At 44.0% G+C, this 72,089-nt stretch overlaps 1 pseudogene; it reads right to left on the minus strand.

Moving 5' to 3' along the window:
- Nucleotides 1-20,833: 20,833 nt before the first annotated feature.
- On the minus strand, nucleotides 20,834-39,008 carry LOC123588366 (annotated as a pseudogene).
- Nucleotides 39,009-72,089: the final 33,081 nt, after the last annotated feature.

Raw genomic sequence — 72,089 nt, forward strand, 5'->3', positions numbered from 1 at the left:
CATGCATGCAGCAAGCATTTATTATTCCCTTCTCTTTTTTGTATTTTTAAAATTTATTCATTTATTTTGAGAGACAGAGAGAGAGATTGAGAGAGAGTGCATGAGTGGGAGAGGGACAGAGAGAGAGAATTCCAAGCAGGCTCTGCATCATCAGCACAAAACCTGATGCAGGGCTTGAACCCACGAACCATGAGATCATGACCTGAGCTGAGGTCAGGAGTTGGACACAACCCACAGAGCTGCCCAAGCACCCCTGTTCTCTTTTCTCTGAGCATGAATAGGAGAAGTTACAGTCCCACTGAGTTTCTTTCCCCCGGGGTCTTGATTTCTGCTAAAGCTCCTATGTGATCTGGAACAAGTGACTTCATCTCCCCAAACCCCAGTGTCTTCATCTGAAGAATGGGGATATAATCGTTCTTATTTCATAGGGGTTGTGTAAGGAGCCAATAGCATTTGAGAGTCAAGGAGTGGATGAACCTCCAGGGTGGACATGTGGGCCCTGAGGGGAGTGTTTGGGGAGATGTTTTGGGGACAAAAGGATATGTCTAGTTCAATGTTGTGGGCATGGTTTCATGACCACGGTGACCTCCGGTTCTAGGCAGCCCAAATTACTACATCCATGTGCCACACATTGGCTGTTTGGGGGAGGTTGGAAAGCTGAGTTTATTTAAGCCAAAAAGCATTGATTAAGCACTTGTTAGACAGGCTCTGAGGACTTGGATTCGAGTCCCAGCTCTGCCACATGACAGTCGTGTGACTTTGGGACAGTTGATGCACTTCTCTGGACTCCAGTTCCTGCTTCTGTGAATGGGAAATGGTAATGTCTACAGCATTCTTGTGAGGATTAGAAATGACTGGTAGAAAGCATTTAGCATAGCACCTGGCACTTGTTGGTGCCCAGTAAATAGATGTTGTTACTAATGCTGTCGGTGCCGGTTGAGATTCTGCAGAATCAAAAAACTTAAAAATCCATGGCTTAGGTCTTCAGGTACAGCTGGATCCAGGTGCTCTTAGGATGTCATGCCCTGGTCCCATTCCATATACTTATCAGCTCTGCTTTCATTCGTGTTGGCTTGGCTCCCAGGAAGTTCCTCTCCTAGTGGCAAGATGGTCCCCAGTAGCTCAAGATTGATATACTACCCACAAACCCAATGGAACAAGATCTTTTTCCCTATAGCTACAGCAAAGTCCATGGCCTTGAGTCCCATTGGATCAATGTGGGTTATGTCCCATCTTGAACCAAACATTGAGGTTATGGTGGACAAAGTAAGTTGATTGTCCAGGTCAGGGGCATGTCCCTCCCTCATGCTGGGGGATGGGGTCATCAGCTTTAAACAAACTGCGGGAACTAAAACTGAGAGAGGGCATTTCTTCTAAGGGAATGGATGCTAGATGTGTAAGGCTGAGTTCTCCCAGGAGCAGACTAGAGATGAGGATTTGTGTGCAAGTAATTGATTAGTAAATGCATATGGGAGAAAGTGGTAAGGGAGTAGAGGGAGTAGGCTAAGGAAAGGGGAGGGAGTCTAGTAAGGGTGTGATTTCAGATGAAGTCCCAGCCTTATTCAGATCCTACCAGGAGCTCTGGAGTGTAATTTACACCTCAGGGTATGTCCTACCTCAAGGCATGGGGACTGGCCATTAGTACCCATGAACCAGTCACTGGTTCACAGGGACTCCTGGGTCTCCAGATGGGGGACACAGCTCCAGTAGTTCAAGGACAGTACTCTGAAGAAGATCACGGTTATAGGCTTTGGCAGCCATGCACACAGATGCTCGGGATGTAAGAGGGATGCAGGGCGTCTGGCACCCACTAGAGTGGAGAAAATCCACACCTGTCTGCAATGGAAGGGGATGAAGGAGGAGGGGGAGCCAAGGGACAGAATGGGCACCAGTGAGAAGATGGGGCAGATGAGAAGCTCTGTCATCCTGGTGTGGGTCGAGGAGGAGAAACCAAGAAGCAGCCCCTCCTGGCTCCCCTGTCTTTCTGCTGCACTGTCACTGACAATTGCCACCCATACAGTGTCCCGTATAGTCCTCAGCAACATGCTGAGAACTCACTGTGCACAAATAAGCGGGGATGTGATTCAGCAAAGGACACAGGCAGCAGAGAAGCCCGAGGGGTTGTCTCAGTTCCCTGCTAGATGGATGAAGTTGGCATGAGGTCACTGGGCCCAGGGAGCCTGGGGTACCTGCCCATGCCAAGGCTGAACCTCCAGCAGCTGGAGGTCTGGAGGTTCAGAAATCCTTTGGGCTCATTTAGCCTTTAACTGCCTCCTTCCTACCCACCTCTCACCCTTTCCAAAGGCCTCTCTGTATATTGGGAGCAGCCACCACCCTTGCTGCACCAGCTTTCAGCTGTCACTTTCTTCCCCAAGCCATCTGGCACTGGAGCTTTCTGCAGAGGGAGCCGAGAGGCAGTGAGGGAGAAGTAAGTGAATGTGCCAGGCCAAGTCAGCAGCTTCATCCTCGGGGTCACGGCCACTACTCTGCTAATTATTTTGAGGGCGATGAGGTGGTTCAGGCTGGGGATGACAAAGAGAGCCGTTTATTGACTGCTTGCTATGTGCCAGGCTCTGTGCTGAGTGCCCCACAGTAGGATCTTATGTCATCACATCCAATAGCCATAGGAACAGGCATACTAGGATTCTTCCGGTCATGAGTAGTAGAAACGCAGTCCAATCTGGCTTGAGGAGAGGAAAGACTTTTTGGCTCACGAAATGGCAAAGTCAGGGGGAATTAGGCACAGCTGGATCCAGGAGTTTAAATAATGCCACCAGTCCCTTGCCATCATTCTACTGTGCCTTCTTCCATGCTGGCTTCACTCTCAGGCAACTTCTCTGTTCTCTGCCATTCAGTGATGGCAAGTTGGCCTCTAGCAATGATAGGGGTGCCGGTAACCAGCTCAGCAAACCCACTGGGAAGAGTGGGTCTCTCTTCTATGGTTCATACCATTATGGTGTCTCATTGGACCAAGTTGGGTCTTATGTTAATTTCTGAACCAGTCATCGTGGCTGGGGATGGAATACTCTGATCGACCTAATTCCCATTTCATCATTGTGACAGTGTCCATCTCTGAATGATGACCTCAGCCATGAAATGAGGCTAACAGTGTCTGTCTGTAGTGTGTGCGGAAGCCCCCAGCACCGCTCCAGGCCCATGGCAGGCGCTCAGGAAGTGCGGCTGTCAGCGCAGGGGTACATTACTGCGTCCACTCTGCATCAGGAAGCAGATACTGCATAAGGAAGTAAGCCAGGCACCAGGAAAAGAAAATTCAAACGATAGCAGAGAGGGGAGGCTTGAGGAAATGGCTCAGCTGATGCAGTGCCAGGACCTCATGAAAAGCAATGCATCAGAAATGCTTTGGTTACTTGAGTGAAAAATCAAATTAAACTTTGCATCCGGGAGTAAGGATGCTGAAGCCAGGAAACAATGTCAGCCTCACCGAAAAGGGCTGTGGCTCTTTTATTTTTTATTATTTTTTTTTTCAACGTTTATTTATTTTTGGGACAGAGAGAGACAGAGCATGAACGGGGGAGGGGCAGAGAGAGAGGGAGACACAGAATTGGAAGCAGGCTCCAGGCTCCGAGCCATCAGCCCAGAGCCCGACGCGGGGCTCGAACTCACGGACCACGAGATCGTGACCTGAGCTGAAGTCGGACGCTTAACTGACTGAGCCACCCAGGCACCCCGGGCTGTGGCTCTTTTAGCCTGAGGAAAGCCGGCCTGCTTTGTTGTCCAGGGGCCAGTCTCTCTCCAGGATGAGGTGTTTCAGCATCTCAGGTGGTTCCTCAGGATAGCTGTTGTCCCTGCTCCATCTCTGGGTGAAACCCCGTTACCCAGAAGGGGGCCTTGTTTATAACAGCCTTCCCTCACTCCCCAGAGAAAGCCAGGGGCATGGAGAAGGAGGGAGTTGCAGGGAAGCAGCAAAGAAGGGCTGTGATTTTTAAAAATGTTTGTTTATTTTTGAGAAAGAGAGAATGCGTCTGCGTGAGCTGGGGAGAGGCAGACAGAGAGGGAGAAAGGGTCTGAAGCAGGCTCTGCACTGTGAAAGCAGAGCCCTATGCCAGGCTCGAATTCATGAACCGTGAGATCATGACCTGAGCCAAAGTCAGACACTCAACCGAGCCACCTAGGAGCCCCAAGGGGCTGTGACTTAAAAAAAAAACAGAGGGGGGGCTACCTGGGTGGCTCAGTCAACAATTAGGCATCTGACTTTGACTCAGGTCATGATCTTGTGGTTTGTGAGTTGGAGCCCCACATGGGGCTCTGTGCTGACAGCTCAGAGCCTGGAGCCTGCTTCAGATTCTGTGTCTTCCTCTTTCTCTGCCCCTCTGCCACTCTCTATCCCTCTCAAAAATAAATAAACATTAAAAAAAGAAAAGAAAAATGTGTAGCTGCCCAATACTTTGGTCAAATGGAATCTTACTGTGAGCTCTAACATGGAGAGTGGATCTGTCGAGGAAACGCTTAGTGGAAACTCTTTGGGTAGCATTTTTGCAATATTTAGTAAAGCTCAATAAACATGGGCACATTCTATGGCCCAGCAATTCCACTCGTTGGTATGTGCGTAAAGAACCAAGTCTCGAACTTCTGTGGGCAGATGAGGCACTGAGGATCTTATTAAAATGAGGATTCTGATTCAGTAGGTCCTGTAGGGGCCTGAGATTCTGCATTTCTGGCTGGCTCCCAGGTGATGCTTGGACCACAGTCTGACTAGTAAGGCCCAAGGGAATTGTTTCCTAAACTTTCTTTTGGCTCTCACTGCTAGTAAGAAATAAATTCTAGATGGCAACCCACGATACACTTATCTATAATTGAAACAATAGTTTTATGAAGCAACAGTTACCTTTCCTATATGATGCACTCCTCATATTTCCTCTTCTCTTCTGTCAGAAACAAAAGAAAACACAAAAAACACAGCATTGACCACAAAGCCACTGAAATGATTTCATTATTCACCAGTCTCATACCACACTTTGAGAAACAGAACCCTAGAGAAATTCTTACATACAGACCAGGAAACAGGGAGGCTCACTGATGCATTGTTTGTAATAACAACAACAACCAAAACAAAAAGGGAAAAAAAGAAAGCAAAAGAAAAAAAACAACCTGCAAGGTCTGTCCACAGGAAAATGTATTAGGACATTTGTGGTATATGCACACAGTGGAACTGTGAAAATAAGTGAATTTGAACCACATGCATCAGCATGCATCTCAAAAGCAAAAGTCCAGTAAAAATACAAGTGGAGGAAAGATACACGTTCTACAGTACCATTTATATACAGTTTAGAAACAGGCAAAAGAATTCTATTTGTTATTTAGGAATTCATACATATGTAGTAAAGGTATAAAAGCTCATAAGGGAATGATTAACACTGAATTCAGGAGAGTGATTGCCTCTTGGGGGAGAGAGTGGGTTAGGATGGGCGTGCCTTTGGGGCTTCATTAGTATATGTAAAGCTTCATTTCCCAAGATGGGTGGTGAGTCCACAGTGCTCATTATATTAGTCTCTCTCTCTCTCTCTCTCTCTCTCTTTTTTTTTTTTTTACAGGCTTGAGGCATTTCGTAGTAATTAAAATTTTAAAAAGAAGGAAAAAGAAAGGAGAGGGGTTTCTAGAGTGTAAATTCGTAGGGGGTTGTATTAATTTCCTAGGGCTTCCACAACAAATTATTTAAGATCTGGTGACTTAAAACCACAGAAATGTATTCTTGCACAGTCCTAAAGACCAGAAGTCTGAAGCCAAGGTGTCCGTTGGGTGTGTCCTCTCTGGAGGCTCTGAGGGAGAATATATATTCTACGCCTCTGTCGCCTACTTTTTGATGACTACTGGTAACCCTTAGCATTCCTTTGGTGGTGGGGCTTTGTTACTTCAGTTTCTGCCTCCACATGGTCTTCTCTCCGTGCCTCAGATTTCCTTCTCCTTTCTCTTATAAGAATACCGATCATTGGACTTAGGGCTCACTGTAAATCCAGGATGATCTCATCTCGAGATGCTTAACTCAGTGACTTCTGCCAAGACCCCACTTCCAAATAAACTCAGAAGTATCAAGTGCTAGACTTGGGCATATCTTTCTGGGGGCTAAAATTCAACCCACTCTATGGGTATAAAACCCTGTCCATTCAACCCTTTCCTCTTGAATATTATGATGATATTGCTTATTGCAGGGTTTTCAGCCTCAGCACTGTTAACATATTGGGATTTGGGGTTGGATAAGTCTTGTCCTGGAGGGCTTTTCTGTGCCTTGAGAGATGTTCAGTAGCATCCTTTTTTTCTACCTGGTAGGTGCAAACTGTAACTCCAGACATTGCGAAATGTCTCCTGGGGGGTAGGGTTGCAAGATAAAACACAGGGCCCCACACCTGGGTGGCTCAGTCGGTTGAGTGTCCGACTTTGGCTCAGGTCATAATCTCACAGTTCGTGAGTTCAAGCCCTGCATCAAGCTTACTACTGTCAGTTCCGAGCCTGCTTCATATCCTCTGTCCCCCTCTCTGTCTGCCCCTCCCCTGCTCATGCTCTCTCTCTCTCTTGCAAATGAATAAACATTAAAAACAAACAAAACAAAACAAACAAACCACAGGGCCCCGGTTAAATATTACTTTCAGATAAACAATAAAGTTTTAGCATAAGTATATCCCAAATATTGCATGGGACATACTTCTATTAAAAGATTATTATTGTTTATACTGGGCATCCTAAGATACCCCAACTCCCACCCCCACCACCAAATCAGGCAACTCTACCTAGGGAGAAAAATTACCCCTGGTTTAGAACAACTGATTGAGGACTGGCATTATAAATTCGTATTCATTGAGTGCTTACTCTGGGCCCACCACCGTGCTAAAGCCATGTTCATGCATTACATTTACTCCTCAAAACAACCCTGAGCAATAGATCTTATAATTACCCCCACAAATAAGCAGTTCCAGCTTTGAACCCAGATTCATGCTTTCACAGACACTGTGAGTTGGGTAGGAGGGTGACTGCTTGGCAGGTTGTGAACGCCTCATGTGCTTAGGGGAAAATGGTGCTGATGTCCAGCCCCTCGTGGTGACAGTACTGGGGTTGCCAGAACAAGAACTGAAGAACAAGTTGGCCAGAGAGGCTATAGGAGGATGGGATGTTATGGATGATCCTGGGACATGGGATCATTTGCCAAGAAGAGAAGCAGCTGAGTAGCAGTAGTTAGCAGACCTCGGTTTAAATGTCAGTTTCACCACTAGGCGTGGCCTTGAGTAGATGCTAGAGTGACATTTATTCTCCACTTCGTGTGTGCCGGGCACTGCTCAAGGGCCGGCCCTCCAGGATCTCACTTAACCCTCAAATGACTCTCCTGGGGCAGGTCATCTCACAGATGAGGATCCTGAGGCTTAAGACAGATGAAGAAACTTGCCGCCTGTCATGAGTGAGGGGCAGAGCTGGGACTCCCACCAGGGACAGCTGGACTCCAGTGGTCTTCCATGGATGTCTCTTTAAGGCTCAGCTTCCTCCTCTTTCCAATGGAGGTACCATTCCCAGTCTCTTAGGTTTGATCTTAGGGTGAAATGGGTTAGTGTGCCTAAAGCACTTAGCATAGTGCATGGCACACAGTAACGAGCAGTTCTTGTTATTAGGGGAGGGGAGTGAAGCCTGAGGCAGGGGTCTCTCCTGCCCTCCTCACAGGCTGTGTGTGTGTAGCAGGGATTGTGTCTCATGTTATGTTCATTTCATTAAAAACATTTTTTTTAATGTTTATTCATTTTTGAGAGACAGAGACAGAGCATGAGTGGGGGAGGGGCAGAGAGAGAGGGAGACACAGAATCCGAAGCAGGCTCCAGGCTCTGAGCTGTCAGCACAGAGCCTGACGCGGGGCTCGAACTCACGAGCCGTGAGATCATGACCCGAGCCGAAGTCGGTCGCTTAACCGACTGAGCTACCCAGGCACCCCTTTTATAATTAAAAAAAAATCTTTTTAATGTTTATTCATTTTTGAGAGACAGAGACAAAGCATTAGTGGGAGAGGGGCAGAGAGAGAAGGAGACACAGAATCTGAAGCAGGCTCGAGGCTCTGAGCTGTCAGCACAGAGCCCGACGCGGGGCTCGAACTCACAGACTGCGAGATCATGACCTGAGCTGAAGTCAGGCACTTAACCGACTGAGCTACCCAGGTGCCCCCACTCCCATTTTAAAATCAATGTGTGTTAAACACTTACTCTGTGCCAGGCACTGTTCTGGGCCCTAAGCACGCAGCTAAAACTAAGACACAATCTTTGTCCTCAGAGTTTAGCATTTCCCCACCAAACCCAGAGGCCATAGTAGGTCCTCAAGAAATGGCTGCTGAATGAATGACTGCTTGAATGAACGAATGAATGAATGAATGCAGAGAACAAGTGAGTCCTGCCTTCTAACAGAGTCATCGATTCAGCTACAACCACCATGGCTAATCCTGGGATAATGGATTAGCACTGTCTTCTAATAAAGGTGGTTTCATCCATCTGAAGGATAGGGATAATAATATATTCCTTACAAAGCTGTTGGGTGGCTTAATTAGCTAATATTTATAAAGTGCCTCCAAAGCCACAGATAAAAGCAAGGTAAAAAACACCTTGTGCTATTGGTATTAATAATTTACTGTTCCCCTGCACCGGGCCTTTCAGATGTGTTTCTTGAAACAGGAAGAGGTAGAGCGTAGTTTTGTGCTAATTAAACCCTGGATAAAAATCAGCTTCTCTTTTATTAGAGCAAAAACAAGCCCTTCTTCCTCTTTGCAGAATCTCTCCATTTTCCTCATACTCAGGTGAGCTGCCTTGTTTGAGAAAAATATCTGTTGTTGAGACAGTGACTTTCTCCCCCTGTAGCTATTATTTAATGCAGGCATGTCCAACTGGAGTCTTCTTGGGGCCTCATCCAGGCCCATAAAATAGTTAGAAGGGCCACAAGTGCATTTGCATAACTAATCGATGGTTCACATACAATTTGAATAAGTTCTTAGTCTGTGCAGTTATATCTTACTTGATTTCCAAAAGTGTCATCACTTCTGTTCATATAATCATAAAAGTGGCAAAGATTTCAGACCCTACCAGGGCCTCATTCCCTCTTAAGTCATTTGAGGGGTAGAAGGAAGGGACATTTATTGAGTATCTACTGTGTGCTTACAAATTCATTTAATCATTGAGATTGCCCAGGGAACTAAAAAAGTACTGATGCCTGGTCCCCACGCTCTGAGATTATGATGTAATTGAGAGTAACTGTTGGGCGGACAGCTTAGTGTCAGGATCTTTGAATCCTTCCTAGGTGATTCTAAGATGCAGCAAAGACAGAGAACTACTTGTGTAATCCTCGTAAAAAACCCATGAACACCACCTCACTTGCCCCCCCTCCCACCACCATGTTAAAGGTGTGGGGACTGAGGCTTGGGGCATTGGAAGGACATTCATGATAATATTCCTAATGTTAATAGCTGACCATTTTGGTACTTACTATGTACCAGACTCTGTGCTGACCACATTAAATGTGTGGGTGTCTTTTAAAAAATTTTTTAATGTTTATTTATTTTTGAGAGAGAGAGAGAGAGACCACAAAGAGAGGAGGCGCAGAGAGAGTGGGAGACGCAGAATCCGAAGCAGGCTCCAGGCTCTGAGCTGTCAGCACAGAGCCTGACGTGGGGCTTGAACTCACGAGCAGTGAGATCATGACCTGAGCTGAAGTTGGACATTTAACCGACTGAGCCACCCAGGTGCCCTGTGTGTGTGTGTCTTCTAATGTTTGTTTATTTTTGAGAGAGAGAGAGAGAGAGAGAGAGAGAGAGAGAGAGAGAGAGAATGAGTGGTAGAGGGGCAGAGAGAGAGGGAAAGAGAGGATCCAAGCAGGCTCTGTGCTGTCAGACCTGAGCCGAAGTCAGACACTTAACCAACTGAGCCACTGAGGCCCCCTATGTGTGTCTTTTAAATTCTTGTGATGATTCTTTGAAACAGGGATCAATAATATCCTTCATTTATAGATGAACAAACTGAGGCTCAAAAAATATGTCATCTTCCCAAGTCTCCTGAATTAGCAAGAGATCAGCCACAGGGGAGACATGAGTGTGCTTAGATTAGGATCAGATTCTGTCAGGATTTGAATTTGGATGCTAACCTCTGGTTTCTGCAAGATCCAACTTGTATGTTCCTTCAGAATCCTATCTTTGTCTTCTCCCATGTTCCCCTGGGCTTAGCATAGTGCTGGGCTCTTAAAGGCACCTGGAGAATACTGAGGGTTGTCATGGAGCAGTTAGGGCCAAGGAATAAACTTTCCAAGCATTAAAGAGCAAGGCTTTTCGACCTGATAGATCAGTTCTTCCTTCCTTCCTCATCCTCTCCAATATTTTTTGAGGTCTATGCCTAAGATAGACAAGGGCTGTTATATAGCATCCAGCATTTGTCAGCCAGTATGGGAGCTTTGAATTAACCAGCAGAAGGAGGGCTGTGCTTTTTTTCCTCCCTGTAAAATGAACTGTAGCTGATCTGAGAAAATAGTTTTGGCACACCAAAGGGAAAAATGGTGACTGTCTACTTATTTATTTGGAGTTTTTTTTTTTCCCTCTCACCTGGAAAGTGGCAAGAGGAAAGAAATTTTATCGCATTCATTCAGCCCAGTGTGCTCCTGAACAGTGAGTCATTTGGTGCTGCGATATTCAAATATAAATTCATTCATTCACTCAGTGCTTTTTGAGGTCCTGCCATGTGCTTGCCACTGTCCTAGGTGATGGAGACACATTATAAAATGCGGCAAAGTCCCTTTATCCATGGCGACCTGAATGAAGAGAATAGGCAAGTCATGTGTAGATGTAGAGGACTAGTGTAGGCAGAGGGAATCGTAAGTGTGGAACCCTGGGATCCGAATGGGCTTGGTGGGTTTAAAGAATAGTAGGCCAGAATGTGGCTCACAGTGGACCAAGAGGGGAAGAGGGCCCGGGGTGAGTAGAGGCCAGGTCATGCAATGCCCTGTAGCCATGATGAGGCATTTGAATGTTACTCTGTATGAGATACGAAGGCTTTGGATGGTTTTAAGCAGAGAAGTGACATTTATATTATACCCAGCTTACCTTTCCTAGGGATCACTCTGGATGCTGTTGGGAGGATAGACTGTAGGGAAGAGTGGAAGCCTACAGTGCAGTTAGGAAGCGTGGAAACAACCTAGGGGAGAGATGATAGTGGTTTGAATTTTAGGGGCCGGGTAGCAATAGAAGGTGGTTACAAGTGGTTGCACCTTGGCATTTATTTTAAAAGTTGAGCCTACAGGACTTGCTGATTACTTCATTTGTGTTGGGTGAGGAGAAAAGAACAATCAAGGTTGACTCTGTCTTTTTGGCCTGAATGAATTAAGGTCCTATTTCCTGAGATGAGAAGGACTGAAGGAGAAGTCCATAGTCCACCAAATTTGAAAAACTTCATCTGTTTTCTTTTTAGCAAATTCACTGTAGCATATTAAAGGTTCTGAGATGGCCTGCAATAAAGACATCTGCTTTAACTTTGGTTAACTTAGAATTTCCCAGACTTATTTTTATCAAGTAATTTTGTCTGTTATGCCACAGAACATGTGGTAAGAGTCTTCAGACTTTCCTTGAGTAACACCAGGGTTTTAGTGTGTAGAATCTTGTGTGTGTGTGTGTGTGTGTGTGTGTGTGTGTGTGTGTGTGTCTGCGTCTGCTCAGGTTGGGGAAGTGACTTGCACTGGTGTGGTGTTCTAGATTTTGATGGATCTGCTCTGTGCTTCCTTTCTTTCCACCTTCAAATACTTCCCTCCCATCCTCTTCCATGTAACTGGCGTTCCTGCTTCCCATCCAAGTGAACCATGTCTCCACACCAGATTAGAGAGTGCCATACCTCTGCCTGAAACTGTAAATGGCTCCCCATTGCCTCTAGGATGAAGACCAAATACTTTACTGTGGCTGCGCTGCAGGCTTTACGATATGCTCTTCTGCCTATCTTCCCAGCCACCTCGTCACTCTGGCTAAGCTGGCCTTTTTAAAGCTTCCTTGTTCTCTCTCACCTCTGTGCTTTTCCACATGTTCTTCTCTCTACCTGGAATACTCTCCAGGCTCCTTTTACTCACCTTTTGGGCGTCATCTGGGATGGCACCCCTCTAGGAGCTATCGCCTGACTTCTCATGCTTGGGTTCGGCCTCTCTTCTTTGCAGTCACGATTCCCCTAGTTTCCCCCACCGAGCTTTATTGAGGCGTAACTAACAAATAGAAATATGTATTTAGATGTACAGCTTGATGTTTAGGTATACATCTACATTGTGAAATAATCACCACAGTCAAGCTGATATCTAGGCAATGATATTTTGGATATAACACCAAAACAAAGGCATGAAGCAAAAGCTGAAATAGACAGGTGGGGTTGCATCAAAGCTAAAAAAGCTCCTGGACAGCAAAGGGAAGAAGGCAACCTCCAGAATGGGAGAAAATATTTGCAAACCATGTATCTGATTAGGGGTTAATATTCCAACATGTATGAGGAACTCATACAACTCAGTAGCAAAAAAACATGTAACCTGATTAAAAAAATGGGTAGAGAAATATCTGAGTAGATATTTCTCAAAAGAAGACATACAAATGGCCGACAGATGTATGAAAAAGTATTCAGTCATCATCACCAATCCTCAGGGAAATGCAAATCAGAACCACAGTGAGATATCACTTCACACCTGTCAGGATATCTATTATCAAAAAGACCAAAGATAACAAGTGTTGGGGAGGATGTGGAGAAAAGGGAACCTGTCTTTGTCCAGTATTGGTATGGAATGGAAATTGGTGCAGCCACTATGCAAAACAGTATGGAAGTTCCTCCAAAAATAAACAATAGAACTACCATATGATCCAGCAATCCTACTTCTGGGTATGACTAGCTTTTTATACCATTTGTCACATGGTATTTTTGTCTCTTTCCCACTAAGGGTGGAGTTTCATGAAGGCTTGACCAATTGTCTTGTTTCCCATTATAACCCTGGTGCCTAACACAACGCCTGATACAGAGTACTAAATGCACAGTAAATCTTTATTGAGATGAATAGATAAATGAGTGAGGCTGGAGGTCATGGACAATGCCTAAGACATTGATTCGACTCTGTAAAACTTTGCTGGGAATTCAAAGATTCCCAGGAATCTAGAAACTAAAAGCTAGGAACACAGCTCTTGTGTGAGATAGACTCATAGATTTCAGGAAATAGAGGACTGAAATGGGGATTTTTGGAGCATTTTATGGGAATATGGATGAGGGAGCAATTAAGTTGGCCGGGAGTTGGGGATTGAAGAAACTACAGGAGATAAAGTAATACTTAACCTGGACTTTCAGGGGTGACTAAGCATTTGCCAGCCAGGAATCTAAGGATGGGGGAGTGGAGGAAGGATGCTTGACACAGAAGAACATGAAGATGAGGGTGTTGGTGGCACATTTGGGGACCAGTGAGTTGAATGCCTGCTGGGGTGAGACGAAGTCGGTATCAGTTAGGGTGCTTTGGCCTCTGAGTAAAACAAAGTCCTGACAGTAGTGGTTCAAATATCAGGAAAAAATTACGTGGCATCACGAGAAGTGAGGAGGAGGTGGTTCCAGAGTGGCTCATCTGGCAGCAGAGTGTCACCAAGGAATTGTTTTTCCCATATTCCCATGTTGTCATTCCATTGAATGAATTTGAGGCTGTGTTCTCCTCAGTTGACTTAAATCTCTGTTTTTAATCAGCAAGGGAAGTATTGCCCAGAAGCCCCATCCTAGGTCCCATTGGCCAGGCTTGTATCGTGTGCCTGATCAAGTTCCTGGAGAGGGACACATGCCCACCACAACTGACGTAGGCCCAGCAAGATTTACACCTGCTGAGATTTACCCACGACTGAGGAGGGGCATATGGCTGCTCAACACAGGAGCAAAATCAGGGTTCTTTTCACAAGAGATGGGAGGGTCAGGCAGTCAGTTTTGGCCACTGTGGGGGCCAGGAGCACCTGTGCTCTGTCGAGAGTCTCAACTACGACTCCGCTCTAGCGCCAAGGGTGGAGGCCTCGTGGGGCTAGAACTCGCAATGGAGAAAAAATTCCAGAACTGGAGATTACGTGGAATCTTATGATTTTTAAATGTTGGCAGCTAAGTTATTTTTTGTTTTTTAGTGTTTTTATTTATTTGAGAGATAGCGCGTGCTCATACAAGCGAGCGGGGGAGGGGCAGAGGGAGAGAAGGAGAGAGGGAGCGAGAATCCAAAGCAGGTTTCATGCCCAACACGGAACCCTGTGTGTCCAGGTATTTGTGTCCAGATGTGTATTCAGGTGTGTGTGTCCAGCTCTATGACTAAAGGCTTCCGGCTTCCTCAGGATACTCACATTGCTAATACCAGAGGCAACAGGAATCTTCATGGGTTTCCCACGTTCTTAGATCGTTCTCTTTCTGACTGCCTTTCTGAGGACTTCAAGCTCCAGCATCAGATGTGAAGACAATAGCCTTACAGCAACTGCTTAATCAGCCCTCACAATTGCATGAAGCTAATTCCTTGCAACAGATCCCTTTTGTTTTACATATATTTACATATAGCATGTACACATATAAAATATGTATTATTATGTACATTTAAAATATACGTTATATATACACATGTTTTAAAAATATGAGAAAATTTATCTATCATCTTCTAATGGTTTTGCTTCCCTGGTTGATCTCTTGGTAGAGGAGGATTTCCATTAGAATAACAACAGCAACTACAACAACAAAAAGAAATACAGAGTGGTTTTTTTTTAACTTTATTTTATTTATTTTGAGAGAGAGAGAGGAAGCAGGAGAGGAGCAGAGAGAGAGAGAGAGAGATACAAAATCCCAAACAGCTCTGCACTGTCAGCACAAAGCCTGATGTGGGGCTTGAACTCACAAACCATGAGATCAAGCTGAAGTCAAGAGTTGGATGCTTAAACCACTGAGCCACCCAGGCACCAGAATTGTGGAGTGGCTTTTTTTTTAAATGTTTGTTTATTTTTGAGACACAAAGAGAGAGCACAAGTGGGGGAGGAACAGAGGGAGAGGGAGACACAGAATCCGAAGCAGGCTCCGGGCTCTGAGCTGTCAGCACAGAGCCCAACGCAGGGCTTGAACCCGTGAACGTGTGAGATCATGACCTGAGCTGAAGTCTGACGTTGAACCGACTGAGCCACCCAGGCTCAGTGCTTTTTAAATGTTAGTATTGTGCAAAGTACTTTATGTATATTGTCTTATTTAATCCTCACAATCATTCTACAAGCAAGGGCTATAATTCCCATTTTACATGCAAGGGGCATGGGTTTAGCAAAGTCGAGTCACTTGACTGCCATCATAGAGCTACAGGCAGAACATGATGCTAATCTGGGTTTGTCTGACTCCAAAGCCTGGGCTTTAAACCATTGTACCATACTGCTTCTGTTAAATACAAATTCTAGTCAGACTTCACAGTAGTAATATAGTTTATGGATATTCTAAAGTGTGAACATTGGCATCCCCTCAACTGCAGAGGAAAAGAAGAGAGTGTGCTTGCTTTGGAAATAGGATGTGCCTTGAAGGTCATGATGTCTTTGAGAGTCTGGTTTAGAGGCAAGTGTGGTGTTTTGTTCACTCATAAAAATAGGCCCCCTGCTTGATCTCCTTCTGGAAGCCACTCACGTTCTTTGAACAAACTATGGTATGTGCACCACTGGTTATGCACAGGATGACTTTAGGTATCACTGAACATTGCATACAGTTAAATCACGTAGTTATTCTCCTTTCAAATGACTTGCCTACTGATTATAGAGGCAAGAAAATATTAACACAGTACTAATATGTTTCTAACACCTCTCTAACATTGGCTAGTCTACCTTTGAACAGGAAAAGAAAGCAGGGCGTAGCCTGAGAGTCTCCAGTGGACAACCCTACCTATAGAGAATTTACTAGCATCAGTTACATTTGCTTTATCTTTTTGCAGTTACCTTATAAGAATGGCAAGGAATAGTGGTTTGTTTTTTTTTATGTCATATGCTAGAATTTTTAAGTTAGAATTTTACTAAAAAGATGTGAGTCAATTTAAGGAAATACTGTAATAGTGCCCGTGGTTTCTGGTGAGCATTAAGGTGGTAAAAAGACTGTGCAGTGGTTGGCTCAACATGGACAACCAATCCAGTGATATTGTTTTTATTGTTCTATTCTTATTGATGTGTCTAGGCCCACTTCAAATCCATCATAGTAGCTGCTCAATTAAGTATTTGTGGAATGAATGAATGAATGAATGAATGAATGCATAAGTCCTTCAAGAAGTCTTCTCATCCCCTGCCAGCTTTAGGGATTCTTCCCATCTGATAACTCACAACACTTATGGGGCTTGTACTCATTCAGTGAGCATTCAGTGTGTAGGTGTGCCTGGTAACAAAAATGTCACAGCTGAATACTGGGCATTTTAATGAGTATATCATGTGACAATGCTTATATATTTTATTATAAAATTTGTATGGTAATATGTACTTTTTCATGTGTAGGCTCTATTTTCCATATTCTAACCATAAAGCCAAGGTCCAAATGACGTACTGAGAACATTAGAGAAAATAGACTGAGAAAAGAAAAATAAAACAAAAATGAAATGGTGATACAGCTAGACCTGTCCAGTATGGTAGCCACTAGTCACATGTGGCAGTTGAACACATGAGATGCAGGTAGTCTCAATTAAGATGTGCCTTGAATGTAAGTTGCACACTGGGTTTCGAAGATAGTATGAACAAAGAATGTAAGATACCTCATTTATACTTCTATGTATTGTAACATGTTGTAATTATATTTGGGATGTATTGGGGTAAATGAAATTATTATTATTAAAATGAATCCCATTTATTTCTTTTTACTTCTTTAACCTGGCCGGTAGAAAATGTATAATTACACGGGGCGCCTGGGTGGCGCAGTCGGTTAAGCGTCCGACTTCAGCCAGGTCACGATCTCGCGGTCCGTGAGTTCGAGCGGTCCGTGAGTTCGAGCCCCGCGTCGGGCTCTGGGCTGATGGCTCAGAGCCTGGAGCCTGTTTCCGATTCTGTGTCTCCCTCTCTCTCTGCCCCTCCCCCGTTCATGCTCTGTTTCTCTCTGTCCCAAAAATAAATAAACGTTGAAAAAAAAATTAAAAAAAAAATGTATAATTACAGATGTGGCTCACATTCACTTCCTGTTGGACAGTGCTAATAGCTAGACTGCTAGGCCCAAAAGGGTAGACTGCTTCTTTTCTTGTTTTACCGCTGTGTTCCCAGAATCTAGCACAATACCTGGACATAGCCAGTGTTTAGGAAGCTTTTATTAAGCCACACTGGACATGTGAATAATGTAATGGGGTGATATTGTGATTCATAACAGCAAATATTTATTTGGTCTTGGTCCCAGTTGCCAGCACTGAGCTCCTAAAAACCCTTGCAATTTGCTAAGAGGAAAGCCATTATGGCGTCTTTTGTTATGTTAATAAGTGACTTGGGACCCTGCCTAAGGATGAGGGCTGGTTGCTGGGAGAACCAACCTAGTGATTGGCGGGTCCTAAGTTTAAGAGTCTCACCCCCACCTCTGGGCGTGGGAGAAGAAAGGGGCAGGAGGTTGAATCAGTTGCCAGTGGCAATGATTTCATCAATCTTGACTATGTTATTAAGCCTCCATAAAGACTCAGAAGGACAGGGCTCAGAGAACTTCTGGGTTGGTGAACATGTGGATATTCGTGGAGAATGGTGCCCTTGGAGAGGGCATGGAAGCTCCTCGACCTCTCCCCGTACCTTGCCATATGCATCTCTTCTATCTGGCCGTTTCTGAGTTACATCCTTTCATAATAAACTGGTAATCCAGGGGCGCCTGGGTGGCGCAGTCGGTTAAGCGTCCGACTTCAGCCAGGTCACGATCTCACGGTCCGTGAGTTCGAGCCCCGCATCAGGCTCTGGGCTGATGGCTCAGAGCCTGGAGCCTGTTTCCGATTCTGTGTCTCCCTCTCTCTCTGCCCCTCCCCCGTTCATGCTCTGTCTCTCTCTGTCCCAAAAATAAATAAACGTTGAAAAAAAAAATTTTTAAACTGGTAATCCAGTAAGTAAAATGTTTCTCTGAGTTCTGTGAGCTGCTCTTGCAAGTTAGTTGAACTTCTGATTTATAGCCAGTGGGTTGGAAGTACAGGTAACAATCTGGGCTAGTGACTGGTGTCTGAAGTGGCTGGGGGCAGTGAACCCTTAACTTCCAGGTCCCAGGAATCCTTTTTAAAAGACATAGGGGCTTCTGGGGAGCCTGGGTGGCTCAGTCAGTTAAGTGACCGACTTCAGCTCAGGTCATGATCTCACAGTTCCTTAGCTCCGCGTTGGGCTCTGTGCTGACAGCTTGGAGCCTGGAGCCTGCTTTAGTCAGATTCTGTGTCTCCCTCTCTCTCTGCCCCTCCCTCACTTGTTCTCTCTCTCTCTCCCTCAAAAATAAGTAAACATTAAAAAAAAAAAAGTCACAAAGGCTTCTTCAACAATTAGTTTAGTATACAACTATCATTGCTATTTTTCACACTTATTTTTTTCTGCAAGTCTTCAAGAACTCTACTTTTTTTTAAGTGCCTCAGATAATGATTTAATTTAGATTTAACAAGCCAGTTATTGCAGGTCAATTAAGTGCCACTTTATGATTTAAAACCTATTTATTCAGATTAACAACCATTAAATGGTTTTATTACACCTCTTTTTGGTTAATATTATTTAAAACTGTTTTCAGTTATTTAAAACATCATTTCACATTCATGGGCACTTAAAATAAATCTTTTAAAGTCAAGATGATCTTTTTTTTTAATCTCTTTGGTCATTTGTAACCTGATTTATTACAGAAGAAGGCACAGATATAATTTACTAAGAAGCGAAATAAGCAAAATATATGTAAGGGTTCTACAGACAATTAATATAAGGTGACTAACAAGTAGACAGAGTTGACTGAGCAGTGAGCTCATATTTAAATATTAGTATTTTTTAAATAACAGCTTTATTAAGCATCCTTTCAAAGTATACAATTCAGTGGTTTTTAGTATGTTATGGAGTTATGCAACACTTACCATTTTCAATTCCAGAGCATTCCCTTCACTCCCAAAAAGGAAATCCCTTATCTATTCTGGACATTTCATATAGTTGGAACTGTACAATATGTGACCTTCTGTGTCTGGCTTCTTCACCAAGCATAATGTTGTAGCATGGGTCAGTATTTCCTTTGGATTTCTGAAGAATATTTTGTCGTGTGGGTATACCACATTTGTTTATCCACTCATCAGCTAATGAACATTTGGGTTGTCAAAAAGTAATGCTTTTTAAAAATTACACACTTTATAACAAAAATTTCACATGATGTATATGTGTACTAATAATGATCACTAATATTTGTCAAGCATTTATGTACCACCTGTTCTAAATGCTTATATGTTTTAGCATATTTTATATTCATAAAACCCTATGGAGGGTGGTGGTCACCATGACCTCCATTATTCTTATGGGGAAATTGGGAAGTAGGAAGATTAAGTTATCTGTCTCAAGATAAACACCTAGTCTGTTATTCAAACCCAAGGAAGTCTGACTGCAAAGCCTGTACTTTACTTTTCATTGACAAAATTATTATACAACAAAGCTGACTTTTTTGGGAGGGGTGCACAGTTTCATGAATGTTAATACATATAAATTTGTGTAACCACCACCACAGTCAGAGAACTATTCCATAATCCGAAAATACTCTTGTGTCCCATCCTGACCCATCCTAACAGGTAGAAGACGTGACCACTAGTTGACCTGAGAACTAGATCTGGGCAACTGGAGACCCCTTACCTCTTCCTCTGTCCTTGAAATGTGAGTTCCACCCACCATTCCCACAGTAAAAGCCATTTTGAAAAACATAGACTATGTGGACCAAATCTGTCACTGAATCTTATAGTTAAGGCCTCTGTATAAACTTTTAAGGTTTTAGTGGCTAGTGTAGGGATCTACTTGGCTTGGGGCCACCCAGAACAAGCCTCCTAAGGGAGTTCCCTCACTTACTAAACATGCCACCTGCCAATCTAGAGTGTCTGCCTCTTTAGCCTCTCCTTGTCCCCTGTGTCCAGGGACCAGTTTGCCAACCAAAACTAAAACTAACCCCATGGCACCCACTGATCTGTCCTCCATTCTGTAGTTTGTTGGTTTGTTTGTTTGTTTTCAGAGACTGTCATGCAAATGGAATCATATACTAGGTAACTTTTGAGACTGTCTTGTTTCACTCACCATAATGCCCTTTAGATTCATGCAAGTTGTTACACATACCAATAGTTCATTCCTTTTTCATTGCTGAGTAGGATTCCATTGTATGTCTGTGCCACGGTTTGTTTATCCAGCCACTTAAAAACAATTTTTAATTGAGGTGTAACATTCAAACAGAAAGTACACAAATATATGGATATAGATTGGTGAATTCATGAACCCACCCACGTAATCACCTCCCATATTAAGAGCTAGAATCTTGCCTGTGCCCTAGCCATGCCTCTGTGCCCTCTTCCAGGTAACTTTCTGTTTTTACTTATGTTTTTGTCTCCATAGGCTATTTTGGCCCGTTTTTGAACTTTATAGAAATGGACTCCTATGAAATTTGCTCTTTTATCTGGGTTCTTTTGGCCAATATTATGTTTGTGAATCTTATTCATGTAGCTTTGGTTTATTCTCTTTTTTTCTAGAAAAATATAGAGGTTTATTTATAATTGTTATAAAGTTGAACTGCTGAAACGTGTTAACTGAAACATTTTGACTTACATTAATGCTTTATGTCCCTGCATTTATATTAAAAAGTCACGGAAAATGAAAATGGAAAAACTGCCAATACCTGATTTCTCTCCCCTATTTTTCCACTTGGAATCATATACTTTGGTACCTTTTGACTCCATGGGAAAAAAATATCTAACGTTCAGAACTACCAATAACTGGAAGAAGAGAATTTTTTTTTTTTTTTTAAAGAATGAAATGTTTTCCATCATAGTGGATTCTTAAGCATGTTCTCCATGTATGTGGCATGCTACCTGCGTGGCTTTGGGCATAATTGTTACATGTTTGGCATGGGTGGCACACAGGTTGGTGTCTTCAAAAAGGCCCACCAGAAGGCCTCACTTGCCTCCTATAAAGCACCAATAGCTGTGCTTTGGAAGAGCAGATCTGTTTTGAAGTCCTGAGCAATTTCTTGCACCAGATGCTGGAAAGGATGTTTGCAGAGCAGAAGTTCAGTGGACTTCTGATAATGTCTTATTTTGTGGAGTGCCACAGTACCAGGCCAGTTACGATGAGGTTTCTTCACCCCTCCAGTAGAGGGTGCACACTTACGAGTGGCTTTTGTAGCTAGTTGCTTCCTCGGTGCTTTATCACCAGTAGATTTATAGGCAGACTGCTTTGTACAAGCCCTGGTATAGAGACCTTACCCTCTTTTTTGTCTGGAGCTCGGTGAGCTAGAGGCGCTGGCATTAGATAACCATGGCAGTGTGGTGGTGTCAGTTAACCGCTATAATTTATTCTTAATGCTCCATAATATTCCGTTTTAGAATATATCACAATGTATTTCTTCATGCTGCTGCTGCTGGACATTTGGGTTGTTTCTGGTTTGGGGCTATTTTGAGGAGTGGATTTGCTGGATGATAGGGTATGTGTATTTTCAGCTATTTTAGATGAGACCAAACACTTTTCCAAAGTGAATGTATCAATTTTCATTACACTTATAGTGAAGGAGAATTGTAGTTACTCTGTTTCTTTAACAACACTTGATATTGTCATTTTAAAAGGATTAAACTATTTTGGCATGTATACAGTGGTGTCTTATTGAAATTTTCATTTGCATTTTCCTAATGAATAATGATATTGAGCACTTTGTATTTCCTGATTATATATTCTTTGTGAGGTGCCTGTTCAAGTTTTTTGCCCATTTAAAAACTGGGCTGTCTCTTTTGTCAATTTGTATATTTGTGTATATTCTGGCTATGAGGCTTTTGTAGTTATGGGTATTGCAGATATCTTCCCCTACTCTGTTTGCCCCTTCATTTTCTTCTTGTTGAGGTGTTTTGTTTTGTTTTTTTAATTGTGGTAAAATACAAATACATATAATTTATTATTTTTACTGTTTTAAAGCATACAGTTGAGTGTCTTCATGTGCATTTATTATGTTGCTTAAGCATATCACCACCATCTGGTTCTAGAACTTTTCTTCACTCCAAGAGGAAATCTATTAAGCAGCCACTCCACATTCTTCATCTCCCCCCCCCCCCCCCCCACCAATCACTAATCTACTTTCTGTCTGTATAGATTGTCTGTTTTGTACATTTCCTATAAATAGAATCATACAATATGTGACCTAGTGTGTCCGGCTGCTTTCACTTAGCATACTGGTTTTTAGGTTTATCTAAGTTGTAGCATGGATTAGTACTCAGTTCTTTTGTGAGTCATTAGGGAAATGTGAATCAAAACCATAAGGAGATACCATTGCGCATCCACTTGGATGACCATAATAGAAAGAAAGAAAAACAAATAGTGAAAGGGAAGAACAAGTGCTGGTGAGGATGTGAAGAAATTGGAAACTTTGTATATTCCTGGTAGGCACAGCCACTGAGGAAAACAGTTTAGCAGTTCCTCGATATCTTATTGGTGAATTTAATGAACAGAAGTTCTTAATTTTAATGACATCAAATTTAAGGATAATTTAAATTGGAAAGTGTTTTATAGGTCCTGTGGAAACAATCTTCACCTATTCTAGGTTTGTCTTTCAGAAGCTTTATTGTTGTACCTCTACATTTAAGTCTACCATCCACCTGGAATTTATTATTGTATGTAATTTGTGAGGCAAGATTCTTCCCCCCACCCCAGTGTGGATTTCCATCAACTGAGTTTTCAAAAATAATGTCTTTCCCTATTGCACTTCAATAATGTCTCTTGTAAATCAGGGTAAATCAGGGTAAATCTTGGAGTGATGAAAAGTTCCAGAAACATATTATAGGTATGTTTCTGGACTCTGTATTCTCTTCCACTGAGCTCTTTGTTTCACCTTGCACCATTACCCCACTGTCTTAATTATTGTAGCTTTATCATAATTGTTTTCTAAAGTTTTTATTTATTTATTTAATCTCTACACCCAACATGGTGCGTGAACTCACAAACCTGAGATCAGGAGTCATGGACTCTTCCAACTGAGCCTGCCAGGCACCCCTATCATAATTCTTAACATCTGGAAGCTTGAATTTTCCAATCTTGACATCATCAAGATTGTCACGGATATTCTTGGACCCTTGTTATTTCCATGTAAATTATAGAATTAACATATCAATTCCAACAAAAAAAGAAACCTGTTGGGATTTTGACTGGGGTTTTGTTAAATCTGTAGCTTAATTTAGGGAGAATGACTTTACAATGTTGAGTCTTCTAATCCATGAACATTATTTATTTCTGCATTTATTTACGTCTCGTATCAGTCAGGGTTCAGTGAAGAGACAGAAACCAGGCCAGTAATTTGAACAGGGGAAAGTTAATATGAAAATGTGTTAGCTAGTACAACTAGTGAAAAGGTGGGTAGCTAGTTCAGAGGGTAGAGGGTAACTCTAAAGAGTACAGAAGAGCGACTGGAGAAAGCAGTGAATAAGTGAAGACACTTGGAAACTTAGAAGGACCCCCCCTCCTCATTGCCAAGGCTGAGATTCGGACCCTTTGGAGGTGTGGCTGCCATGGAAACATACAGTCCATTAATGATGGAGAACAGGAAGGTGTGGCTGCAGCCGACCTGCAGGAGTGGTTTTAACTGGGTAGAGGGAAGGAGGAGGAAGTTGCCAGAGGCATGGGCTGAACAGCTGGTTCTGCAGGACTTGTGATGTGGTGGGTAGCAGTGGTGGAAATGGGCATCCTTAACTCATTCCCAGCCTCAGAGAAGACATTTTCAATATGTCACCATTATGTATGATGGCTTTGGTTGTTTTGTAGCTATTCCTTATCAAAACTGACTTAGATTGTTAAAATTAAGCAATAAGTGAGTATTTGACTCTTTTCAAATGCTTTTCCTCAACTATTGAGAGGAACCTTTTTTTTTAATTTTTTTTTTTTTTTTTTTTGGTCCTTCATTCCATTAATATTGAGGGTCTTAGTGATTTCAGACATAAAACAAACTTTGTACTCTTGGGGTAAACCAAAGTTGGTCACGATATAACATCCTTTTTATGTAAGTACTGCATTTGATTTCACAATATTTTGTTTAGGAGTTTTGTATCCGGGTATGTGAAAGAGATTGGACTGTAATTTTCTTTTCTTGTAATTTACTTGTCAGGTTTTGGTATCTGGGTGTTTGTAGCAAGGTCATGCTGCCCTCAAAAAATGAATCGAGAAATGTTTCATCTTTTTATATTTCCTAGTAGAGGTTGTGTATGTCAGTGTTACATCTTTTTTAAACGCTTGGAAGAACTCACCAGTGAAGATACCTGGGCCTGGAGATTTCTTTGTGGGGGTGTTAATTACAGATTCAATGTCTTTAATAGATACAGAAGTATTCAGATTTTTTATTTTTCTTTGTGTCAGTTTTGGTAGCGTGTGTTCTTCTAGCTTGTATGGTCCCATCTAAATTGTCAAATTCTTTTGGCATAATGTTGTTAATAGTACTCTATCCTTAATATTAACGATGGTAAGATTAAAAACAATATTATCTTTTCAATGCCCATAAGATCTTACTTGGCACTTATCAGTTTTTATTAGCCTTTTTGAAGAACCAATTTTGAGTTTTCTTGATTTTCTCTATTGTAAGTTTTCTTTTTATTTCATTGATTTTTGCTTTTATCTCCATTATTTTCTTCCTCCTAGTTTCTTGAGTTGATTTATTGTTCTTTCTTTAACTTCTTGAGGTGGATGTTTATATTATTGATTAACATCCTTGTTTCTTTTCTGGGAGATCCATCTCAAGCCTTAAGTGTTTGTTTAACAAGGGCATTAGCTACCTTCCATACTTTCTGCTATCTTATTCCTAATAAAGTATTCCTAATTTCCTTTGTGATTTTTTTCCTTTTTAAAAAATATTCATTTTTGAGAGAGAGAGAGAGAGAGAGAATGAGGCAGGGGGCAGGGAGAGAGGGGGAGGGAGGATCCAAATGGGCTCTCTGCTGACACCAGAGGGCCTGATGTGAGGCTTGAACTCACAAACCCCGAGGTCATGCCTTGAGCTGAAGTTGGACACTTAACTGATGGAGCCACCCAGGTGCCCCTTGTGACTTTTTTTCTTAATTTCCGAGCAGCCTTTGAAAGATTTTTAAGTTATCATTATTGATTCCTCCATAATTACATTGTAGTAAGAATATATATTCTGAATGATATTCATCTTTGCTATTTGTTTACATTTGTTTTATGACCCAGTGTTCTAGTCATTTTGGGCCAATGTTCCATGTGCACTTGAAAGAATGTGTCTTCTATTATCATTGGGTGCAGTGGATGTTTTCCACTGACTTATCCCGTTTCATTAATCCCTTTTTTTAAAAATATTTATTTATTTTTGGGAGACAGACAGAGTGCAAGCAGGGGAGGGGCAGAGAGAGAGACACACACACAGAATCTGAAGCAGGCTCCAGGCTCTGAGCTGTTAGCACAGAGCCCGCCGAGGGGCTCAAACCCACAAAGCGAGAATCACGACCTGGATTGAAGTCAAATGTTCAACCGACTGAGCCACCCGGGTGCTCCCCCACCCCATGTTTTTTTTAAAGCTGTGTCCAGTCTCTTGCTAAACAGTCCAATGTCAAACAAGTCAAGTTCATTAATCATGTTGCTTAGATCTTTATATTCCTACCAATTTTTTTGTCTGCTTGTTTTATTAGCTTCTGAGAGAGGTTGTTAAAATATTCCACTATTATGGATTTGTCTACTTTTCTTTTTAGATTTTTGATTTGTACATTTTGAAAGTATGCTATTACGTGCTTACGAATATAAAATTGTCATATCTTCCTGGTGGATTAACCTTTTTACTGGAGTTTTCCTCTTTATATCTAGTTATGCATCTTGCCTTCAAGTTCACTTGATTTGATATTAGTATAACTATATTGCCTTTCTTTTAGTTAGTGTTTTATTTTTTCTTCCTTTTACTTTCAACCTTTTTGTGTCCTTATGTTTAGGGTGTATCTCATATGAGCAGCATATAACCGTTTCATTCTGATATAGTCTGACACAGTAGGTCTATTAATTGGAATATTTGGTCTATTTACATGTAATATAATCACTGATACATTTGGTTTTATATCTATAATATTACTATTCTTTCTATTTCTACTCCCCTTCCCCCTTTTTAATCTTAATTTGGACCAATCAAAAAAAACTTTTAAATTAAACCAGTTTTTCTTTTATTAACTTATTACTTATACCTTATTTTAGTAATTACTCTGGAAATTAAGACATTCCTTCTTTGTTTATTTGAGTCTAATGTAAATTAGTATTTTTACCACTTGCCAGAAATTCTAGGGCTTATTATACTCTAATTTATCTTCTTTCTGCCTTTTGTGTTTTTAATTGTATTCACTTAAATGTGCATGCACTTAAGAAACCATAGGATGGGCACCTGGGTGGCTCAGTTAGTTGAGTGTCCCCACTTTTGATTTTGGCTCAAGTCATGATCCCAGGGTTGTGGGATTGAGCCCTGCATTGGGCTCTGTGCTGAACCTGGAGCCTGTTTGAGATTCTCCCCCCCCCCCCCAGCTCCCTCCCCCTCTCCCTCTGCCCCTTCCCTGCTCATGCTCACTCTCTCTAAAATAAATAAAATGGGAAATAAATCCCACAGGGAATTCTTGTTAATATTTTCCATATTCATTTAGATTTACCTCATACATATTTTTTCTGTTGCTCCTTAGTCTTTCCTACATTTCTGTCTGGGATCATATTCCTTTTGCCTATAGAACCCTCTTTAGTATTGTTTATTTCACTTGTATCTTCTGGTGGCAAATTCTGTCCTTTTTAATGTGTTTGAAAATATCTTTATTTCACTTTCCTCCTCGAAGGTTATTTTCAGGATGTGTAGAATTCTAACTTGGACATCATCTCCTTTCATTGCCTTTTTGCTTCTATCAAATCCGTTGAGAAGTCAGGTCTCGTATCGTTGCTTTCATTCTAGACTGCTTACCTAATACAGCACAAATGGGGGAAAATTGGCACAGTGTTTTTGGATCACTTCCCATTACTTCCTTTCCTGGGAAGGAATTGTTTTGGACCTTCAACTCCTAGCTGTTCTGACATCCCCAAATACTAGTTTTTGTCTCCTGCCCTCCTGAAGCATCCTAACCACTCTGATGGCTTCTATGCCTTTTAGCAGCTGCCCTCTGCCCTGCTTCTGAGCTTCTCTCCCCATGATGCTTAAGAGTCATCAGTACCCCAAGGGAAAAGGTGATGTGCCCAACGTCAGGTGCATCTCACTGAACTTCCTTTCTTTCCGGGATTTTTGTACAGCAAGTCTTGGAGGCACCCTGGGGCTTTCAAATAGAATTTTTGTGTGTTTGTGTTCGATCTGGCTTTTCTGGTTTTATGTGGTGGGAATGTTGGTCTGCTCTATTACTCCATCACAGGTGCACTTGAAGGTTCCATAATTGTTTTCTTCTGAATGCTTTCTCTTACACACTCTGCATTTTATTTATGGTTTCTCTTTTCTGCATGTTGCTTCCCAAGGCTGCTGGTCTTGCAAAACAGGCTGTGTGTTCAGTTAATTGGTGTCTCCCGTGGTTGTGCAACATGGTGGCCCTGCAGTTTACCCTGTAAAGCCCAGCATGACTTGGGCCCTAGCTTACCGCCTCAGTGCCACTTTCTGTCCTGTCACCATTAGGAAATATGCTTACAACCCAGAATGGGCAAGAGAGAGAGATCTTCTTCAGGGAGGCCTTGCTTAATGCCTCGGCCAGGTGGTTTTAGAGAACTCTCATTAATGCCCTACATCATTTCTTTTTTTTTTTTTTTTTTAATTTTTTTTTTCAACGTTTATTTATTTTTGGGACAGAGAGAGACAGAGCATGAACGGGGGAGGGGCAGAGAGAGAGGGAGACACAGAATCGGAAACAGGCTCCAGGCTCTGAGCCATCAGCCCAGAGTCCGACGCGGGGCTCGAACTCACGGACCGCGAGATCGTGACCTGGCTGAAGTCGGACGCTTAACCAACTGCGCCACCCAGGCGCCCCAATGCCCTACATCATTTCTTTTTAGCTCTCCTTACAAATGTAACTTTCCATTGATTTGTGGGATTGGCTGAGTAATTTATCTTTTCCCCTCCAGAATGTGGTTGGAGCCATGAAGACAGTGACCTTGTCAGTGTCATTTACACGGTATCACCAGTGTCCATCATAGTGCCCAATACACATTTACTGAATTAACTTGAAGCTTGTAATGATAGGAGATGAGAAGGAGGGGATGAGAATTAACAGTCACTAAAGTTTGACTATTTATCACCTTACTTAGTTTTGACCTTACCTCCTGGAGGCAGACAGTGTTGCTGTCTTGCATTGAGTAAACCATGGCTCAGAAATTCTGTTATTTTCCTAAAGTCACACCTTTGCTAAGTGCCTGATCTCGATTTCAATCTCAGGACTTACTGGTTCAAAAGGAACCTTGACTCTGGATTGTTAAATACTTCTCAGCCTTCCATCCTTTTTGTATTTCTTTACTGACTTTTCAATCTTTATCTGATACTCATAGAATGCTAGGTTATGTCAAGGGCTTTTTTCTGAAAATACAGGAAAACATCAAGAAGAGAAGCTGACAGTTTTTTTCTGTTACTTCAAAAACAGAATGGCATGCCTTTTATATTTCCCTGGAAAGATTATGTGGGTCAGTCTAGATTGGTGGGTAAACTTCCCTCAAATGGCCCACTTGAGGAGGAAACATTAATTTGTTTAACTTCAGTTACAAAGAAGTACCTAGAGTCATAGCAATAACTATTATTTATTGAGCACCTATTGTGTGCTATGCACTACAATGGGCACAACCCATACCTTCTCTTCAATCACTAAAACAGCCCTGGAAGGTAGTTATTGTTATTTCATATTGTACAGATTTGGAAACTGAGACTCAGAGAAGTAAGGAAACTTGCCTTTACGAAGTTTTAGATCTAGAATTTGGACTCCTTTGTGGACTTCCATAAAGACTGCTTATCATTGCATACGCTGCTCAAGGCATCAAGCCTGGAACACAGAAGGGGCTTAATAAATGTTTGCTTTTTTCAGGTTAGTAATGATATGGTGAGCCTCTGAGGAAAAGGTCACAAAGTATTATAATGAAGCTTCCTTGTGTCTTGCCAGGGAATGTGAACAGCATCTCCAAACTGACCCCTTGGAAAGCCCCAGAGCTTCTGAGTCATGACAGCTTCCAAGTGTCAGGTAAGGATCATACTGGTCTCAACTTCAGGCTGTACTCTGCTATTTGCCACCAATATTTTCTGGTTGCAGATGTTATTGATCTGACAGTTTATTTCCCGAGACACATTAGTTCAAACTGATGTGATATGAAAGTCTCATCCTAAGGAAATTGGCCTTGTGAACGGTTATCCTCTGGGAAGAGCATGCTGCACTTATGACTTGACTAATATGATGAAGAAGCTGCAAATACAATTAGCGGGCCTGGTTGGTGATTCTCCAATAATGATGTTTGGGGTATATTATTGGTTTAGCTGTAATTGAGCTTAAGATGATCTGAAAAGCTCTAAACTGGTGTGAAAGTCATTCACAGCTTTGGCTCAGTGTAATGTTCATGCACGAGAGTGGTGAGGGGGGCTGTTGATGACATTTGGGTGTGCAGAGACTGGGGGGTGCGTCCCTGGACAACTGTGGCTTGTCTTTCAAATTCTGTTTTCTTTTAGTCTATCACTAGTAAGATGAAGACTTCTTCATAATCTTCTGCCCACTCCCAAATCCCATCCCCATCCTTATCATTTGGAACTTACTACATATTATCTAACTCTCTTCTTTCTCATGCAAGTATAATTTGTCTGGTGTACATTAAAGTCATCTTCATTAGTCAAGATAGTTAACCTTAGCTGCCATAATAGACAAGACCAAGTGGTTGAGCATCACGGAAGTATATTTCTTGGTAAGAGAAAGCCTTGGTCATGGGTTGGGGAAGGCTATCCTCCATCTGGTGACTCAGGAATCTAGATTTCTTCCCTGCATCATCTCAACATGTATTTGTTGGGGGACAATTCTCCCTGGATTTCTTGGGTTCTCAAATGGTCTTTGTTTAGCAATGATTGAATAGCAAACCAAAGGTAGAGACCTTCTCTCTTCCTGGAGACATCCCAGGATGAGTAAGTTCTGTCCTCTTCCTGGAAGATATTTGCTTATATTCGGAGGTGGTAAACCTAGAGATAAGCTCCATGTGCCAGAGACATTTACTTCCTTTCCAGGGTAAGGAGTAATCTCTCTCCAGAGAGGAGGACAGGCAGGTTACCAGCAGCTTGATAGAAACTCAGAGTCAAAACTCAGATAGAAACCCGAAGTTCAGTGTTCTTCTCCAGTGGTGCAGTAATCCAAGTACAGCAAGGTCACACTGCCCACTCCATGCTGTTATCCAGTGTCATAAATACACATTCTCCTCTTTTCCCATCCAAACCCCTTTCACAAGGGGCTGTAATGGGCGCCAAGTAGTTCCATGTTGCAACAGAGAATTATAATGCAGTTGATGGGTAAAGAAGGGGCCAGTTACAGGTCAGCTAATGGTGAGGGGACCCACTTGAGAGTTTCTTCTCTGAGTTATTAGACATTGCTAAAATTAATACTTGGCTGCTCTATGATTATCAATGTAACTCTTCAACAGTGAATGCAGATATAATACTATGCCAAATCCACTATTTAAAGGATGTCTATATTGAACCATAAAGTGCAAAAGATTTCTTAGTAAGCTCATCCAAGTCCACAAATATTTTTTGTGTGCCTGTTTCATGCTGGGCACCAGAGCTACAGTGCATCTGAATGAGACAATATTGCTGTCTTCGAGAAGTCTATGGCTTAGTGAAGAACTCCTTGTCTCAACTACCATGCAGAGTCAAATTTTCTTACATTAGGCTAGGTTAAAGGAATATACATCTGTTATTAAATCTACCCTGATTCCTGCATTTAATGGTTATGGTTACCTGCCTAATTTCTGTAAATATTCCTCTACTTTCCAGCTCTGTTCCTCAGTCCTCTCCCATTCTATTTACTTGGGCTCTACAAGCTCCTTAATAATTGAGTAGGGGCTAAGGCACCTGGGTGGCTTAATTGGTTAAGTGTCCGACTTCAGCGCAGCTCGTGATCTCATGGTTTGTGAGTTTGAGCCCCACATTGGGCTCTCTGCTGTCAGCACGGAGCCACTTTGGATCTTCTGTCTCCCTCTCCATGCTCCTTCCCCGCCCCTTCAAAAATAAATAAACATTAAAAAAAATAAGTAGGGGGCATGCATGTCAAGACTTCTTTGGTTGCAAGTGATAGAAACTCAACTCCCAACTGGCTCAAGCCACAAGAGCGGATTTTAGTGGGTTCTGGGAGTGAACTGTCAAAGGGAGCTCTAGGTGCAGCAGGATCCAGAGGCTCAGATGATTTCAGGACTCAGTCTTTCTCTTTCCATTTCTCTTTTATGTTTTCTTCTATGTTGACCTTTTCCACATGGTGACCACAGCAGCTCCATTCCACGTTGTCTTTGCAACACTCACCTTGAAGATGAAGAAATTCTCTGTACTTAAGTTTAAAAAAGTGTCTAGGATTGAATCAGTCATTCTGATTAGGGGGAGGAAAGTTTTCTGGCCAGATCTAGGTCACAAGTTATTATGGCAGAATTGTGACTCCCCCAAATTCATAGGTTGAGATCCTGAGCCCTAGGACCTCTTAAGGTGAATGTATTTGGAGACAGGGCCTTTAAAGAGGTAATTAAGGTTAAAGGAGGTCATTTGAGCGGCCCCTAATCCAGCATGACTGGAGTCCTCATTAGAAGAGGAAATTATGACACAGACCCACAGAGGGTAGACCCCGTAAAGACACAGGGAGAGGAAGTATATCAGCAAGTCAGGGAGAGAAGTCTCAGGAGAGCTCAGCCCTGCCACTGCCGTGACCTCAGACTTCCAAAACCATGAGAAAGTCTCCGTTGTTAAGCTACCTAGTCTATGCAGCCCTAGAAAATTCATACAGATTCAGCCTTGAACTCACGGTGGATTTATTTAGTACCCCTTGAACCACGCTAGAGAGGAGGAGTGGTTACTCATAGGAAACCCAAAGAACTATTACTACAGGGAAGAATAATGAACATTTGGTAGGGGGAAAAAAAGGATTGTCTACCACTGGGTCAGATTCATAATTTTTGGACATATGTGATGTGTCAGGCCTTAGGAGCACCTCATACCTAATACAACAACCCCATGAGATAGATGCTATTATTTTCCTCATTTTACAGATGAGAAAACTGAGGTCCACACAGGCGAAGTGCATTTATCCAAGAACACGCGATTAGCAGGGAACAGAACCAAGACTGATATCCATATTTGTCTAGCTGCAAAACCTCAGCTTTTTGTCACTATGCTGGAGAGCCAGTGACCACTAGATCCTCCTGCTTTTCTATTTCCAAGACTGAAAAACTCTGGCTTGAGGCATGGGAAGGAAGTATGTTAATATGTTAATTAAGGAAAATTCACAGTCTGCAGAATTCACAAGTCCATTTTCGGAACTGTTTCTGATCTGGGTGAGCCTTTGACCCATTCCAGTTAATTAACATTGCAGAACATGAAGTAATTGCTGTTGTTCCTCAAAATTGGGGGCAGAAAAACACCCAGCAGCCTGGGCCCACCCCAGCCCTGACTCCTGAGGCTAAGGATCAGAACGCCAAAGTCTCACAAGAGGACACAGTCAAGAAATTCCTCAGTTCATTTGCTTCTCCACTCCTGTGTGTTCATGACGTGTTCTGTTCTGCGATTAGCAAGGCAAGCCTGCTATCTGAATTGGGGGCATAAAGTCTACCGCTGAGTAAGAGATCTGTCCTGAATTTTACAAATAGGATTTCTAGTTTGAAATGCAGGCTGATATTTGAATGTTTCATTAGGAGACAGATTCAGAAAGTATCAGACTAATACATGGTCATCGTATTTTTTCCATGTAGTTCTGATAGTTCTGTTGAAACCAGTGGTGACCCAAACTTGTAAATCCTGCTGGTCTTTGTTAGGACTCCGTGGGTGCAAGAAAGGGCAATCCATTCAAGCCAGTTCACAAATAGAATTCAGGGGTCTTTGTCACTGAGTGTCTATCATCTGAGTCCATGAGGTGATGAAGTTGTGTAGAAAAGCAGAAGTTTGTCATTTCATTTTTTTTTCAATAATTATACAATTTCAGTTATTAACGCTTTTTTAATGATTAAGTTATCATCCCTAGCATGAATCCTTTTCTGCCATGGCAGCTTCCTGGTGGTTCAGTCTCTCTGAAGGACCCCCTGAATTTTGAATGCCCTTGAATGGATTGCTGGTTCTTCCAACCAAGAAATACTGTCAAAGAGAATCAGTCTTTCACCAAATGTCTGACCCTGGTGCATATGCAGTGTAATCCAGCAGCAAGTGGTCAATTGAAAATCTTGCCCAAGATGCGGGATTCCTGATCAAAGTGGTGCTGAGACATGCTTAAAGAACAGAAGAATCACAGACGACCCGAGAGAATCAGGTGGTCTTAGAGCCATATTCAGCTGGACCTCCCAGGGTCCACCACACCGGCTGTTGTGGCCACTGTTCTGGTCGGTTGATGCCTGTATCACACTGGTTATTCAATATTTTGAATATCATATCAACCCCAAAAGAGTTAACAGTTGAAGAAAAAAAAAACGACAAGGAAAGTGACTCGGTGAGCACTTCAAAAGAGAAAGATTTAAATATCAAAAGATTCTAGCAGGCCTTAGGAAAAAATTGGTGAAGCCCTTGAATATTTTTTAAATGACCTTTTTGCTATCATACTGTGAAAACCAAACCTGAAGTGAAGGATTTTGTCACAAAAATTACACGAAAAAAACTCACTACTTAATACATTTTTTGTTCTTCACAAGAATTCATGCATAGTTGAAATGGTAGCCTAAATTTTGTTATGTTGGTAAGCTCAGTTTCGTTTTTCAAGCTAAAGTTCCAAATCAAAGCCCTTTTTTCTCCCATGATTTGCTATGAAAATTTGGGCTCAGTATTAAGTGAGTCATTCTACAGGTCTTCTAAGACCAGGATCGATTTTCTTCTGGGGGCGAAGGGCAGGGAGAGTCCCCCCTGTCTCTCATGGAGCTGCACAGTCTTCCCTTATGCTTCTTGCCATGATGACTCCATTTCCCTGCTTGTTGTCACATCCGTGTTCCCTGCTCACTCATGGTGTACCTGCTAAGTTAGCCATGTTTTATGCCATGCGTCTTCTTTTCCCAACCATCGGTTATTAGACTGGTGGTGGCCCACGACGCAGGGGTAGCTGTTCCGTAGCCTGGCCAAGGATGTAGACTTTATTAAAAGGACATGAGGTATACTAATCAGATTCACTCTCAGGAATCTCTAGGGAATATAGTCAGATTTAGTCAGATACCATGATGACCCGATAGTAAATTGACACAACATAGAATCCCTGAGGTCATGATGGGCCAAATGCAAGCTTCAGGAGCAAGAGTGAGTCATCCAGCAGGACAAAGGTGATAACTCAGATTCCAGACTCCTCACCTAATGGTCTTCCACCATGTCATGTACACTGGGCAGCTATTTGTCCTTCTTGTGGTAACAGTACCCCACATTTTCTCAATCCATACAATTTGGGTCGAACTGATCCCATCAGATCTAGAGTCATCATGTGACCCAGGCTCTGGCCAGGCAGCTCATTATGTGCTCTCAAGCCATAAGGGTTGGTTAAGGGATGGGCACATTGCCCAACTTGGGCCAGTAACATTGAGGAGAAGGACCTCTGGGTAAAGAGTTAGGGAAAGCACACCCAGCAAGATGTGCACCTGAAGCTGCTTGCAACTCTCTTGTTGAGAAATGAAGCAGCCTACAGGAGATCAGGCAGGTCCTGCTGATGATGTTTGAGCTGCTGGATCCTGCCATGCCTGAAACTGGCAAGACTCCCTCAGACTCCCAGCCAGCATTTCTCCTGTTTGCTAAGCTAGTTTAAATTGGGTTTTATGTCACTTGTTACCAAAACAACCATAGCTGACACAACATGCTTATTTGATTATGATAACAGTAATCCCTGGTAACCACTTCAAGGTACTATTCCAGTTCTCATCGCAACTGATTCTTTCAACAACCCTGTGAGGCACACAGGGCAAGGATCTTTTTATTTATTTATTTTTATTTTTTTTTTTATTAAAAAAAAATTTTTTTAACGTTTATTTTATTTTTGAGACAGAGACAGAGCATGAACGGGGGAGGGGCAGAGAGAGAGGGAGACACAGAATCGGAAGCAGGCTCCAGGCTCTGAGCCATCAGCCCAGAGCCCGACGCGGGGCTCGAACTCATGGACCGTGAGATCGTGACCTGAGCTGAAGTCGGGCGCCTAACCGACTGAGCCACCCAGGCGCCCCATGGGCAAGGATCTTGATGAAGATTGATGCCAGGTGTAGGGGGCTACAGCAATGTTTTCTCGAGCACTTGGAAAGTATAGGGAGTGAAGATTGCTTTTTGAGAGTTACACCATGAAGTCAATATATTATAGATCGAAGCAGAGCAATGCAAAGTCATGTTAAAGAGATAGGATGGCTAGGCCTGCAGACTTGTCTGTCATGTGATTGAACTTATTAACATATTTGAAGAAAGACTGTGCCCATCACGATCTGCCACAGAAGCCTGGAGGACAGAGTTGCAAATGCCAACCTTGAATGCAATCACTACAGCTTGTTTCAGTGGAGAGGGAGTCTTGATCTTTGAATATCTCTTGTTCCAGGGGCAAGGCTAGGTTTAGAGAAATGCTTTCAGCTGCAAGTTGTGGAAAATCAGAGTGATAACTATGGTCAATTAAAGGTGGCTGAAACTTTCTTTCCATCCTCCCATTAAGAGGCAGGGTCTCTTTCCCCTTGAGTCCAGGCTCACCCGGTGACTTGTTTCAAGAAGACGGAATGAAGTAGAAGTGGTATTGTGTAATTTCCAAATGCTCAGCTGTGAAAGATGTGCAGCTTCTACTTTTGCACACTTGGAAGACTCCCTTTTGGAACCCAGCTGCCATGCTGTGGAAAACCCAAGCCATAGGGAGAGAGGCTGAGCTGTTAGCCGACTGCCAGTCATGCAAATGGGCTGCTTTGAGCATTCCTTCCAGTTGAGCCTCCAGATGGTTGCCGCCACAGTCAGCCCCAAATGGAGGAGAATAGCCACCCTGCTGAGGCTGGTCAACTCACAGAATCATGACAAGTAATAAATGGTGGTTGTTTTAAGCCACTAACTTCTTGGGTGATTTGTAATAGTGCAACAGAGAACTGAAACAATAATGGCTTAAGCAATAAAGACATTTAATGAACTTCCTTAATAGAAATTCTGGATGTAGGAAGTTTCAGTTTTGGTGTAGTAGGTCAACAGCATTGTCAATGATCTAACTCTCTTTCTTCCTTTTTATTCTATAATCCTTAGTAAATTGGCTTTTCGTCTTCCTCATGGATACAAGATGGCTGCTGCAGCCCCAAATATCACATCCACATTTAAAGCAGAAAGAGGGGGAAAGAGTTAGTACTTGTGAGCTCTTCTCTTGCCTCTGTACCTTTCACTAAGAAGCCAGATACCTTTCCAGAAGCCCCCCAGATGACTTACCATTATGTCTCATTAGCCAGAGTTGATTACCCTTAGTTCCAAGGAAAGTGAATGTATGTTTATCCAATCTCTATAGTGTGAAACAGCCATGGGGAAGGAGGTTGACAGTGGCCTTTTGGGAGCAACCAAAAATCTTTACCACAAGATAGATACAGGTATTGTTGCCAGTCGACTTGTGATAGTGACGATTCCATCTGAATTATCCTTTCCATGAGATGCTTGTTTCCAGCCATTTCAGTCTATTGCCACTAAAGACTAAATGAATGCATCCATCTCTCCTTGTCCCAATTTTATTCATCAAGAAACCATATTCTTATTTATTTCCCCAGGCTGGTCTTCTTACCAGGAGAGAAAATACTGGTTGCATAGCTTTTCAGAACCAATCTCTACAATAGTAATCTCTCTTTGCAAATGAATACGTTGTCATCTGGTTTATACATCACTCTCAAAGTGTGGCTAATGTGAGTCTAACCCAGAGGGATGATACCTCTCTCGGTGTGTTGAAAGAGCCAGGTTTCCATTGTTTGTAAGGATCTGGATACAATCACTTAACCTTCATGCTATCACATGAATCTCTTTGGGAGACAGCTTGATGATGGGGACAGCTTCTGATGAGGACACAACTGACACCTGAGCAAAGATATCTGGAATTGTTACAGAGATGAGAACGAATATGGCTGAGTGGTCATTGGTTCTGCTCCCTACAGAAACACAGAAACCCTGGTGACTTCAGGCTGATGGAGATGTTGAGCTCACCACCCTGATTTTATGATTCTATGCTGAATTAAAGCAATCTGTCTCATTAGCCCCAAAAGATCAGTGTCATGGTTAAGAACATCATCAGCTCAAGTGTGCCTATTAGCTCTACCTCATATTGACTGTGTAACTTTGGGCAAATGTTTTCCCCTCTTTGAGCCTCAGTTTCTTTATCTGTAAAATGGAGACAATATTCAAGCCTCTACCTTGCAAGGCTGCCATAATAATTGACAGGTGCGATGTATGCAAAGTGCTTGGCGTAGTATCTGGTTGGACATGGTACTCACCAAGCAATAGCTATTTTTATTTTTACAGATCTTATGTCCAAACCAGAGGTTAGAAAACCTGGTTACCCACAGCCATGCTGTCTTCATGCTTAAAGGCCCTTTTCATATACTCAGTAATGGTTCAGGGGATGACAGTGGTACCCAAACCACCATGGTTACATTGAATTGGATAAAGAAAAGATATGTAAGATGTGCTCCCTAGGCTCAGAGTTCTAATGTGGTTGGAGAGGCAATATATAAAAACATGAAATGGTGGGGCACCTGGGTGGCTCAGTCAGTTAAACCTCTGACTTTGGCTCAGGTCATGATCTCATGGTTCATAGTTCAAGCCCCATGTCGGGCTCTGTGCTGACAGCTCAGAGCCTGGAGCCTGCTTTGGATTCTGTGTCTCCTTCTCACTGCCCTTCCTCTGCTCATACTCTGTCTGTCTCTCACACAAATAAATAAAACATTAAAAATTTTTTGATAAAAACATGAAATGGTTAAGTACCATGTGCAACATACCAAGATGAGGGGGTAGCCCTGAGTGCAATAAAGGCTGAATCTGTCTTGCTCGTCCTGTCGTGGTATAAGTGGAAATAGCAGCAGACTCGGAGTCAGACAGCTTTCCGTGGACACTCCCCACCCCAGGCTTGGTTAGATACCACCCACTGACCTAGGATATCAGCAGTACTCACCACTGAAATGTAATTGTTCACTTGTTCAGTCTCTCCTGTTAAACTGGGAGCGATGGAGGACGTTCATTCATTCATTTACTAATTGATTAAGCAAATATTTACTGGGTATCTGCTATGTGCCAAGAACTGTTCCAGGAAATGAGAACAAGACAGCCATTGCCTGTATCCTTGAACACCTCATGGAAAGCTGCACAGAGAGACAAGAGACAAGTAAATATGTGGTTATATACAATGTTGGGTGGTGGTAAGCACTGGGAAAAAATAGAAAGCAGGATAAAGGGTGTTGTAGACATGGAGATGTACCACCCACGTGTCCCATCGAGGAAGGACTTGCTGAGCAGCTGCAGGGAGAGTGGTCAGCAGATCGCCCCCACCTGTTCCTCCTCAGGGTCTGCCTGAGCTGCAGAGAGCCACCTTGCCCAAGCTCACACATTTCCCAGGGCAACCTGCATCCTGTGCCTCAGTGAGGTGTGGGGTCCAAAGGCCTGGCCATTGCCTCCTGACTCCAGACGCACTGGTGGGCGATATTGCTCGCAGAGCTTGTCGCCCGGGTGGATGAAGCTATGTTGAACTGATGTCATAGTTTCTCTTCCGTCTTTTATCCGCACCTGCTTTCCCCTCTACACGACACACTCCGTCTCTGTGTTTGCTTTAGGAGAATCCAACACGTGACAAGGTGATGGAGTGTCATGGCAGGGGAGGGGCTTGCAAATTTGGATAAGGTGAGTAGGGAAGTCCTGTCTGAGAAGGTGACATTTGAGCAGAGGCAGGAGGTTGAGGGGTCAGCTGTGTAAAAATCTGGAGGAACAGTGTTTCAGGCAGAAGGAACAGCAAGTCAGAAGCCCTGAGATAGGAATATACTTGGCACATTTGCGCATCATCAGCAAGGCAGGCTTGTGGGCTGAAGCCCAGTCATAAGGACAGCCATTGATACTGCAGCAGGAGAGGCAGTCAGCAGTCCCATACTGCTGTCCCATAGAGATGTGGGGACAGTCCCATAGAGATGTGGGGACATCTCTACTCTGTGTCCCTAGTACCAGTACATAGTAGGTCCTGAATAAATGTCTGTCGAGCCTAACTGGGCTGTCATTCCAGCTCCTCTCCTCTCTCCATGTGTGATCTGGGACAAGTAGTTGCTCAACCTTTTTGTGCCTCAGTTTCCCTGCCTGTAATCAGTGGCAAAGGCGGGACCCTTGAGCTCTGGTTTAGAGCTTTTGTTACCATACCGTTTTCTCTTCTTACATTCCCTTCTTCTCTCTCCTCTCTTCCTCCAGGGATCTGGAGCACACCTGGTCCCACCCTCAGCTTCTCAACAGATGGCTCCCACTAGAAGGGCGGTTGCTCTTGGCAGCTCGTCCCCATATCCCAGAGCCCCTGAGCTCAGAAGCAGCCATACCGGGGTGGTGGGTGGGTGGGTGGGTGGGGCGCGGTGGCAGAGTCGAGAGAGAGTTAGATTTCTCTCCTCTGATAATAAATAAACCCGATTAAGGCATCCTCGAACCCATGGGGCAGGGTGCTCCTTTGGTGGGCCTTATTGCTTTGATAAAAGCCGCAATATCTGATAATTGTCTCCGGCACCCGAGAACTCCCATTTTATGACTTGCACGTGCCTGGGATAAATTGCTTTTGCTGCTTTGTTATATATAATTCAGGTCCTTATGGATGCTAGTGGGATGCATAGTGCTCTCCTGTAATGATTTATTCATTTGGGAGAAGCCGAGTGCACCCACTGGGTTCTGCCCAGCCTGCCTGACAGCTCGAAGGGTTGGCACTGCAGGCACGTGTTGGATTCGTCTTCAGAGAGGAGCTGATTTGGGCTGTTTGGCTTTCCTGGAAAGCAGACCTGGCTGCGTGAGGACCCCTTGTCAGTATGAAGCTTCCTCTAAGGATGTGGCTGGCTGAGCTAGGGGCTTTGCGGGGGTAATTTCAAGCTTCCTCACCACTACCGTGGGGATATACTCATATGCTCACTTTACAGATGAGGAAGCAAGGTCAGGGAACTTATGTGACTTGCCCAAGGTCGCTGGCCAAGCAGGTGAACGTCTTTTCCTAACAGATGGGTCAGCCTTCATTTTGCCCACTTGTGCCTGAGCCAGGTGCTTAACACACACAGATTCATATCCTCTGCAGCATCCACCTGTGGGATACAAGTGATCCACTTCCCCATTTTATAAATGGGGAGGGGACTGACTAGTTTACCCCCTAGAAATGGAAAGTGTGGGATTTTAACATAGGTCAACATTCATTCATTCATTCATTCATTCACCATTCATTCATTTATCCCTCTGTGCCTCAGTTCCCTCATTTGTCAGTTGGGAGGAATATCAGTACTTACCTTGTGGGGTCATCGTGAGGATTAAATGAGGTATGGGGAAAACGAGTTCTCACGCACAAAACGCATTGAACAGTGTCTGGCCCACAGACAGATGGGCAGGAAATTTTAGCTGCAATGGTAAAGATTTTATCATTCACTTATTCTTTCACTCCACAAGTGTTTTTAAGTAGCCCACTGTCTGCAGGATGTCTCCTAGATGCCCTGCGCGCACGGGCTTGTTTTTGATCTCGCCATTATCTGCATCTCACAGATGGGGAAATGGCTCAGAGACATGAACAGTTTGGTGGTGCTCCCCAAGCGGGAGGCGAGTGAGTTTTAATTTCCAAAATAGGTCAGCATGCATTCGTTCGTGTATTTCGTGTGGGCTAGGCACTTCGTGTATTTCTGTTGACTTGACTGTATTTGGTGAATTTGAAGATACATGTTTTTTTGTTTTTTGGGTTTTTTTTTTTTTTTCACATATTAACCTCTCTGAGATCTAGATGGATCTTAAGTTCAATGGTGTAAAATCACTGTTGACCAGCAGCAGTCAGGGTGAGGTGAGCCTTGGCTGGAGATAGCAGTGGGGCTATATCTTTTAAGAATTCTTGCATCTCTTACGTGCTTCACGGCACAGGGGATGATATCTTACAGGAGAACTTGGACTTTGGCAACCATGATTGAAAAAAAAAATGGTTTAGAAGGTCTGGACTTTATATTGAAGACATTTTTTTTGAATATTTTAGCCAATATACTTTGCTTCTGTTTTTTTTTTTTAAGTATGTGCCAGTGTGATATGTGATAAAACATTCATGTCTCAATAAGTCTAAAAGCACTTTTTAAAAGAGTAGAAAGAAAGGTTCTCAGTGATAAGAAAGCACTGTGACTCTTAGGTATAGACCCAAGAGAAATGAAAACGTGTCTGCATAGAAGCATGTACACCAATGTTTATAAACAGCATTATTCACAATCAACCCCCATGTCCATCAACTGTTGAATGGATAAATAAAATGTGCTGTCTCCCTACAATGGAATATTATTTTGCCCATAAAAAGGAATAAAGTTCTGGTACCTGCTGTAGTGTGGAGGACCCTTGAAAATGTTATGCTAAGTGAAAGAAACCAGCCATGTAAGCCAACATATTATATGGTTCCTTTCATACCAAAAATAGAGAATAGAGAAATAGAATAGAGAAACAGAGAAATCTGTAGAGACAGGAAGAAGATTAGTGGTTGCTTATGACCAGATAGAGGTGAAGGGGTAGAGGGAAGGGGGTGCTAGCTAATGGGTTTCCTTTAGAGGTGATGAAAATGATCTAACATCCACTGTGGTGATGGTCGCACAGGTGTGTAACTGTACTAAAACCCATTGAATTGTACACCTTCAGTGGGCTACTTGTATGGCATGTGAATTATATCTTAGCAAAGCCGTTAATGAGAAAAAGGGAAAAGCATCGTGCCACAGTCTTTCGTAGGGTTGCACACAATGATGATGGTGGCTTAGATTTGATGAAATGTGGTATAATGTCATGTGGTCAGTGTTACATCGGGGGGTTGAGTTGGGGCCGTGGAGGTGCTGGTGGAGGCACCTGGGCTCAGCTGGGGGAGCAGGGAAGGCCCCCTGTGGGCGGTGGTGGTGGTGATGGTAATGCCAGCACCAAGCCTGTGAGGATAACTAGGGGAGAGGAGGCAGTGATCCGGGCACATACAATGGCTGGGAGGTGGGACTCCATCCTTTTCTTCAGGGACATGGCTTTTTCCCAGTGCAGATGCCTGTCCCTGACCCCTGGGGCTGGGAGGGTCATAGAGGTGAGTAAGTTGTGGTCTGTGCTTTCCAGGCATTTATGTTCTGGCACTGAAGATAAAGCACATACACCCAGTCTCCCTGGTCACCCTCAGTAAATGGCTTATCAGCATGTTCAGGGAAAGAATAGAGAGAAGGTGGCTGGAGAGTCCCTTCTCACTGAGATTTTATTTATTTACATTTTTTATCTTATTTTAGAGAGAGCACATGAGCAGGGAAGAGGGGCAGAGAGAGAGAGAGAGAGAGAGAGAGAGAATCTTAAGCAGGTTCCACACTCAGCTCAGAGCCCAATGTGGGGCTCGATCCCATAACCCTGGCATCATGACTTTAGCTGAAACCAAGAGTTGGATGCTCAACTGACTGAGCCACCCAGGAGCCCCTGGCTGAGGTTTTAAAATAAGAAGGAGTGGTAAAGGCAGACCATTTCCACGCTGCTGGTGGGAGAGTAAGTGACACAGCCTTTCCAGAGGGGAGGTAATTTGGTAGGGGGCTTACCTTTCCACCCAGCTATCTCACAACGAGGCATTTATCTTAAGGAAATGGGCTTTCTGACCCCTCAGTTATCTATTCACAAGAGTGTTCTTTTTTAAAAAAATTTTCTTAATGTTTATTATTTTTGAGAGACAGAGTGTGAGCGGGGGAGGGACAGAGAGAGAGAGGGAGACACAGAATCTGAAGCAGGCCCCAGGCTCCGAGCTGTCAGCACAGAGCCCGACATGGGGCCCAAACACACGAACCGCGAGATCATGACGTGAGCCCAAGTTGGACGCTTAACCGACTGAGCCACCCAGGCGCCCCACAAGGATGTTCTTAAACCCAGCTGTATACTGAATAGCAAAACACATTATCAATCTGGATTTATGATGAGGGGCCCTCCGACTCAAGACACTGCAACCCCTTCATCCTGAGGCTGGCAAATGTGCTGGTAAAGGGCAGACCTGGATGTCAGACGAACCTGCGTTGAAGACAGGGCTGTATCCTGACCTTGGGCAAAGCCTCAGTATCCTGTGTGTAAAATGAGGATGATGATAATAGAATTTACCTCTTAGGGATGAAATGAGGATTAAAGTCTCAAAAACATGAGAAGCGCTTAGAATGGTGTGCAGGGAATGAATTCTGGCATTATCAATTATTATGTTATTACGGAGCTACTAAAACAGATGTACTTGAAGTCTATTAAATGACACTGGAAGATAGTCAAGATCAGTTATTAAGTGAAAAAAGGCAGTCGAGAAGGGACTCCATTTGTGTGTGTGTGTATAATGTATTTATTATATATCTATAATTTATTTTTTTTCTTGATGCTTTAAAAACTTTCTAAAATTTTAACTTTATTTTTTTTTTAGTTTATTTATTTATTTTGAGAGAGGGAGAGAGCACGAGCAGGGGAGGGGTGGAGACAGAGACAGAATCCCAAGCAGGCTTCACAGAGTCAGTGCAGTGCCTGACGTGGGCCTTGAACTCACGAACCCTAAGAACATGACCTGAGCTGAAATCAAGAGTCGGAAGCTGAATGGACTGAGCCACCCTCGTGCCTAAGTTTCCTAAAATTTTTAAAGAGACGTGGAAGACGCATATCTTACTGCAAGAGCTCAGAGCACCTCCCAGCCCATCGTCCACTGGCCTGTGGGAACCCTTTCTGGGGGCTTCCCCAAGCAACAGGGCTCCAACCTGTAGCTGTTTGGCTGTGACACAGAACAAACGCAGTGCAGGCTGCTGGGTCTAAAAACAGGCAGAAGGAGTCGAGTCTGATGCTCTGGCTCTTCTGGTTCTGATGTGGCTCCGAGGTCGACAGAGATCAAACACTGTTTAAAACCAGGCAGGGTTTTCTTTTGTCCCCAGCAGATCTAGACTTCTCGGTTCACTGGCAGGGATAGAAGACCCTGGGCTCACCATTCTGGACCTCTTGCCGGAGATTTCCAGTACTCTTGGGGAATCCCATCCCTAGGGGCTGTGGTGCCGCTGAGCCTCCCCTAGTTTGGCCCACAGCCTCCGCTCTGGGAGACAGCCCTGCTCACAAGTCATGCAATCAGTCGAGCTGCCAGTGGCCCCAGGAGGCCAGTTTCACTTCCAAAATGCCAAGGGAGGGCCCACACCTGTTGAGTTCATTCACTGCCAGCCTGAACCACTCTGTCCGTTTTTTCTTTTGTGTGTGTGTGTGTGTGTGTGTGTGTGTGTGTGTGTGTGGTTTATATATTTATTAGGGTTAAAATTTGTGCATTACTGAAATATTTCATGTGGATTTGTGGCTTGGAGAGAATGGAACGGAACTAGGAGTCAGGAGACTTAGATTCTGCTTTATATAGTTGAGGAACATTTTCTTTTTCCTTTTTATATGTCCTTTAAAATTGAGGTATAACACATACAGTAAGGAGCATAGATTTTCAATACACAGCTAGGTGGATCTTACATACCAACATGCTTCTAGAACCACCACAGAATTCAAGATAGACAGCATTTCTCCCACCCCAACTGGCTCTCATGCTGCCTCCAAGTCAGTATCACCCCAGGGGTGACTCCTCCCCAGCCCCCATTACCACAGGTTAATGCTGCCTGTACTGACTCCCTGTAAGTGAAATCAAACAGAATGTATGGTTCTGCCTGGCTTCCCAACATCATGTTGAGGAAATTCACCCATGTTCTTGTGGGTAGGACTCGGTCTTCCTTTTTCATTGCTGTGCAGTATTCCACCATATGAACATCCTACATTTGTTCAAACTTTCTTTTGCGGATGGATGTGGGGCTTGTTTCCAGTTTGTGGCTATTGTGGATAATGCTGCTAAGGGCATTCCTGTACATGTCTTTTGGTGGACGTGAGCCCTTACTTTTGTACCATCATTTCTTGCACTAACAACTTCAGGAGTCTCATTACTGATAACCCAGCTTCCGGTCTTCCCCTCGATTAATCTGTGCTCTACGTGGCAGTCAGAGTGATCTTAAGTAGGATTGGGTGACTTAACTGCTGAAGCCTCCAAAGGCTTCAGATGCACTTGGAGCAAACCCCAGACTGTTTATTCTGGCCTACCTGGCTCCCTCCTGCCATTCCTGATTTTTCTGGAACCACTCTTCCTCTCCCTGGGCTGCAGTCCCCCAGGCCTTCTCTCTGTCCCTTGAATATGCTAGGCCCATTTCCCTGCATGGTCCTTGGCACTAGCTGCTCCCTCCTTCTGCAATCCTGCCCCTGAAGCCTTCTCCTACCATTGATCCCTTCTTCCCGCTTATGTCTCCTCTTCTGAGAGATCTGCCTTGACTGTCAGAAAGAGCCCTCATATCCATTTGTTCTTGGTAGTGTTTTCCATCCTCGAATCTTCTTGTCTTTCTCTCTCCATGAGAGCAGGGAACCTGTCCAAGTTGTTCACCAGCCTGGTACCTGGTATGTCATCTCTGCTTGTTTGATGTCAATGAACATTTGTTCAGTGAATGAATCAAGGCACCAGCCTTACACATCCAGATCCTTTTTGAAAACAATTTTTTAATGTTTATTTATTTTTGAGAGAGAGAGAGCACACGAATGCAGGGGAGGGGCAGAGAGAGAGGGAGACAGAGAATCCAAAGCAGGTTCCAGGCTCCGAGCTGTCAGTGCAGAGCCCAACGCAGGGTTCAAACCCACGAACCATGAGATCATGACCTGAGCCAAAGTCAGATGCTCCACCGACTGAGCCACCCAGGTGCCCCTCCCAGATCCTTTTTTTTTTTTTAATTTTTTTTAAATGTTTTTATTTATTTTTGAGACAGAGAGAGACAGAGCATGAGCAGGGCAGGGGGAGAGAGAGAGGGAGACACAGAATCCGAAGCAGGCTCCAGGCTCTGAGCTGTCGGCACAGAGCCCGACCCGGGGCTCGAACTCACAGACCGTGAGATCATGACCCGAGCCGAAGTCGGACACTCAACCGACTGAGCCACCCAGGCGCCCCCCCCAGATCCTTTTTTAAAGGGAGGTGGTGTAGCTTAGTGTGATCAGACTTCCTGAGTTTGAGGCAAGTCTTCGCCTCTTCTAGCTGCGTGATCATAATCATCCCTACATCCCTGTGCCTCAGTTTCTCCATCCAAAAGTGGGGATAGTGGGTTGTCACAGGGACCTGGGACCCACTGTTGTCATTTACAGAACATATGTTTTGCCACTTCCAGGGGCGTTGTGCTATCCCTATTTTATAAACATGGAGCGAAAAATTTTATTGAGTACAGAAAATGAGGTCCAGAGACTCCTCGGACCACACAGGTACCAAGTGGTAGCACTGAGACTTGAGCTCGAGTCTGGCTCCACTGCAGCACCCGTGCAGACTCCTGTGGAAAGCACCTACTCTGGGAGTGACACAGCTCTGGTCAGGTTGTGGCACCTAGAGTGTTCATGAGGTAACAGAATTCCGCCTCCATGTCAATAGCTAAGTCACTTGGTTCTCACAGAGGACCTGGGGGGCAGGACCAGGAGGGATTCTAGGTGATCCCAGGATTACAGGTGAGTGACCTGGGACTCTGTACTCACCCTGAGTCCCTCTTTGGCCCCCGGGCCCACTGCTGTCATGGCTGCCCATAACCTCAGATCCTCTTGGTGGTGCTATCTGGTGGTTTAAGCATTTTCACATCTATTATCTGGTGGTCCCCCAGACTTCGGGCTTTTGCGTGCCACCTCATCATTCGTCAACTCTGCTCACTTAGGGGCACCTGCGTGGTTCAGCCGGTTGAGTGTCCCACTTTGGCTCAGGTCATGATCTCTTGCAGTTTGTTGGTTCGAGCCCCGTGTCATGCTCTGTGCTGACAGCTCAGAGCCTGGATCCCTCTCTTGCTCTGGATTCTGTGTCTCCCTCTCTCGCTCTGCCCCTCTCCTGTGTGTATTCTGTCATTCTCTGTCTCTCTCTCAAGAATAAACATTAAAAAAGATTTTCAAAAATCTACTCACTTAAAAACCAAAGCAGAAAACAAAAAATAACTTGACCGGACCCAACCCTAAGCAACAGTTGTCAGTGAACTCCTGGTTAGATATTCAGTCAACAAACATTTACTGAGCACCTGCTATATACCAGGCACTATTTGGGGGCACTAGGAGTACATCAATCTCATAGTGGTGGGAGACACACAATTAATGAATTAATAAATTTATACAATGTCAGGTGGTGATATGTGATTTGAGGTAAAATAAAGCAGAGGAAATAGAGATAAACAAAGTAACACACACACACACACACACACACACACACACACACACACACACTTTCCTGCTGCACATAAAATCAGCACGCAACTGTTAGAATAAAAATGTCTCCCTTCATGTACCATCTAGATTTGCCTAATGAAACCAGGTCCATGCAAAATACATACTGCCATTTGGAAAACCTTCAAACAACACCAGGAGAAAGATCAGCCAAGACTGCCTCCTTTTTACTGAGGAAGAAACTGAGGCTGTGTGCAGACTCACACAGCCAGAATGTGCTAGAATAAGCCCTCTGGTTCCATCTGTTACCTCCATCATTTTTCAAACCGGATACAGATTGTACCCTGAGAAAGACTTTGAACCTGCAGCTCCTCTAATTTCCCTGAGGGGCTGGGCCGCGCATCCATACCTGACTAGGTGCTCAGCCCCACCAGGCGTGGGCTGGGGGTGCCTCTAGCACCCTTGGAGAGCAGAAAGCGTTAGAATTGATCACCCTGTTGCCTTTGCTCCCCTGCCCAGGCTGCGTCACTGCCAGAGATAAACTGGCCGATATTTCAGGGAGATAGCATCTCTCTGGCCATTTCTCCTTAATAAGCTTCTAGTCATTGGGGATGGCGCAGACCTTATCTCCTTCTGCAGACGTGCTTACCTGCTTTCCAGCCCCTCACACAGTTGTATTCCCTGGGAAGCAAAATTCCACCCACCTGCTCAGGATTAAAAACAAAACAGGACCCCCCACCCTCAGAACAAGCATTTGTAACATGCTGTGTCTTCAGGGATGTGGCCTCCACTTCATGTCAAAATGTTTTCTTGTGATGTGAGGTATCCAGGGATGAGCTTTACGCTCAGGTTTCAGTTGGGAAATATGAAGCTCAGAGAGGTCAGGTGACTTGCCTCAGGTTGTACAACATCGGCGGGGAATGGGCTTGAATTAAGGTAGGCAGGAGAAGCAGGAATCAAGAGTCCTGAGAGAGACTCAAATATGAATTTTGACTGCTTCACTAGCTGTATTGGTCTTGAAAAAGCCACTTAAATTTTTTTGTACCTCTTGCATCACCTATGAAATGAGAATAACAGAAGTTGCTAAGACACACGGTTATTACGAAGTGTAAAAGAGCTGATATATTGAAAGTATATTCAGCATTGACTTTGGCACATAGTAGCTGTTCAGTAAATGGGGTTATTACTGCCATTCTTCTAGTTTCCCTCTTACTCTAGGAAACGCCTAAGGTAACTTTGGCAGGCAGGGTTAATAAGACAGGACATGCAGCAGGTTCTTTTCTTAAAAAAATTTTTTTTAATGTTTATTTTTGAGAGAGACAGTGTGAACAGGGGAGGGGCAGAGAGAGAGAGGGAGACACAGAATCTGAAGCAGGCTTCAGGCTCTGAGCTGTCAGCATAGAACCCAATGCGGGGCTGGAGCTCACAAACTGTGAGATCATGACTGGAGCCGAAGTCGGATGCTTAACCGACTGAGTCACCCAGGCGCCCCAGCAGGTTCATTTCTTGGTGCTCAGAGTGTGGTCTGTGCACCCAGCAGCAGCATTATTGGGAGCTTGTTAGAAATGTAGTCCTGGGTCCTCCCCAGACCTGCTGAACCAGAAGCTGCATTTTAACAAGACATCCAGAGGATCCATGTACAACTTTTATGCACATCTGGATCTAGACATTCTTCTCAGCTTTCCTTGTGCATCAGGGTCCCCTGGGGGGTGTTGAAAAAAATTCAGATGTGTGGGCCCCTCTCCCACAGATTTTGAGCCATTGGTCTGGGCTAGAGTCTGGGTATCACTTTCTTTTTTTTGTGGAGTAGGGGGTAGAGGGGGTTAGGGGTGAATTTTATTTTCTTTTTCTTTCTTTCTTTTTTTTTCCTTCTAGATCTAGACGAGTTTATTTTGGAGAGGAACCATTTTCTTTTTATTTTTCTACATCAGAAAAACATTATTTGAAAATAAGATACTTATTCTGAAACTTTCGGTCAAATGATCTAAAAATTTATATGTATTTGCCATATGGCAAAATATTAATTGTTGTATCATCTCTGTGGAAAGAATATGGGTCTTCTTTTTTTTTCTTTTATTGAAGTATAATTACCATACAGTGTTCTATTAGTTTCAGGTGTACAGTATAGTGATTCAGCAATTCTGTACATTAGCGTGTTCACCATGCTAAGTGTAGGTGCCATCTGTCACCAAACAATGTTATGATAGTCTTACTGACTGTATTCCCTATGCTGTACTTTTCACCTCCATGACTTACTTATTTTATAAGTTGGCACCTCTGAATCCCCTTTGGGCATGATTATTTTAAAAAGTCTCTCAGGTGACTCTGATGCATAGCAAGAGTTGGGACTCCTGAGGGTGGTGGGGGCTGGCTTGCTTTGGAATTGGCCAGAATTAAGTTTGAAGCTAAGGCCTTTCCATGTCCTAGCTGTGTGACCTTAGGCAAGTTGTTTAACTTCTCTGGTTCTCAGTTTCTTCATTGTAACATGAGAAGAAGGATCCTCTGTCCTCCCTCTCTGGGTTGTTATGAGGATGAAATTAACAGTGATCACACACAACCACCTCGCAACAAGGTGAGTGTTCCCTAAATGTGAATGCACTCACTCTCTTCTGGGATTCCCACTGTGCCAAGCCCAGACATGCTATACTGTTACTGCTATCAGTGTTAATGTGATTAGTAGCAGTGCTACTATCTTTAAGAAAGATGGGGTGCATGGCAGGAAATATCTGTGGATGGATTGACAAAATAGCCCTGGCAAGGTCAAGGAAGTCTTTATCAAGTGCTAACTATGCACTGGGCACTGCTGAAGCACCTTATAAAAGAAGTTTAAAAATTAAAGTCACACGCATACTTCATTTATTTTATTTATTTTTAATTTTTTAATGTTTATTTTATTAATTTTTTTTAATGTTTATTTATTTTTGAGAGAGAGAGAGAGAGAGAGAGCAAGAGGGGAGGGGCAGAGAGTGAGGGAGACACAGAATCCGAAGCAGGCTCCAGGCTCTGAGCTGTCAGCACAGAGCCCAGCGCGGGGCTCGAATCCACGAACTGTGAGATCATGACCTCAGCTGAAGTCGGACACTTAACCAACTGAGCCACCCAGGCGCCCCTATTTATTTTTGAAGGAGAGAGACAGAGTGTGAGCTGGGAGGGGCAGAAGAGAGGGAGACACAGAATCTGAAGCAGGCTCCAGGCTCCGAGCTGTCAGCACAGAGCCCAGTGCAAGGCTTGAACTCATGAACCACAAGATCATGACGCTTCACTGACTGAGCCACCCAGGCGCCCCACATGTACTTCATTTAAATCGGTGGTTCTCAGTGGGAGAGGGAAGGTGATTTGCCCCCAAGTGAACATCTGGAAGTGTCTGGAGACATTATTGGTTGTCACACTGGAATTGATGGTGGGGGTGGTAAGTTTGGTACTGGCATCAGGTAGGTAGGAGCCGGGGATGCTGCTGAAACATCTTATGGTGCACAGAACAGCTCCCAGCACAAAGCATTATCTGGTCCCTAATGTCAGTGGAGCTGAGGTTGAGAAAACCTGGTTTAGATTCACGCACTTTTGCAAAACGTGCTGTACCAAACAGCAGTCCCTCTGCCCCCTTTCTCCCCTCTCCCTCCCCAGAAGCAACCACCTCTGCCCTTTGAGTGGATCATTTTGTTTACCTACACTGTCTCTAAATAGCCTGCTTGTATTGTAACTTTGTGCTGACTCCATTCCAGACTGTATCCCTTGGCTTCTCTCCATGGAAGGCCAGGACTTGCCTTTCTCTTCCTCTCTCTGCCTCCACCTGGGTCTGCCTTTAAACGTGACACCCTCCTCCTCCCCCAGATCCTTTGTAATTTCTGTTGGATCAATATTCAGCGTTTGTATTACCCTAACTGTAGATGGGGTGTGCTGCTGACTCTGCAGTCGACTCCGATTGCTTTCCCCTTTTGCAACACCTTTCCTTCTCTCTGAAGTTAATAATTGCCTTGTTTTCTCCTTGGCTTTGTTATCTGTGTGCTTTCCCCAAACCCAGCCCTCAACTCTTTGCCAGTTGTCTAAATCTCCTTTCAAGATATTCAGACCCAGCAGGGAGGAGATCTCTCAAGTCTGCCTTTCGCCAGCGGCCTCTTCCAGATCAGGCTAAGTGTTTCTGCAGGCATCCATCTTTTTGCAAGACTCACAACAGCCCTGTGAAGTAGGTGTGGTCATCTTTGACACCTGAGGAAAGTGGCTCTCCGAAAGGTTACTTGGGTGCCCCAAGATCACACAGCAGTATGTGGAGGGGTCAGGACTTGACCACAGGGGTGCACGACCCCATGGCTCTGGGATTCCTCATGTCCCAGAAGGTCACTGCAGGAGAAGGCCCTCTGAGATACCTCCTGTACCGGGCCTGGAAGCTGCCTCCGTGAAACTTCAGCGGCTCATTCCGGCTCATTCATTTCCGCATCCGTAGCGCTCCTCAGAGGCGGGCACACAGCCGGAGTCTGAGTACTGTTTGTTGAATGAATAAATAAAGAATTTCTAGAGGCAGTGCTCCTGGGCAGGAGATCAGAGGAGCTGGGGTTTGGGTGGGTAACCGAGGGCTGCTCACTCACCCCAAGCCTCAGTGTCCTCATCTGGAAGATGGAGCTGAGAATACGTGCTTCAGGGGGCTGTTTGTGAGCAGTCAGAGGAAGCTGATCAACTAACTGCAGATGCTCAGGAACCTGTAAGGACTACACAGGCGGTGCTGGGCGCATGCTTCGCTATCTCACTACGTCACTACGTCACTAGTCACTAGTGGGGAGAGGATTTCCGCAAAGCTCTTCCCTCCCCTCCCTTCCTTCCCTCCCTCTTTCCTTCCCTCTTTCTCTCCCTCTCCCTCCCTCCCCCTCTCTCCCTTCCTTCCTCTCTCTCCTTCTTTCCTTCCCTCCTCTCTCCCTCCCTCTTTCCTTCCCTTCTTCCCTCCCTCTCTCGCCACTCCCCCCCCCGCCTCCTCCCTCCCCCCCTGCCCTCCTTCCCTCCCTCCCTCCCCCTTTCCTTCCTTCCTTCCTTCCTTCCTTCCTTCCTTCCTTCCTTCCTTCCAGTGAGGCATGGCATAGTTAATTTACAAGAGAGAAAGAAATGCCTTACAGTTGAGAAAAACCCCAAGCTAGTTTCAATATGATAAAATATTTATATTAATGTGTCATAAAAATTGATTTGCCCTTCTGTTGCCTGCTATCATTAATGGGCAGATATGTAACATCTTATTTTCTTGGCTTCTCTCTCTCTCTCTCTCTCTCTCTCTCTCGCATGGCAGCAAGGCACAGTTTCAAACGACTGCGAGGAAACCATTTTCAATGAATAACAATAATAATAATAATAGATATTTATTTAGTGCTCACTGTGTACCAGTCACCACTGCAAACCCTTAGACATTTTAACTCGTTTGATCCTTACACAACCCTAGGAGGTGGTGACTATCATTAATCCCATTTGGCAGATGAGGGGACTCAGGTGCACACCGCTCACTGGTTCAGACCTGTCCGTTCTGACCTCAGTGCCCTTGCTCCCGGCCACTCCTGCTGCCTGTCTGTGCCGTGCGTCTCCACATGGAAGCGGCGTCCCAGGGCCTTTTCCTGGGGACAGCACCTAGTACACGCAGTCCTTGACTTTGCATGGTTCAGCTTCGGGTTTTTCAACTTTATGATGGTGCCAAAGCAATCAATACACATTCCGTTGAAACCGTACTTTGAATTTTGGATTTGGATCTTTTCCCAGGCTGGCGATACGTGGTGCCCTACACTCTCTGTTGTGCTGCTGGGCGGCCGGCCACAGCTCCCAGTCAGCCACCCGAGCATGAGGATAAACGGCCGATGCGCTCACAGCCACTGTGCACCTGCTCGACCCGCACAACCATTCTGTTGCTGACTTTCAGTAAAGTAGTCAATAGGTTATAGGAGCTAGTCAACACTTGGTTGTCAAATAGGCTTTGTGTTAGATGATTTCACCCAACTGTAGGCTACTGTAAGTGTTCTGAGCAAATTTAAGGTAGGCGAGGCTAAGCCATGATGTTCAGTAGGTTAGGTGTATTAAAGGCATTTCCGGCTTAGGATATTTTAAACTTACAATGACTTTATCAGAAGGTAACTCCATCACAAGTCCAGGAAGATCTGTATTCAAGTCCTTTTCAGTTTGCACTGAATAGATGGACCAATCACTCTGAATTTCTGCAGGTCAGATTTTGGGTGATAAAGTAGGGTTTCTAGGCAGGCGTGCAGAAATGTTGGGATTCCTCTTCCAGCAGGGTTTTGGGTCCTGGCAATGTGGTGCTGGCTGTCAACAATGGTGGAGAGAAGACCCTCCTGAGGAGGGCGTGGGACAGCCTGTCCCTGGTAAGCCACTTTGCATGGTAGGACCACGAGGACTTTTCAGTTCCTGGACCTTCACTCCCTGGCATCTTCCTTCGCTGCCCTGCAGCTTCAGGATCAGTTGTTCCTAACCATGTGTACACTGTGCCCCCAAGCTCTTCAGAGTCAGGTTCTTATGAAGAAGAGCCTACGATGGGGCTCCCAGCCCACGGCTGCTCCGAGGGTCAACACATGCTTGCACATGTGCACACACACACACATACACACACACAGACCCACAGACACGCACAGGCACCCAGACCTACATAGACACACACAAAGACACACACACACACACACATGCACACACACACACACCCCTGCCCCTGTTCCATTCACTCTTTGTTGCATCACCCCTAGTTTCCAGTCCTGGCACACAGCAGGTGTCCAGCAGGTGCCTATGGGATGAGTAAGGGCACCAATGATTTACTTATTCTCTCCCTGCCCCCTTCCTGAGTTGTTTTGGTCTTTGGTGTCTTGGCTTGCCTGGATACACATGGAAAATAAAACTAGACGGGAATCTGTTCCTGCCAACTTCTGCCTCATTCCTCATAATCCTCTGGTGTGTCCATTTCCACTTGCAGTGGTTTATAATTTTTTCCAAGCCGTGGAATTCTCTGAGGATCTGATGAAATTCGCAGACCCACTTCTTCTCCAACATGTAGACATCTGCACACTCAAACGATGTTCTGACTGTAATTTCTGGGGATCCCTGTGTCCCATTCATGGATCTCTTGAGTGCACAGCACCACTGTGGATGACCTCGGCATTGTAGGGTAAGGGAGACCCTTGCCTGGGGTCTCAGAACCAGTTGGAGCCGAGACCCAGGTCTCTGGGTCTCAAGATGGGGAGACCCTGTCAACATCCTGTGTTGATGAATGAACACCATGTAATTAGTTGATACAAGAAAAAATTAAATCAGACATTCTTCTCGGTCTTCTCCATCCATCAAATCCTCATCACTGGTAGTTCTGTCAGGTACCCAAATACCAGTGGTTTTTGGAGTACAGCATTCTTCCTTGTAGTTTGGTATTTTCCTGATGATTATAAATGGGAATGATTACAGCAGAGTCCTGTTTCTGTTCCAGTGAGCATCTGTCTGCCACATAACTGAGAAAGCTCATCCTTAAGCTTGCAAACAGGAGAGCACCCCAAATAACAGCTATTCGTCCCAACTGTTGTGACCTGCCAAGTTCAGAACTTTGGGACAGAGACATGTGGTCAGCCCGTTCTTTGGACTCTCATGTGTCACTTAATGGGTCTACCAGTTCCGCAATTTCCCAAGCCAGAACCCAAGACATGGCCTGACATACCCTTCTTCTCATCCCCCCTTGTCTGATCTGTCACCAAGACTTAACCGGTCCACCCACTTCTGTCACCTTTGCTGCCACCACTTTTATAAACCAGCTGCCATTTTTTGTAGCCTGGAGAATGTCCCTAGTCTCCCTTAGATGGGTGACCTGTGGAGATATTAGCTAGGGACTGCTTTTCTTTCCACCTTTGCCATCCTCAGTTTGGGCCAGAACCATGGTGTGTTAGGATAGGCAACACGTTACTTCTGTAACAGAAAACTGGTGGGTTCAAAACAGAAACCCACATTGCACTCATGCAGGGTCAGCTACAGTCTTGGTGATGCTCCGGGGCTGTTCTCCCAGCGGCTTTGATCTTAGGGATCTTCCATGGCAACACAAGCAAACGTGCTTCCGTGATCGCTAGAGTCGGGGACTTGCTCAGGGGCTCTGACGTGCCTTCATCAGGACTGCCAGGTGTCACTCCTGCTTACCTGTTACAGGCCACGGCCAGTTGTAGGACCATGTCTGATTCATGGGAGCAGAGGAACAGTGAAAGAAGAGGAACTGGAAATATCTTTGAGCAGGACTCCCATCCTTCCCCCAGGGAGTGGGTGGTGGAATCAGAGCTGATAATAAGGTTGGTGATTTATCACCTCTTCAATCCAAAATATTGATCCGGCTGTGAGACAGAAAGATTCAGGAAATCAACATCAGCCAGATCTAGGTCCCCTCCTGCCACCCCAGGGTGAGTTTGAAGAGGAAGGGGAGAGAATTTCACATAAGTGTGCTCACTCCCCCTCCTTGGAGTCACCACTCTAAGTACAAGGATCCAAGTGTCAGAGGACATCTGTGTCTTATTTGTCCCCGCTGCTACTCTGATAATCAGCAGCTTTGCCCTCTTCAGTGGCAAGAGAGCTAAAGGTCAGGGGTGGCTGGGAGGAGTGCTGGGCAGAGGGACGCAGGCCCAGAGCAGGTGGTTGTGTGTGGCTGTGGGAAAGGGGGATGGGAAAGGAGCCAGCCCCGGGGGAGGAGGCGGTAGGGGGAGGGAAGCCTGGGCCCAGGATGATGTGACTTGTGCACCATTGAACAGCTGAGGACCAGGAGAGGCTGCAGGACTGAAGATGAGTTCCAGGACTGGAAGTGGCAAGTTCCAGCTCAGACAGGAAGGGGCGCTGGGTGGAGGCAGATACAGATCAAATGAGCAGCCCCTTCCCTGCCAGGACCTTCGGGGCTGCAGTGTGCATGAGCTCCATGGCACGTGGCAGAGAGGAGGAGGGCGAGGAGGGGGGAGAATAAACACTGAAATATATATGAGCAGTAACCTGCAGGTTTGCTCAGAAGGCCTGAGACTGTTACCTACATGAGGTGGAACGGACCAGGTTCTAGAAAACAAAGTTGTTTTCTATTTGGGCACCTGAGCCTGTGTGGGGGACCTCATTCATGCTCCACCAGTGCTACTCAAAACTGTCATGTAGGTACTAGTGACAGTCAGCAAACTGTTACTGGTTCACAATGAGTAAGTCAACAAATTGGGAGTGGTTTGTAACTTTTATAGCAATTTGATATTGCTGTGACATCCAAAGTGAATTTTTGTTGTATTTTACAAAAGCAAAGGTTTATGATGGATTGGGGAAAAGTGGTTGTTCCCTGCAGATCGTCTGCAAAACACTGTTTGGGGTTCCTTTTTAAAATTTTAAATGTTTTTTTTTTAATTTTGAGAGAGAGAGAGAGAGCATGTGAACAAGCAGGGGAGGGGCAGAGAGAGGGGGGACAGAGGATCTGAAGAGCAGGCTCCGTGCTAACAGCATGACAGCTCAGGAACTGGTGAGATCATGACCCAAGTCAAAGTCGCCGACGTTGGATGCTTAACTGACTGAGCCACCCAGGTGCCCCACTGTTCTGGGCTCTTAAATGGCTTTTCTCATTCCATGTCGGTCCTCTCCTAATCTGTTTTCCTCAATGTTCTTCCTAGAATGCAAGTAGGATCCTGACATACCTTTGTCCATAATCTTCCAATGATTTTCTCAAGTTGTTTTGGGTGAAGACCAACTTCTTTTTTTTTTTTTTTTTTTTACATTTATTTATTTTTGAGAGACAGAAAGAGACAGCGTGAGCAGGGGAGGGGCAGAGAGAGAGGGAGACACAGAATCAGAAGCAGGCTCCAGGCTCCGAGCTGTCAGCACAGAGCCGGATGTAGGGCTCGAACCCACGAACTGGGAGATCATGACCTGAGCCAAAGTTGGGCGCTTAACCGACTGAGCCACCCAGGCGCCCCTAAAGACCAATTTCTTTACAAAGCCTGTGAGGCTGTGCATCATTGGGTCCCCGCTTGGCTCCCCGGTCTCCTCCTCTTTCCTTCCACACTCCTCTCTGCTTCCTGGCCACACTTACAGATCCTCGTGAACACCAAGCTCCTTCTGACCTCAGGGCCTTTGCTTGTGCTATCTTCTCCACCTGACATGCTTTTTCCTCCATCTTGGTGGACTTGACTCCTGTTTTGTCTTCAGATCACAGCTCAAGAATAATCACCTCCTCAGAGAGGCCTTCTCCACCCCTAGGCTAGTTGAGGCTCTGCTTCTTGCCCTAGTAACACCACCTGCTTCCTTGAATGTACCTGTAAGGGACTTGTACCCTACCTGCCTTCCCCCAGGTCTGTGAACTCTATGAGGGCAGAGATTTCACCTCCTTTGTTTATCACCCTGTCTCACAGGCCTCACTCAGCTCTGGGTCCTCAATAAATACTTGTTGAGTGAATGAATGAATGAATGAATGAATGCAACTTCCAGAACCTGTGGGAAAGGCATTTGAGATTATGAAGTGTGACCTTTGGGGGCCAGCTCTTTATTTCATAAAGCAGTTCCCATGCCTCCTTCCTCTGCCCAGAACCTGGCAGCCTGTCCTGACCTCCTGCTGATAAATCATTTTATTGGCACAGCCAGACAGGAAAGGACAGAGTGAGTAATGGGAGTCGGGCACCGTGTCGTGGACAAAGGCTCTAGTTGACATGGTAACAACAGGCAGACCGATGTGGCCCGGGCAGTAGCCTGGGCCCTGGACATGTCTGAGAACAGGCCCTGGGCCATTTTTCCTCTGTGCTACGGAGCGTGAAAAGGCGAGCAAGAGGAAGTGTGGAGGGGCCGGTGGACCCCTGCCTTTCCCTATCGCAGGATGGGCTAGAAGCCCTATGTTTTTGGACATGAGAATGCCTGTTAATATATAGATAGATAGATAGATAGATAGATAGATAGATAGATAGATGTATGAAATATATTCATATACTATTAATTAAAATATTTTAGATTTTAGATTACATTGTATTTTAGATACATTGTATTTTTAAATTGCAGAAGTAATTCAGTTGCTTTTAATAGGATCCATAATGGGTGGCTGTATATGTAGTGGTTGGATATGGAGGCTTAGAGACCTGCCTGGGTTCAAAACCAGTCTCTGTCTTCTCTCAGTTTGGAGAACATGGACAAGTTACTTAATCTCTGTTTTTCCCTCATAGGCAAACTGGGGATAAATATGGTTCCTACTAATAGGGTTTCTATGAGGGTTACAGGAGACCATGCATGTCAGGCACTTAGTGTGTAGTAAACGGTAATACCTGATTTTTGAGAACAAACAATTTAGAAGTGACTACAGACCAAATAAAGTCTGTAACCCCTAACCCATTTTCCAGATGTCAGTTTACCTAGCAGTGTCTGCCCAGATATTTAAACCTCTGCAAATATATAGAGATCAGGACTGGGATAAAGGCGAGGCAGGTGAGGGGTTGGGTACACGGTAGAAGGATGTATTTGCTCTCAGGAACCAGCCCGGGTTTGTGTGGACCTGAGAGTGAGCATATCCTTCAGTGCTGCACCCTAGTTATAGTGCCTCGCTTGCCTCACCTTAGCCAGGTCCTGACACAGGTAATGAGGAGACTTCTGCTTCTAATAATGACAGACGAGGTAATTTGGACCAGTCCTCCCACCAGGCAGACATAATATGTTTACTATATTTTCTATATATAATATGTGTACATACACACATATGCACACACACATACAAATACACTGCTTCGAGGCATTGGAGAGCTAAGTGGAAATGGGACAGATCTGGGAAGGCTAGAGGTGGGCCAGGTGACCAGTATCTGGCAATTCCAAGTGTGATTCGCAGTAAAGGGGCTAAGTGGGAATTTTAGCACCCTTGTAGGGTCAGGGCATGGGGATTGGAACTCTGCACTAGTCCAGGGAAGGAGGCCTTGGTGAACCTTCCTTACTTTGGTTTGGACTCCCAAAAGGCTGCATCTGGAGGTAAAGGTGGAACAGAAGTGGACAGGCTCTTGCGGGGACTGTGGTTCAGCAACCGCTCATGTCAGTCCCTGCATTTGAATCGAGGTGGCCCCAGACTGCTAGTTCCTACAGGAGCCTACAAGAAGCAAATATACATTTGTCCCTGGAGAAAAATAACATCATCCCAAGGCCTCAGATTATTTCCACAAACGGGTTTACAAACACAATGTCTGGCATGCGATAAAACCATAATCAGGCACATGAGGACATGAGCAAAATAAATAACAACTAGTGGAAATGGCAAATGAAACAGACCCCTGGAACCTCCAAATATTGAAGTTATCAAAGACTTAAGAATAGCTCTGCTTACCATGCATGTGATGAGTCAGAAGAAAATACTGCGAATTAAGAATAAGGAGACAAAAGGGTGGTGAGTACAGAAGAAAAGGAAGGTGAGAAGGTCTAACTGGAGTCCCAAGGAGAGAGAAAGAGAATGTGGCAGAAGGAGATATTTGTAGAAATACTAAGACTTTCCTCAAGACTGATGAAAGGTATCAAGCCATCATAAGATGCCCTACAAACTCTAAGCAGGATAAACATAAAGAAATCAATACTGTAGGCATATTCTAGAAAACTTAAAGGAAACCAAAAAACAGAGAAAAATCTGTCCTTCATTGACCTCAGAGTGGACAAAAATGCCTGCAGCACCTCACATTGTAGGTAGGATTGGGAGTCACCTGTCATCACTCACCATACTGTGGCTGCCTTCTTTTATAAACTGAGAGAGTTGGTGGGTTGTGGGGCCAGGTTGTTCTTCTCTCGGTGAGCCTCTGAGGTCGGCATCTGACCTCAAAATTCAGTAGCTCATTTTAAAACATGGAGGCTCTCTAGACCTCTTTGGTATCAGCTGTAATCCCAGCCACCATTTGGGAACATTTGTTCATTCATTCAATATATATTTATGGAGGACCCACTATGTACAAGTCCCTTGGAATACATCAGCAAACAAAACAGACTATAATCTTTGTCTTCATGGCACTTACATTGTAATGAGGTTAGACAACAATAAACAGAAGAAATAAGCTGTTCTGTATCTTGGATGATTATCGGTGATGGAGTGAAAAGCAAGCAGGGAAGGGGTGTAGGGAGTGTTGCAATTCTGTTTTGCTGAAAAGATACCTTTGGAGCAAGGATCTGAAGGAAGTGAGGGGAGTGAGCTGGGAAGATATCTGGGGGAAGATTGCGGCTCCTACATTTTGTTCTAAGTGTATAGTTTAATTAAATATTACAAATCACAGATGAATACCAGAGTTGAAAGAGAGGAGTTGTTTCTATGAACACTAAGTTAAATGCTTTGAAAAGACTTGAAAAGTCGAGTTAAAAAGAAATGCTGTCAAACCAGGGGATGAAAACTAAGAGATTAGCCAAAAAAAAAAAAAAAAAAAAAAACCAACAAAAAAAGGAAAATCATGAAAATCTGGAAGCGTGCAATACTCAGTTCACTTCATGTATGCCTTCTTTAAAAGTCCACCACTCCAAAGAGATTGGAATTGGATATCAAAAGTAATATATTATGGTTGTGATTTATACCAAAAAAAGAGAAGGGAATTTCATTAAAGCTCCTGTGCTCCAAGACAAGACCTCTCCTACCTCAAAAGATTGGCAAACAAATGACATTGCTTTGTTTGAGGTTAAACTAAAACATGTAAGGTATGAATGCATTATGTTTTATGATTCTTCACTTTGGCTTTCTTGAATAACCCACCAACTACCAGTTCTGATATTGGAAGCATGCCAGTTTCTGAACATCCATGAGTAGAAAGCTATTTTTCTGGAAATCAGTGTGTCCGACTGGCATTCCCCCTGCTTACTTAAATCCATCCAGCTTTTTTCTTGGAGATCATTGCAGAGAACCGGCAAGAGAGAGAAAGAGGGAAACTATGAGAAAAAGGAGATAGTGTGAAATAGATGAACCAAATTCAGGAGACTTAGCCTGGGTTCAGAACACAGCTTACCGTGAGAACTTGGACAAGTCATTTTATCTCTTGGAACCTCACTGTCTTCGTGTATAACATGGACATAATAATAGACCCTACCTTATAGAGGTAACCCTTCTTGTAAGGGTTAAATGAGATGGTACATTTCAGGTGCTTGGTGGACTCCCTGGCATATTGGAAGTGCTAAGGAATGAGGTGACTATAATGATTTTGCTATGGACATGCATTGAAGCTCTAATTGCTCTAACAGCATTTGGTGGCAGTTCATCTCTCATAGAACCTGGAGTAGATGAACTAGAGCAGACTCAACGGGGAAAAGGGCCCTCTACCATGGGAGCAGAATAAACCCTAGGAGGAGACAGGGAAGCATTGACTTCAATCGTGGATGTAATGGTGGTCCTTGGCTCTGAAAGTCCCATGTGGTGTTCTTCAGGAGATCCTCATTTTGAACAAAGAAAGGTCAGCTTCAAACCTTGTAAGTCTAAGCTGGGATTGGAGCTTGTTAAGGAGAAGGCTCCGACACCAGGACTTTGAAGGTGGATCTGGGAGGTTGGCACCACTTCCATATATACCATTTTGGATTTTTTTTTAAGTTTACTTATTATTTATTTTGAGGTGGGGAGGGGCAGATAGGGGGAGAGAGAATCCCAAGCAAGCTCTACACTGTGAATGCAGAGCCCGACACAGGGTTTAAACTCACGAACCATGAGATCATGACCTGAGCTGAAGTCAGATGCTTAACTAACTGAGCCACCCAGGCACCCTGGCATTTTAGATTTGGAAAGGTGGATAGAGAGATCACATTCATGATGTTGAGCCCTTGGTGCACCCCCTTTGGGTCCTCAAACTCTCCCATGTTCTTTCATCATCATAGGATGTCATCTTCATAGGATGCCTTCTTACTTAGTATTTCCCAAACTTGATTCTGCAATGTTCCTTGAGGTATTAATGCACATTCTGTGATAAAAGGTTCCTGTGCCATATAAATCTGAGAAATATACCATGCTATAGTAGTGATGATAAATGGCTCATATTTTTGGAGGGGAGATAACCCATGTATTCCAGGAACCCTACTAAATATTTTCTAGAGTTCATCTCACTTAATTCTTTCAATGCCCCAATAAAGTAGCTATTATTATAATCCCCATTTCACATGTGAGGAAATGGAACATCAAAAAGTGATATTCAGGGAGATTAGTTAATTTACCCAAGGTTGCACAGCAGATAAGTATAAGAACAAGAATTTGAGCTCAGGTCTTTTGGCTCCAAATTTGCTATTCTTATCTTAGTAGAATTTAGAGGTTTGGTTTTTTGTTTTTTTTTTTTCAGACACTTGACTTACAATGGGTGATGAGGGAATGTATCCAGTATCCCATTTAGGAATATTTTGAGCAGAGCTGAGGGCTTTGCTTTTCAAACTCAGAAGTATGAAATATATAGGTAAATGCAAAGTATGCTCACTTCCTGTAGGTGTCATACGCCCATTTGTAAGGTTAAGAGCGGTTTCCATCTGTAGGGTCAACCTGTGCCTTCTCTTCAGTATTCGATGCAAAATTAGCATATAAAACGTTCTGAAAGTCCTGCAGTAAAGAAGCTTCTTTATCTTTCTTTAACCCAGTTTGTCCCCACCCTATTTTCCTTCCAGAATCCTTTCTTTGCTTCCTGTTTTCTTTCAGAACATATATTAGCATCCACAGGGAGAGTATTCCCTGAAACACAGTTTGAGTAATCCCCTTTGCAGGAGAGGCATTTAAGGCTATGTGTAATTTATTACTCAAATGGGTAAACAAAAAACAAAAAACCCACCCTAGGTCATGTGCATCCCCTGCTGGTAGGGACTAGGGCAAGAGTTCTTTCTTTATATAAAGGGCAATGTAAATAAACCCAGACATACCAGGAAAATCTTCTGAAAGATATTGTTCTAGGGATTAGCTACTTGGAATTTCACAACAGGGAAGGCTTTGGAGGGAAATGGCAAATCATGATTTATTGATGTACCCTAAAATTTTCAACGTGTCATAAAGAGAAACTTGACAAGAGGGAACCTCTTAAGAGTCTTGGATGACATTTGCTTGAAATTGGCTTATGGTATTTTCATATCTCCTTTGCAAACCTAGCCCTGGATGACTACATGAGTAATATCTTCCTTTTGAAAGCTTTTCATTCTTTATATCGTTTTCTTAGTCCTTGGCAAGATTGCATAGGGGGCTGTATTCATTTCTAACCCATGGAAAAGAAAGCAGGTCTCTCCCTGAGACTCCAACCTCTGTGAAGCATGCAAGATAATGATAGTGTCAAATGGTTATACAGACTTTAAATAGCTATCAATGTAAATATAAAACTGTAAGGCACATGAATAAAAGCTCTTTGAATGATCCAGAAGGGAAGGTAAGCTTCAGTGAACTTTTGCAAGTACTCAAAAGATACAACCAGAATAAATGGATTTATTGGGAAGCAGTATGGCAGGGGTACTGGCTGATCACCAAATTTCTTTTCTTTCTAGGCACACAGACCCCATTTCCCAGCTTCCCTTGCACTAGACATCAGCATGTGACTGAGTTGTAGCTAATTGAATATAAATAGAAATGATGTGGCCCGCCTCTTATGTGGCCCATAAAAACCTCCCACCCACAATCCTTCGCCTTGGTACCTTGGAAGCCATTTTGTTTCTGAAGATGGTGAAGCCGGGAGATAGAAAGGCTCTAGGTTCTTGAATTACTGTTTGGCAAGAGCCAAACTATTTGGGAAAACTGCTTTGGAATATCACACAAGTGACAAATATAAACTTCTGTTGCATTCAAGCTAAAATACCTTTGGGGTGTGGTTTGCTATTGTGGCTGGAAGTCTGGACAGGGAGTTTGCACTTGGTGGTTGTTTGTAGTGCTTTCTGGGAGAGAGCATTGTGTAGCTGGAAGACCAGGAACTGTAGAATGAGACAGTGCGTGGGATAAAGTCTTGGCTCTGCCATTCACTCAACTGTTTGATCTTGGGCAGCTCAATCTCCATCAACCTTAGTGTTTTCCTTTAGAAAATGGAACTAATATTTACCCAGCAGGCTTGTTTTGAAAGTTAAAGAAAACACATTTAATATGTCTGGCACAGTGGTAAGCACATAGTAGGTGCTTATTCAACGACAGCTGTTGTTATTGACGTTTCCAGTCACTTTTTATTCTATTCTCCTGGTTGGGCTCTTCACTCCTTGATAGCAAAGGTAGGAGGAGCAGGAGGCTTTGGCGCCAGAAGCACCCAGGATGGTATAGGAGCCAGTTACACAGGCCATCCCCAAGGTCGTGCAGAAACAGGAGGTGGGGGAGGCAGAAGAGATGGGGTGCCACCAGCAAGGCTGGAGGTGGATAAAAGCCTAGAGGGCAAGGAAAGAGGACTCCTGCTTCTGAAGCTCATCACCTTGGATGAGCCAAAAATATGTTGCCGTTGTTTTTTCCCCCACCAACAAGTAAAAATATGCAGTCCATATCAGGACAGAGAAGACAGGGAAATTCCTCAAAACAAAAGGAGTTTCGGCAGGGGCTTGAGATTATTCCTTAAAGTCCCCATTCCAAAGTAGACCAACTAGAGACAACCGGCTCCAATTATCATAGCCATTAACCCAGGAAATGAATGAGGGAGAAGCCCCCACATTCAACAAGAGTAACCTGGGTCTACTAGGAGGAGGAACAGTGAGAGTCAGTGTCCCCCTTTGTCAGAGATGGCCTGTGTTTCCTCCAGCAACCTGGGTTTATTAGGAGGAGGCCTATTTATATAATCATCATCCAAGGGACACCGGGATGGCTCTGTCAGTTGAGCCACTCTTGATTTTGGCTCAGGTCGTGATCTCACAGTTTGTGAGTTTAAGCCCCACATCAGGCCCTGAACTGACAGCATGGAGCCTGCTTGGGATTCTCTTGCTCCCTCTCTCTTTCCCCTCCCCTGCTCATGCTCTCTCTCTCTCTCTTTCTCTCTCTCTCTCTAAATAAATAAACTTAAAAAAAATCATCATCCAGTATGTCAGGAGAGGGTTTATTGGCCTGGTTAGTAGCAAATCACATTTTGTAAAAGGCCCTTAGGTTGGGGTCCTAATTTAGGACCATGAAAGCCTGGACTTAGGGTACCTCTGTCCATTTGCCCTGTTTCCTGCAGAAGAGCTCTAACTGATAGATTGTATTGAAGCTTAGTGTCTCATTAATGGGCCATTTTTCCTTGTCTCCTAAGGAGTACCGAGGCCATGCAGTGTTATAGAAGATCAGTCTTTTCTTAAACCTTGCAATCCAAATTGTTTCCAGTGGGTTAAAAGGCATTCCAAGGGGGAGTCCTTGGGGACTGAGAGAAGGTGATCCCATGCTTCTAGGAAAGTAGAGAAGGTCCATTACCAAGAAAATCTCCTGATTCCCAGGTAGTGTCCCATGATGGATATGTCAGAGGTTCCTAGTGTCAAAGCGACTGGAAGTGTCCCTCAAATGAAATTGCTATGAACACTGCCTTGCCCTGTAGGAGCAAGTGTCCCTCCTGCTTCCCCATTGCATTCTAGACTACAAATGGGTGCCAATGAATGGACCGAAATACCATGCCATGCCATGAAGAACATGCCGTTTTTAACCTACAGAAAACACTAGAAAAGTTTCACAAGGGGAAATTACCCAATGTTGTAATTTAAGTAGTTAGTGGGATACGTTGACAAAGAGTAGTAAAGATAGAAATCCATCATGTTTCAGGTGACGTTACAAACACATGTAGTCTTTATATCTGACTTCCCTAGGAAACAATCCCTGGTTGGGTTTTAATTTAATCAGGTACTGGTTTCAGCTGACTGACTGGAGGTCTTGTGGCCAGAAGTGGCTAGACCAGAGATGTGGAAGAGATCACATTAGACCAATTAGGAAGAAACCTCACACAAGAGTCTTAAGATTGGCAGCCTTCCTAGTGACTTAGGTGGCTGTCTTGTACCCAAGACAGACAGCTTTGTGTAAGGAGAGAAATGAAGAGAGGGCATCAAGTTTCTGGGTCTATTACCATTCTGACGAGGGTACTAGCTTCCAGCCAAAAGGCAGTCTTTTATTCCTCCCCACTCAGTGGCCACAGGTTAGAGGATTGCAGCCTGAGCAATCGACGTGAAAGTGTTCCAATAAGACCACACTCTTTGAAAAGCCCCTGAAATGAAAGTAAAGGAAGAGAAGAGGAATTAGTCACCAAGTTTGCAGTGATACTTGGAGTCCAGTTGAGAAGACTCAGGCCCCATGGTGGGCTCCAAAACAATAGTGACCCCTCAATGTAGCTCTGTCTTCAAATAAACTAAACAAAAATACCCCAAAAATCGAGAGAGGAAGAATTTGCCCCTGTACTGTTTTCAGCTTGCCATAGTTGTTATTAAATATTTATTTGGAATAATGATGAATTTAATCTCTCTCTCCTTTTCCAGGCTCCTTGAGGGCAGGCTGATGTCTGGTGGTTTTTTGTTTTGTTTTGTTTTGTTTTGTTTGTCTCATGTGTGCCCAGCTTAGCATAAAACATCGCACAGAATGGTGGTTCAGTAAATACTTGAATGCATGAATTGAAAAGGATGTGAATCCTCCACGTGTAAATCTTTGCAGGGTTCCATAAACAGCGAACCCACAGCTAGGCAGAGAGGAAATACCACAAGGCCAGCCATCTCAAAGGTGTCTTTATCACTGGCCTGCCTGCAATGATACTATCAGAGTCACTCCTTGGGTCGTGAGTAGAGGTGATAAGCTAGAGGTCTCCATGGCACATCCAGCTCATCAGTGTATTTTGTTTGTTTTGCGCTGTGTTTTAAAAGTTTAATTATGACCAACATTTAAAACTTGGGAGATTTCACATGAAAATCCGCATTTTTCTGCTTCTTTTGGAAAATTAGAAGGTTGCACAACTCTGGGCCTGGCAAGAGTTGGCTGGAATTGGGTGGCAGTGCCTTCATGTAGGACATGTGCCCTCCAGTTCACCCCAGCAGGTCCGTTCTTGCCCTCACTCATGTTAGCAGCCTGGCCTTGGTTTTCAATTTCTATTATTAGCCTTTAGTCCATTTGTTCATTCAACAGAAATGGACTCTCACTTTCATTCACGTTTATGAAAGTGGGGATCCAAAAAAATATTACCTGTGTTTCCTGATCTCAAGGAGTGTATGGGGGTGGATGAGTATTAAGAGATATACAGAGTCAAATCTTTAAAAATATGAATTACTTGATAACTTAGTATAATTGTAGTAGGTTAGTGTCCCGCCAGAGGTGTATCTACTCTAAGCCTCATAATGTAATCTTATTTAGAAATAGGGTCTTTGTGCAGTGCCTGGGTGGCTCAGTCGGTTAAGCATTTAACTTTGGCTCGGTCTTGATCTCATGGTTCATGAGTTTGAGCCCCATGTTGGACTCTATGCTGACAATTCAGGGCCTGGATCCTGCTTCAGATTCTGTTGTGTCCCTCTCTCTGCCCCTTCTCCTCTCTCATTTTGTCTCTCTCTCTCTCTCAAAAATAAATAAACATTAAAAAAAAAGAAATAGGGTCTTTGTAGATATAATTAGTAATCTTCATATCTTTTATTTCTGAGGGTCATGATATCTTTCTGAAGTAGGTAGGATCCTCATTTTACCAACAAGGAGACTGATGTTCTAAAGGGCTAGCCAACTTGTCCAAAGTCAATCCTTTGCCTTCAAGTCTGTTATTCTTGGTACCATATGTCACTGACTGGGTCTGCCTTGGTCACTGCTATATATTTAAACGTAGTGCCTGGCATAGAGGAGGTGCTCAGTTAATACTTCATGAACTGAATGAAACAAAGGATCTGAAAGCAAGATCTTGTGGGGCGTCTGGTGGCTCAGTCGGTTAAGCGTCCTACTTCAGCTCAGGTCATGATCTCACAGTCTGTGAGTTCGAGCCCCATGTCGGGCTCTGTGCTGACAGCTCAGAGCCTGGAGCCTGCCTCAGATTCTGTGTTTCCCTCTCTCTGCCCCTCCCCTGCTCATGCTCTGTCTCTCTCTGTCTCAAAAATAAATAAAAACATTAAAAAAAATTTTGAAAGCATGATCTTGCCGGAATGGGACAGAAGATGGGGGAGGTGCTCCCCAATGGAGGGAGTCTGGGCTGGCCTCCAGCACAATGCCTAGGGGCATAGTAGATGCTCAGTAAGTATTTGGTAAGCGCTGAATGAATGAATAGGATTTTGGAGAAGGGCCCTCCTGGGGCACCATTGCAATGACCTATGAGCACTGGGTGTTTGATGTAGGGAGTCTTCAGAAGGAAACTGCCAGACATATACTCTACTTCCCAGTTCCACCAGACCATACCTCGCCTTTTCTACTCCACCACTCCCCAGATCAGAGAACCTGGCCAAGTCAAACTGTGCTAACTTCATCCCTGCCTGGCTTTCTGCCTACTCCTTGACACCTGTGCCATGTTAAAAATAGATACCGGTTTGTAAATGTTAAACAGCTGGCTCTGCGTGAGGCTGGCAGCTGGTGGCTAACAGGACTGAGGTCTGTAGCATGAGAGTTGCCTCCTGGGAATTTGAATCCCCATGGAGGCACCACTATGGACTTCTGATTGTGAAGCATAGAGTCACGCAGTGCTCCATTAGCTGCAATTTCTCTGGAAACATGAAAGAGTGGTGGAGGGATGGGTGTCAACCTCATCTCATCTTTTTTTTTTTTTTGCTATAAAATGGGTCTTTCTTGGGCCACATACACCAGGAGGCCTTCTCACACTGCTGCTGGGGTGACACTTCATATTTTTGTTAAGCAGATACTCCCTTGATGCCAAAAGTCCCTCGGCCTGATAAATAACATCTCCTTCAACCTGACCAGACTCTGTGTGCCTTTCATGTCTCCCTGGGTCCCCTGTGGAGCTGCCTGCCTGGCTTCTCATCACGGTGACAGCTGACACAGAGTGACTTAATTTCAAATTTCAAGGTCACTCCCCCTTTGTTACCGCTGTCACTCACCCCTGCACGTACATACACCATTGAGACTGGTTCAGCCTCAAAAACTCAGAAACCCCTCCAGAGATTGCCTACACACCAGCTCCTAAAGATACCCAAACCTTCCAAGAGAACTGGCATTGGCTCTAAGAGTATGCCCTACAGAAGGTGTGAGAGGGGGGTGGGACTGGAGTCCCAGGCAGTGCAGGATGATTAAGAGCATGGAGTTACACTTGTTTGGGTTTGCTCTTCCTAAATGCAACACCTTGGTCTTGGAGCCTCAAGTTTCTTACCTGCCAGATGAGGATAATAGCACCAAGTCATAAAGTTACATTGGAAAGTAAATGAGATGAAGCATGTGTAGTGTGTTGCGTATAGTAACTGCTCAATAAATATAAGCTATATTATTATTAGTCATAAAAATAATGATGAAGCCATTCCCCCAAACATTAGACCAGGGGGAGCATTGAAATTGACGATGGTACTGTGCATGTTACCCTTGGCTCACAGTCTTGGAGGAAGAGTTATGCCCAGCAACCAGGTCGGGAGACTATAGAAAGAGTCAGAGACTTGGGTTGTATGAGTCAGGGTTCAAATAAGGAGAACAGATACCTTCTGAGACTTTAATACCAAAGGAATTTAATGCAGGGAATAGCTTACACAGATAAGCAAAGAACAGAGAAGCCTAAGAAAGTGAAATGGTGAGGCAACTCAGAGATTGACAACAGCAGGAAGCCCCTCCTATACTTGGCCTTTGGAACAGAGAAGATGGTGTGACCAGGAGCCAGGTCACCCTTTGGAAGCTGGGACCACAGAGAGCCTTCTGGCAGGAGCTGGACTCACAGAAGTGACACGGCTACTACTAGAGGTGCTGGCTGAGGCTGAGAAGAAGGGAGAGAAAGACTGACTTCTCTCTGTCACCCACCACTCTCTTACCTGTGTCTTTCACTGGCCAGCCCTAGATGACAGCTAGCAAAGTGTTCTGGGAAATGTAGCCCACAGAGGTCAGCCACCAGTGATAGGTAAGCAGAAGGCGGGAAATGGGGCTGAGACAAATAAGTCCAGTTTTGAAGGGGCTGATGTATGGTTGCCACCTAAAGCACAGGATTCCCAGGTAAATTTGAATACAGATAAGCAGTGATTTTTTAAAAGAATAACTATGCCGGAATGACATTGTTACTGTTCATTTTCACATAGTAAACTTTTTCATTGCTTATATGAAGTTCAAATTTAACTGGATACCTTGTGTTTCATTTGCTACATTTGGTTACCCTAGATTGAAGGCAATTTTGGACCCACTGGAGGGTCCCAATTCTCAGACCAAACTAGGTAGGTGACAGATTAGGAAGAGGAAGGAGAGAGGAATGGGGATATATCAAGCAACTCTGAAGTTTGCCAAATGGATTAAAGCTGCCTCTGCTTGTCTTAAAGGGATTCATTCATTTATTCATTCAGTTGTCTATCCATCCTACATCCATCTTTCTGCTCATTTGTTCATTCCCTACTTATTGAACCTCTCTGTGCCTTGCATTATGTTGGGCATTGGGAATTAGTGAGGAGACAGATAGTTTCTTCTCTTGGGCAGCTTACATGCCAGATGAGAATACAGATTTTAAACCATAAAACACATGAAAAAGTATCTGGTAACAATTTTAACCAAGTCTATAAATGGTTGTACAGGAAGTCTGGACAGTCAGGGAAGGCTTTCTTGAGGAAGTGTTCAAACTGAGACATGGGAGATTAGTAGGTATTACTTAAGTGAAGGTGGAATTGAGGGTAAGTGTACCTAAAAGACAGAACAACATAGATAAAGTTGGGAAGGATGTTTGGTGTGTTTGAGGGCTAAGAGAAGGTCCATGTGGGTCCAATGTGGTGAGCAAAGGGAAAAATTGGTACAGATGAGGCTGGAGAAGTTATCAGGAGCAGGGCTGCTGTGTATGGACAGACAGGGTTGTACAGGGCACAGCTCCACAGTATAATAGACCATAGTCTAGAGACTCATGTGCCCTAAAGTCACTTAGGATGGCCATATATGGTATTCACCAGCCAGAAAATGCAGGAACTTATGAGTCACGGTAAGGACTTAAGACATTATTTGTTAGAACCATGAGGAGGCATAACTAGATTTACATTATAGAAGGATCCTTTCCTTGGCAGGTGGAAAATGGATGATAGTGAGCCTAGAAGAGATTGGGATAGACCTGTAAGGATACCTTTGTAGTCCTCAAAGTAAGCAGTCATGGTAGTTTATATTGGAATATTTGTGATTAAGGGAGAGGGGTAGGCAGATAGATATTCAAATGAATGGAGGGATGCCTTTTAAAGATCCCAATCCCTGGATTGGATGTGGGAGGGGGGTCATGAGCAAGGAAGATACCACTTAAGTTTCTGGCTTGGGAAGTTGGGTGGATAGATGGTGTTCCATGTGATGGTGAACACTACTATGAAATCATTAGAGAAATAAAACATAAGCATCAAAGAATTTCTTTAGTGAAAATTTAAATCAATTCAGTCAAATCCACCTTATACTTAATTTTATATTTAAACTAG

This window comes from Leopardus geoffroyi, chromosome D3, assembly GCF_018350155.1.
Source record: "Leopardus geoffroyi isolate Oge1 chromosome D3, O.geoffroyi_Oge1_pat1.0, whole genome shotgun sequence".
Taxonomy (NCBI): domain Eukaryota; kingdom Metazoa; phylum Chordata; class Mammalia; order Carnivora; family Felidae; genus Leopardus; species Leopardus geoffroyi.